Genomic DNA, 67,477 nt, shown 5'->3' with positions numbered 1-67,477 from the left:
CGTTTTATGTTTAAACAGAACGACTTCATACAGAACACTAAACACCATTGTTTATCATTGCAAAGATGCATAGAGGAAGACACTAACAGAACATTGTTCTACATGGAAAATGTTGTGTAGACAAACAATTTATCCCATTTGTGAAACATGTAGTGGTTCTATCAAACAACAAAAAATGTGAGTCCAGTAAAATGCTGTGGGTTATTTAAAAAAATATTCGTGATATGGTGCTAAAATGCATCCAACCAGTGAAAGGTTACTGGTTCACACCAGTCACTGAACATTCTCAAGGAAGGTTGAGGTCCCAAAATAGTTTTGGATGGACGGTGGTGGTTTAGTTTACTTTAATGCTGCATACGTGCTGCTCTCTCTGCTTGTCATTGGGTGATGATGTGTGTATATTATGATCAGTCTCTAGCTGTGATCACTGAGAACACAAAAAACAGATATGTCCTTCTAAGCAGGTTTCAGTTCAAGTGTTTTTTTTTTCAGCTGGTGCAGATGATTTAAAAACCCTGATCTCTGGTTTTCCTCAAAAATGATGACATCTCGGCTTCAAAAATGACATTAACATAGCTTCTCTAAACATAGTGCAGGAAGGTGCTAATAGAAGATCACAACTATATCTGAATATGAAAATCACAGCAGCTGTGTTGCCATAGCTCCCAGCTCTCGATAATATCATATCATGACGACTCATAGAAGCAGGTCAGTGGTAACAGGCACAGAGCATGGAAGGCCACTACTTTATCATGAAGCAGCCACAAGCTGTCAGTCAATGATGAAGGACCAAGCTGCCGCTCTTCATTCAATAAAACCCCCATTTTTTAATCTAAAACAAACAGCTGGCCTGTCACAGCCTTGCTGCATGCGCCAACATACCACAGCTGTGGTCACTAAAACGTGTAATCGCTTGTTCGCACTGTATGTAAAAGATGACTGATCTCTATCACTGATACTCCATTACTTCTGTTCTATTGCATAAAACACACACAAAATGATTAAACAGCGATAAAAAGTCCTTTTAGTGATTACGGACATTTCTTTGCGTTTCTATTCCTACAGTATCTTCTGTCCAACAACTGGCTACAAAATCCATATTGATGAATGTGTTGATTGTTGCCCTTAAAGTCAGCAGCCTAAGGTCAATACCAGCGTGAGGATAGATGGAGCGTTAACAGGGGTGGTGCGCATTCAACACTCAGTCTGTAATAGAAAGTATCGATCATATGGTAAATAGAGTTAACACAAATAAACCTATATTGACTTGTCATGACCTCGGTTTAGCAACAATGGAGGAAGCGAGAGGCTTTTACAGCTTGTTAAAGGCTCCTTTAGCGTAGAATTGTTTCCTGTTGAAGGCAGCACCTTGCGTTGACCTCGTTACACCCTGTCTGAACAGATCCTGTTTAAACAGATCCTGTTTGATGTCCACCTTCATCTGAACTGTGCATCCTCATAAGGATGTCAAGAAGAACTAATGTTGCACATTACATGTTGGAAACATCATGTTTGTAGTGTAAGAACCACTGATACTTCATGGGGGCATCAGAGAAATAGCATCAAACTATCAGTTAACACTTTCATATAGCAACATTGCAGCAAAGCACAGCAGTGTTGTAACTCACCTCTCTTCATATCCTGTGTGCTTCTCTCCTACTGCTCTCTCAGCTGAAGACAGACTTTTGAAGACAGGTTTTCCAACAGTGAAAGTGACAGCGATGTCCAATGCCAAAGGTTGTAAAGAGCACTGGTATTGAGCTTCTTCTGACGACAATGAGATGCTCAGCACTGACCCTCGTCTCTCAAATATCAGCAAACACACATTTATTATCATTTGCGTCATGATATTGATAGCATTATAAAATAGAAAACACTTACATGTATACAGGACCTACTATATATAGAAATGTATTAGACCACAGACGGACAGTTGTCTAACCTCTGAAGCCTAATTGAGCTGCTGAAGTTGGACAATGGCCAAAAGTAATGATTACAGTATGGTGCTGTGCCTACGCTTCACTATGGTCAACTTAACAGCTTTGTGTCCTGAGGAACAGCATTTAAAATGTGAGTCTTTAAGTAATAATAAGTAATAATAATAATAATAAAAATAAGTATGCATACCCTCCTACCTCACATGAACTACAATACAAATAGGAAGAAGAAGACTGAGATACAGTAAATCTATTGCTAGGTATTCATTTGACAACAACTGTCTTGTAAAAAAAAAAGTTCAGCAAAATGTTTGCTGTTATGAAACCCTATACAACTCTTCATCAGCTTTAAATCTGCCAACACAGTATAAATTCCAACCATAAAAAGATCTAAAGATTTAAAATAGCAAGAACGGGTACAGAATTAACGCCTTGGGTTTTCACCTCCTCATCCGTCCTTCAACTTGTAAAAGTTTAATTAAAAGATACGATCTTTATTCTGGGCCCATTTCTGCTGCTAAGTCCGGAGGTTATCTCCTGTGAATGCAACTCTGGGATCACAGCAATACTGTACGTCTACAGAACCACTAGTGACACAACCCAGAGCAAACTATTCTTCACTAAGGACTCTAAATGTATCAGGCCAGAGGTGCGTAATGTTACATAAGGACTGGACAACCAATGGGGTCAGTTGCATAGGGAGGTACTGGAGAAGCAGGGCATGGGTCAATTTTATCAAGGAAGCACTGGGAGGTTGTTCTATGATTATTTTAAATTATAAAGTTACTTCTCTCATGATATGATGATATGATATGAGTTCCATATCAACATATACTGACATATATTAAAGTTGGTGTAGTGGAAAGTCAGACATATCAAGCACATATGTTTGTCGTAGGACGTATTGTGTAGTGTAGTTTTTGTTAAAAGCAAATTTGTGAGCAATGTCCACTGTGCAGGAGCCTCCAGGAATATTTGGTGTAGACTTCTGGCTCCACTGAGAACAAAACAAGTGATGAGGATAGTTGATATCAGGCTCTCCTGTGCCTGATTCAAGGTTAGAGAAAGAAACACAGTATGGCTGTCAAGGGATGGAGGGTTAAAACCCTCTCCCAAGCCTTACACTGGGGTAAATTCCTGGTGGTGAGTCCTAGTCAAGTCCTTGGTCCCAGGTACAGATGACACGTATCCTGACTGATCTGATCATTTCAGCTAAATATTACACTGAATGGGGCCTAAACTCGTTACAAATGTTCAAACTAGCTCCATCATTTCTAAACTAGCTCTGGTCACTCAAAAGGCAGCTTGATACACAAACAGGTCAGAATCCAAATGCTTGGTCTCAGGAAGGACAAACCAAATTAATGTCATTTGACAATAACTTACAAATCAAGAAAATTAACAGAACGATAAACACATGACCACTGGCAACGCAGGAATCCAACCAAGACGCAAACACAGAGTAAATAGGAGAAAAGTCAAATATTCGCTAAAACAGCAAGAATACTTACTTGTTGGTGTCACTTGGTAGTGCTTTACCGCCACCTTCTGTATTGGAGTGTACATTGTTCATAACCTTACAAAAAGAAAAAGAAAATAACAGTTTTTATGTTACATAACCCCCTCTCCACTACAATCACCACACCGCTCTGCTACCTACCAACTACCAAATACCTTCCCACACTTTACTGCAATAGTAGTACTCCTAATAATGCCCTGGAGTACTTCCTGACTCGCCTGCTCTTTTAGCTCACCCCTCACTTCCTCCCATTTCAACCCGGCCATGCCCAGATGGTGAACTGCAGCCTTTACCATTATTTGAATCCTTTCCATCTTTGATTTGATATCGGACGTAGCGTTGATAACTCCTGCTCCTCTTGTCAGTCTCCCAGCACCAATTACATTCTTCTGCTTAAATTGTAAATGACCTACCAGAACGTCCATACTGACACCTACTGGAAACCCATTTATCTCCTCACTTGCCCCTCGTCCTTGCACCCAATCAACAAATTACCATCACTCAATATCCTTGCATACTTTATCTCTCCAAGCTTGTCTTTCAAAAATGTAGTTAGTTTTACTGGGTCCAGCTTCTTTATCCTTCCCTCTTTTCAAACTGCATTACAACATTAATTGCTCCCTCGCTTTTTCGTCTCCTTTCTTCTACTTCCGCAGACTCCTCTCCTCCTGGTGAACCCCTTGCCTTTTTCTTTTTCTTCCCCTTTGCACTCTCCCCACTTTCCTCTCTTCACCTTTCCCCATCTCTGTTCCCCCATACTGTCCCCATGACTACTATACTGCCCTACACTACCCTCCATTATCCCTCGAGATTGCTCAATTTGCTGCGGATCCACCAGTCCGGACCCATACAGGCCATCACTTGGCACATCCACCACAAACCTTACAATTTACAAAAGACTTCTTACCCCACTTTCTCATCAATTTTTAAACTTCGCACCAGCTTCTTCCTCCTCTATCCTTTACACCTGTGTCTCTGCTTAGTAATTAGGTCTCTGCTCTCATTATTCCCTTTTCTGTTCTTTACTAATGTTCCCTGGCATTTGCTTTGTGCTTGTGCTGTGTCTCTCTGTCCTTGTCTCAAAGGGTTGTTTGTCATTTTGCTTTCTTAGTTTGAACGCACCTACCTACAGGACTGTAACTGCTTTGTGTCTCCTGCATTTGCTTTTGTTCGTAGTCTTTTTTGATGCAGTGACTTCTTAAATAGTTTTGTCCTCCATGTAAGGTCTTGTTTATTCATATAGGTTTCTACTGTACGTTTACCTGCTCAGTAGTGTTCTTGAGTTAGTCATTATTTGCTGGATTGTCTTTGTTCCCCTCCTTGTTCATATTAAATCATTTAAATACATCAGTTAATCTTATGAGAGATCCAGAGTGGATCGTGTGTGGTTCACAATTTTCATTTTGTGGTCTGTTGGTGAGAAAGTCGCTTATCCATGAGCACACTTTGAGCTGACAAACAGCATCCTTACATAAGTGTTTGAATGCTCCAGGTGAGAAAGGGCTGTGTGGTGCTATGGAGACTGCATCCTCTTCTGATTGGTTCCCTCCGTAGGTGAACTGCCTGTCCAGACCAGCAGGGATGACGTCCTTGATGTCCTGCAGAACGATTCTCTCAAAGCGCTTCGTGATTAATGGTGTCAGAGCAACAGGATGGTAATCATTTAGCCAGATGATGCTAGATTCTTCTGCACAGGTACTATACTGTAGTTGAGGATTTGAGGCAGACAGGTACTGTAGCAAGCTGCAGGGAGATGTCAAAAATATCCAGCCAGCTGGTGAGCACACACTTACAGGTCCTGTAGCTTTATGGATGGTGATCCTCCTCAGGGTAGAGCTCACTTGGTGAAGCTGCAGGACCAGAGGCTGATGTTGCTCCTCCAGCTTTGTGAGGCATTCATTGTCTGTGCTGCCAGTTGAGTCAAAGCATGCAAAGAAGCTATTTAAAGTGCCAGGACGGGTGGAGCCATGACCTGTCCCTGTGCTTGTAGTCTGTTATCCTTTTGATGCCTCTCCACATATCTTGTGGGTTGTTGTTATTGAAATGCTCCTCAATGCGCTGTTTATAACTGTATTTTGCCTCCTGGATGCCTCTTTTCAGCTGCCTCCAGGCAGTTGTGCATTTGGGTCCCCGACACAGGTAGCTTTTTGTACAATCTAACATATATTATTAACTTCTGCATGGCACTGACTGACAGCTGCTTTCAGTGAGCTACAATCAGGCTACAAAGCTCTAATAAACACAGTACAGACACGCTGCTTCTGTCTCTGCAATGGTTCCTGTTCCTGCTTCCAGTGCTGCTGCTCAGCTCAACTGAGTTCACCGATCACTTTAGAACTCTCCTCATTCGTCCCTGTTTCTAGTGATCCCGAGGTGACCATTCGCCCCATTTCCTGACTCCAGTGGTTGTGTGGTGACACGACCAGTTTGTCTGGACATTGTCACTTATTACATTGTTAATAATCAAGTTAGTTAATCTTGAGCTGCTTCCTCTTTTTCCCTTGTTTCATGGTGTTTGTATCATCGATCTGTATTACTGTGTTTTAAATGTAATAATATGGTTGAATTTACTTTTTTAGAGGTGGGTGGTGCTTGAGGGTCAGTCTCTATGCAGAGCATGTACAGTGAAGTTACAGTGAAGTTTTTGGTAGGGATTCTTGTGAATCTGTCAGCCATTAGCAACCTCTCAGTTATTGTGTATAGTGTGTGTCATTTTTTGTATCATCATAACAATCATTGCCTGATTTTGGCAGGTCAGGTCCTGTTTGTCCCATCTGTCTGAAGCTGTGAATGGAGAACGCTTGGCATCATGAAGGCCCTTAGAAACTTACAGTAGATCTCATCATCATCATGAATGGTGGCTTTGTGCCTTACTTTTTAAATAAAATCATAATAAATCAATCAATCAAGATATTGTAAAAACTATGTGTATGTCAGGCTACCAGGGCTTGCTCTGCCAGCCGTTCTGTCTGTTGCACCCTCACCATGCCCAGCTGTGAACCATGCCCACCCCCTCCTGGTTACTGTTCTCTGTGGTTCCCCTCAGACTCGGTCCAATGCACCTTCATAGGAGTCGGCGCCTTTTTTATTTTTCAGACAATAGTGACACCAAGTGTCCGCTTGGAACATGAGCTGTCCTGCCTCAGAGCTGATCGATGGCTGACATCATCATCATGTCAGTGACAGGCTGCAGGCAGTTAAAGCTGCCAGAGAACTAGAGGTAACACGTACAACTAGTTTTGCCTTCCTTCATACCTCACATACCTTAAAGCTTGGTAACAACAAAGCACATCCCCTGCGAGGATAGAATGTTTCAGTTAATATGCATACGTTATTCAAAAGAACAAACAGCAATGTAGATATGACTGCAATGGCAAAACAAACACATTTGTCAACTCAAGACTAGCTGTAACAAGTTAAGCAAGGTTGTGACATCTGTTGTCTTCAGTATCTTCATGGAACCTTTCAGCGCTTTAACATAGAAAAGAATCAAAACAAAACATGTTTGTGCTCACACCTTTGTATAGTCATATTATGCTTAGTGCTGTACACTATGTGTAGTATGCAGACTAGAGGTCACACATACAGTACTATACTGTATGTGTGCTTTTTCAGTACTTCTTATCACAGAGACTACACCAGTGAACTGTCCTCCTCCTGGATGCACACACCTAAGTACTTTTCTTCATTACCGCTACTGGCACTGCTTCTTCTTCACACACTGCCACAGACTAACCTGAGGAGCCAGAAGTTGAACCACTACTGCCTCAGGTGCCCCGACTCAGCCAGGAGTCGAACCAGTGACTAATTAGAGATCAGCCTTATATACTGTAGCAGCAGCAACCCTCAGTCAGATGTATGCTTAGGTGCGAGGTACAGGAGGTCTGCCAGTGTCCTGCTAACACAGGGAGTGGCTGGGTGAATCACATTCCTCAGCACATGTTACCTGCTCCACCTGCCAAAAAGTCTACTTGCGTGTGTGCTGGGCTCACGACGAATCAAAAGACCCAAGCGATTTGAGTAACTTTGCATTCAATGCATTTTTCATCATTTAAAACACAAAATCATGTTATTTGGAATCAATGTGTTTTAGTTTCGAAGTGTTGTGTGCAGTTTTGTGTTTGTTTGTGTAAATACCTGTAGGTAAATTCCGCATTATTCTATTGACAACAGTAGAATAACCAGTCTACCAGGGAGAGAGGCGAGGGAGGAAGAGGGTGGGACAAGGAGTGAGTGATGCACACTGATAGCAAAGGTTAAGTAGTTTCAGGAAGAAAAGATCAAGACGAGCTGGGAACTGTTAGGGGTCCGTAGAATTTGAGCTTTTCAACATGAGCAAAGCAGAAAATCAAGGTAAGACTTAATCATTCATTATTAATGCTGTATGTTAAAGAATCATTCTGCACAGTTTACTTTATTAAAACAACCTCTTTGGAATCGTTTTTGGAAACACAAATCTGTATAAATTTGAACTAAATTGCTTTAAATTATTTTACTGAATTTAATTTTTAATTATCTTGTTTATATTTATGTATTATATTTAAGTGTTAGATTTCAGCTAATTTGTTTGTGCTGTTTGTCACCTCGATTACATCAAAACTTCTATTTATAATATGCATTACTATGAAATCCAAATAGAAACAGCCATCCTCCATGTGAATATATTGTGTATATTGTGAGAATATTGTGATATTAGTTAGGCACATTTGGAGTGAAATGGACAATATGCCAAAGAAACAAATAATGAACCCTTACCCAGTGTCGGTACTGTCTGAGGTACAATATCACACAATACAAGCTGCAAGTGTTGATCTGTCGTCCAGGTTCACAGTCTCCTGCTCTGTGAGTAAGGATCGAGAAGAGCAGCGTAGAACAGGCCAATATGCTTTTATTGGCAAAGACATTGGCAAACCAAATCAGAATCATAAAGTCTGAAAGTGAAAGCTGCAAATCACAGCTTAGTGGTAGAACCTAAAACAGCCTCCACCGCTGTAGCTCTAGCCGCCATAACTACTGTCTCCTGAGGTGCAAGGTGTTTGATTCATTGTGACTCAGCAACTTGGATGGACGTTCCTGGATGATGTTGTCTTGCTTGTCTGTGGTGTTACCCTGCACTGGAACCCATTTCAGCCGCCATTGGTCGAGTTCAACCTGGAAAGGTCCATACATAGACAGAACTCAGGTCATTCTAACCACTACACCACCGTGTCCCAGCTATGTGCATGATAAGGTCACGGCCATAGATAACACCAACTGAAAACAATATGATTTACTGGTTAAAAATATACTCATTAATAACTAAGGAAGTAGTGGCTGTAAATCAGGAACAGATTGCTTTAGCTGATAAGAGTCACAGCTATGTGTGGGGGTTGTGACAAAAAGCTAAGAAACTGCACATACAGTATGGTCCAACACTGGTCCTGTGAGATTCACAATTCAGCTCAGACACAGAAACGAGCCACAATCAGATACGATCGGATCCCACAATGGGGGAATTCTTGAAATTGTTTAATTGTATGTATTCTTAGAAGTAAAACACAGACAATACTAAGTTGCTCTTATAGTTAGTCAGGTAGCTTGGTGGCGTAATAAACAAAAAAAAATAAAAATGGTAGCTCTGATCCCAAATCCACAAACACAGAACGGACACAGTGGAAGCTGAGCATCACCCGCAGGGCTTTGTAACATGACGAACATGACGATCACATGTGGCACAAGTAGAGACTGTTTGAACTGTTGGACAGCATCAGAACTTTGACACCATCAAGGCAAGTACGTGATCTGCAGCATTACTGGGATGGGTTGGGATGTGATGTGATGGAATGGGATGTAGTCCTAGGGAGGGTCATATTTTTTCATTTGGAGAGAGCTCCAACATGCTCTGACAAAGCACTGTATGACTTCTGTTCTTGATCGCGTCACTCTCTATATAATTGTATATATTTTATATTTTCATAATTTTATGTCTGTAAGGCGTTAAACCTTATTTGTCTCGATGTGATTATTGATAAGAATTGATGCTGTACAAATAATCTAAAAGGAACTGAACGGTCTATTTCTGTCCAACAGGGTACAGCGGTGCCACAGGTTCTTATGAAAGGAGGATTGTTCTGGTCGGGAAAACTGGTGTGGGAAAGAGTGCAGCAGGAAACACCATCCTGGGGAGAGAAGCGTTTGAGTCTGAAATGTCTCCCGTTTCTATGACAGCCGAATGCCAAAAGGCCAGGGGCGAAGTTGGAGGTCGCCAGGTTGCTGTCATTGACACTCCGGGACTGTTTGACACCAACTACACTCAAGAGGAAGTGCTAAAGAAGATCAAGCTTTGCATCTCGCTGTCGGCTCCAGGTCCTCATGTCTTTCTGGTGGTTCTTCAGCTGGGCAGGTTCACCAAGGAGGAGAAGGAGACCGTCCAGATGATTCAGACCACTTTTGGCGAGGATGCAGATAAATACACCATGGTGTTGTTCACTCATGGAGACCAGCTGATGAAGCAAACCATCGAGGGCTATATTTCAGAGAGTAGCGACCTGAAAGCAATCATTCAAAAGTGCAATGGGCGATACCATGTGTTTAACAATGAAATCAAAGACCATGAACAAACGTGGCAGCTGATGGATAAAATTGACATGATAACTAGAGCTAATGGTGGAAGCTGCTACACCAATGAAATGTTCACGAAAGCAGAGGAGGCCATAGAGAAGGAGAAGCAGCGACTGCTGAAGGAGATGGAAATGCAGAAGCAGAAAGAGCTGGATCAGCTAAGAGCCAAATATTCAGACGAGGTCTTCCACAGGGAGGCGCGACGTGTGGACATGAGGTACCAGCATGAGGCCAGGGCTCGAGCTGAAAGATCCAACGACTTTGTCGCTGCCCAGGTAGTGGCGGTAGCAACGGCCTGCGGAGCTGCTGTTGGATGTCTGCTGGGAGTGATAGGAGGCCCCATCGGCGTGGTAGTTGGAGCAGCAGCCGGAGCAGCCGTCGGGGCTGGGATTGGTGTTATATCAATCAAAGTGTCGCAGCAATGTCACGTACAGTGAGGACAATACAACCAAATGATTTCTGCGAGACTTTTTTATAATCTGTGCAAAGTGAGTGTGTACCTGATGGAGGTGGAGCTTGGATGAATCTTGTTTATCAGTGTCTGGGATGTACAGTATAATCCAGTTAAAAGCACCAATGTTAAGTAATAAATTCTTCAGCACCAATAATTGTATGTTGTTGCATTTAAAAATATATAATAAAGTATATACTGTATAGACTGGTCTGCACATTTTTTCATAATTTGTCATGGCTCGGTATAATAGGGACATGGTCCAACCTTTGTAGGAAACCTGGCAGAGAAAATAATTCAGAGTAAAATCTCTCTCCAAAGTTAGTATTAGTTTAGTACTATATACTACTACTCTAGAACTTCAACACAGACAAAATGAATTGTGTGTGAAATGAAAAGTGATGAGTTATGACCACAAAGAAACCAACGACCTCAAATGCCAACTGTGCAGCCTTCTGGGGGCCACGTTTGTCTGTTGTTCTCATTTTAATTTTTGGTGTTGCATCACTTCCTGTGTGTTTCGTGTTTGCAATAATCACGCTAATCTATTTTTTGTGATTTTTAATTCCTACTTTGTCTAACCAGTTTCCATCCATGGAAGTATTAACCAATTTTTGTTTCTGGTTCCACTATATCGCTATAGGATCTCAGAAGCAAAGTTATGAACTTCGGATGATTCTGCTGGGGAAGACGGGGGCTGGGAAAAGTGCAGCAGGAAACACCATCTTAGGAAGAGAAGCGTTCCAGTCTCACCTGTGTCCTTCTTCCTGGACGTATCACTGCAAGAGGGCTGAGGGAGAGGTGGCAGGTCAAAGGGTTGCAGTCATTGACACTCCAGGGCTTTTTGACACAAATTTCACTGAGGAGGAACTTGTGAAGAAGATCAAGTCATGCATGTCTCTGTCGGCTCCTGGTCCTCATGTCTTCCTGCTGGTTGTGAGGCTGGGCAGGTTCACCCAGGAGGAGAAGGATACTGTCAAAATGATTCAAAGCACTTTTGGTAAAGAAGCAGCCAAGTTCTCTCTGGTGTTGTTTACGCACGGTGACAAACTGAAGAAGCAAACGATTGAAACATTTATTTCAAAAAGTGAAGAACTCAAAGAACTTATTGAGGCTTGCTATGGACAATATCATGTCTTCAACAACCAGTCGAAAGACCAGAAACAAATTATTGACCTTATGGAGAAGATGGTCACAATGTGTATAAACAATGGTGGAGGCTACTACACCTCCAAGATGTTAAGAAAAGCAACAAAGGCCTCAAAGAAGGAGAAAAAACAACTTTTGAAGCAGCAGGATGTCACAGAGCCTCACAGGAGGAAGACCATGAAACCAGTGAAACACAATAAATGTCTTCTACAGTAGGTTTTCCAATTATGCAAAGGTTTGTTTGCTTGTTTGTTTTATAGTTTAGTTTCAATAGTTTGCAATAGTAAAAATTGTAAATTAGAGAATTTGAAGAAGAAACTACTTGTTTATTTCATGAGAACTTCTTAACTTATTTGTAAGTTACTGTTAAAGTTAGCTGGCTTTGGGTCTTTCCCACCTCCATACAGTAAAGTGCAGAAATTCGGTGGTTCTATCTACAGTATATGTATGTACGTCTGAACAGATCAAAGATTTTTAATTGGTCAATGAAGTGATGATGTTTGACTATACTGAATGCCACTAAAGATATCATCTCAGCTTCCTTGTGATTTTCTCGACCTATTCAAAAATAGGTACTTACAATGGAATATTTCTTTATGTATTATGAGTCTTCTTCCACTACTACTACTACTACTACTACTACTACTACTACTACTACACTCCACATACATATTAAACATGTAACTACAGCTTTTTACAACATTTAAGGTGATTGCCAATTAATAACTGCAATGCTGTGTAATCCTTTGTAATATTTAAAGTCAATCAAATATCACACATAGGTATTTATTTTATGAGTTTTTGCACTGTGGCATTGTGAAGCAGGTTATTTAAAATCGAAATCAATGAGGTGGTATATGTACAGAAATCTTATACTTTCGCATTCAAACACACAGTAGTGCAGGTCACATGAGACATATATGTTTAAGGCAAATTTTAATGTTAACAAACTGTTTGTCCTGAGTTACCAGCAGTGTTGTCATATGACAGTACGTACGTCAGTAGCACGTGTCTGTGGCTACAGTTTGAAAATGCCAGCTATGATGAACCTAGTGAGGAAGAAGCCTATGATTCTGCTGAGAGAGGAGAAACAATTGTGAAAGTTAAGAAAGTAAAATATACAAAAAAACAGAAGCAAGAGAAAGAAGCAGGAAGTAGCAGGGTTGGGTAGAACTGAGAGTGAGGGGAGCTAGTGATGGCGATGTTGAAGCTCTGTGGGCATTCAGCAACTTTGACACAGTTGAGCTGAAATAGACACATTACGCAAAATATTTTACACGGAACACTGACATCTGCTGGTTGTCTGCGAGAACTGCATCAACACGTTAATCAAATGTGTGTAACTGTGTTTCCCTGTGGAAATAAATATATATGAGAAGCCTGGATAATATATTCGATAATCAGATGTGATTAGCACTGTGTTTGTTGCTTCTGCAACTTTTTACTACAGTATATACAGTGATGAGTCATGTTTGTCATTTTGTTAAATCAAAGATTTTCAAATCGTTTTCACAAAACATGTCTTTCTCCAAAGACGGAGATGTAGCGATTCAGAGAAGCTTATTAAAGCCACTCGCTCAAACTGCACTGACAAATCTTTAACAGAAAATAGATGACTAGTCAAAATGTAGTTGCGGATATCTACAATTACAGTTTTGACTAGTCCGAAATACATTACAGGTATCTGTAATGTGAAACCTTCTGCCCTATAGATGTTAAATTCGCTTGCAACGTTTATAAATCTTTGACATTTTAAGGGACCAGCCCGTTCAAACAGCAGCAAAGCAGCTCGACAGTCACCTGACCTGCGGCCGCGTTCACGTTGGTCACGTGATTCGGCACGCGCTCCAGACCCAACACTGTGATAGTCCTGCTTCAGGAGAGCGATGCCGTGTGTACAGCTGTAGGTGCAGCAGGATGGAGCAGACCCGGTTGGTCCCGTGGGTTCTGTGTCTCTGTTTGTCTTTACGGGTTTGCTGCTTACAGACATACGATCTGAACGATAAAGGCGGACTGGGGAGAGTTTTTGACGGAATTGGCGGTTTGAGCGGCGGAGGGGTGAGTGTTATATCCGCACTTCCGGGTCTGTGCTGTCCAGTGAAAACAGGTGTTCTTTATAAGTTCGACCTGTGTTCTGCTCCTCAGGCCACGTCTCGCCTGCTAGTCAATTACGCAGAGCCGTATCGGAACCAGATATTGGACTTCCTCTTTAAGGTTTGTTGTGACAGCACCGGTCTCGCGATTCCGTTCGAGGAAGCTGGAGGCTCAGCGCTGTGTCTGTTTTCCCCGCAGCCGAACTTCGGAGCCTCTCTGCACATACTGAAGGTGGAGATCGGAGGAGACGCTCAGACCACTGGTGAGTGAAGTTAAGGAACACTGCGACCGTTGCTGAACTCCTAGTTCTACCAGTCATCTACCAAAACAGAAGGCACGCGACAGCAATAATAAGTAACACCAGAGGTTCACATTTAGGTTATTAAATGATAAATATTAGTATGTAAAAAGCAGATAAAATCAGCTGCATCGTTAACAGCTACTGCTCTTTTTCATAGTGACTCATAGTCAGCTGAGTTATGGTAGGACACACAAATCAGGACCAACTTGATTTTCATGTCAGGCTCACACCATAACATGAATAGGAACTGTTGGGGATCGCACGGATGCAGATGCTGGTTCTCTACCACCATAGTCACAGCTACCAGTTGCTCTCTCCATGTCTGAATGCCTCTGGTTTATAATCATGATATCCTTTTACCTGTCCCTGGCATTAATGGTCCTAGGCCAAACAAAATCAACTCGTCTGCTGATTTAATACTGGAGTAGATAATGGTTCATACTGTAACATAACCTTGCTTTCACAGATGATTCACTAAAACAAGTTCCTTGTTCATTCAGTTTCTATATGAATGTTGTCATTTTCAGATGGAACAGAACCCTCCCACATGCACTATGAGAATGATGAAAACTACTTTAGAGGGTATGAGTGGTGGCTGATGAAAGAAGCCAAAAGGAGAAACCCAAACATCACACTCATAGGTAGGAATCCATTCTGTTGATCAGTGCCGGGCTCCTTACTCTGAGAATGGCTGACAAAGCACTTATACAAAAGGAAATACATACACCTAGTATACATTTCTTACATACTGTTGGAAACCTCAGGGCGTGGTGCATTTGAGTTTTACAATCTTGCACTGCTTGCTGTCAACAGGACTGATGGGGAAAATCTTAACTTACTGGAAACTCAGAGTGTCAGTGTGTATGGGGTTGGTATGCTACACTAAACATCTTCCTACTTCCTCCAGGTTTACCCTGGGCGTTTCCTGCTTGGGTGGGCCATGGTAAGAACTGGCCCTATGACTTCCCAGACATCACTGCAACATACGTGGTGAACTGGATCCTGGGTGCCAAGCAGTATCATGACCTGGATATTAATTATATTGGGGTTTGTACTTAAAGTGAACTATGTTTTTACTCTTTTTACTCTTGTAAAGATCATAAAATAGTAATAATTAACACATCAGTCAACAAATTTGTTCTATTTTGTGACACTGTTGATAAGGAGTACTGCCACTACCTGAAGAAGTAATGTACATTTTGTCTGGTAAAACAACTTTGGACATGGGCATAGCCACTATCTTACCTGTAAGCATAAACATTTCAGGTTTAGTCAGTAAAAACGGCATGTGACCAATACTTTTATAGATGTCACCAGGCTTCATAAGCAGTCAGTATTGCATGTTGGTGCTGTTACACAATGTATCTGTAAGTTCAGCTGCATGTACAAATGAACTGGAACACAGTGTATAACTAAAATGTACTTCATCTATTTAGATTTGGAATGAGAGAAACTATGACATCAACTACATCAAGGTAATTCAAAACTCTCTAATATGTGGTAAACTTAGCTTCTGCTGTGCACCAAGCAGAAAAACAGCCACCAACATTGATCTCGTCCAAAATTCCTATCAGAGAATGTCTTTGTTGCTAAGGTACTTCGAAACACACTGGATAAAGTTGGTCTAACTGGTGTTGGCATCATCGCAGCAGATGGAGATTGGAGCATCGCTAATTCTATGATCTCAGACAGTTCCCTTAATGATTCGATTGAGGTGATTGGGTAAGTCAAGCCAACTTGAAGTTTTCATTATTTAGCACTTACTGTAACAACACTTGAACACTCTGGGACAAGACATCCAACACCTGATGGACTAAACACAGACAGTGATCTGTCCACTGTCCTTCTCCCCAACACCCACTTCGGATGTTATCACCCATAACGAATGGGCTGATCAGAACTTATCAGCCCATTCGTACAGGCCAGTAGGTGACTGCTCTACGTACTGTACTCGCTAACAGCTAGCATCTAGCTAAGTTGCTACGTTCAGTGGCTTTATTGTGGTTAGGGTTAGGGCTGGATAACGGATGGGGGGGTGATCTGCCTTACGGATCGATGACAGCGACCTACTGCACCTATTCAGCGCTGCCAGCAGGTAGATGGGCACCTACCGGCCCATACGTATGGGCTGATAACCACTAATAATGACCATTGAATGGCGTGATAACGTCCGAAGCGGCTGTCTTCCCAATCATTTGGTATGTACTTGTGTGGCCTACCTGGTCATCTCGTACTTTTCCTTCAGTTATTACTACGAGCTGAATGTTTGTGGCTGTTAGTCTGCTGGCATAGTTGACAGGCTCTTTCCTTTAACTCTAACCACGGTTATTCATTTGTCACTGTGTAAACCCAAACAAAGCTTAGCTGTGAATCCATTTCTCTTCTCTCCATGTGGGACTGGTTGTTTCAGCTGTTGCGGTTCACTCTAGATAAGAGTGGTTTGGATGGGGTCAGGATCATTGCCAGTGACAACTTGTGGGAGCCCATCGCCTCTTCTTTGCTGCTAGACCCTGAGCTCAGCAGCATGGTAGACGTGATAGGGTAGGATTCTCTTGTGGGCGAGATCGCTGTTTATGCATGATAGATGTCTTTGACAATCTCTGAAGGCTTTATCTGCATAGTAATATGATGTATGCAATACTAACAGGATAGTTGACATACCTTCATCAACAGCATTTCCGTGTTTGACTGTCTTTTGTGAGTTGATGAATCTTTCTGCTACAGTAGATCTTCTGGTGTACCCAGTGTGCTTCAATATAAATAATTTGAAATGTCAGATTGTATTCACTGCTTTTTAAATGTCTGCCCTGCAAATCATCAGTCCTGTGTTTTACCTCAGGGAAGCTATTGTCAGTTAGACATTTACTGCTTGCTATAGTGTGTCTTCTTCTGCTACACATTAAACTGCGTATAAACGGTGAGGGTGACTTGATATGACTACAGAGCTCGATTTGGTCTGTTTGGCTAATCTGTTTGTGTCTATGACTATTGATGTTACATTTCATGACTTTGACTTTGCATGTAATATACTGTATGTAACCTCCAGAGCCCACTACCCAGGCACCACCACCGTGGCTAATGCCCTGAAGACGCACAAGAAGCTTTGGTCTTCAGAGGATTACAGCACCTTCAACGACGAGGTGGGTGGAGGCTGCTGGGCTCGTATCCTCAACCGGAACTATGTCAATGGAAACATGACTGCGTGAGTAAATTATACAAAAGTATTACACAGAATAATCAGTAGATCAACACATTAACCATAACAAGGAGAGTAGTGGCTGATGTTACAGGCAAATGGTGTGCAGCTGTCTGCTCACTATTAGTCGACTATTTTCTCAGGACTATCTCCTGGAACCTGGTGGCCAGCTACTACGAGGAGCTGCCCTTTGGCAGAGAAGGGCTAATGACAGCAAAGGAGCCCTGGAGTGGCAACTATGTTGTGGCATCTCCAATCTGGATCACAGGTGTAGATGCAGCGCTTTACCACACAGCTTATGTTGTCGAGCTTACAACCAGAAAACAGTTTCTTTTATTGCAAGTCAGTAGAGGTTCTTCTTGAAGAGGTATGGTAACATTGGTGGTGTTGCGGGTTTGTAGCCTATCAGATCTAATGCTGCAACACTATCACACTAAAAAAGATCAGTTTAGAATAGAGACTTGCTGTTGTTCATAGAATTGACTAACGCAGTAAGCATGATGTATCGTTTTCCTCTATAGCCCACACCACCCAGTTCACCCAGCCAGGATGGTCCTACCTGCAGACTGTGGGACATCTGGAAGGAGGTGGAAGCTATGTCGCTTTAACTGACGGGAAAGGGAATCTCACTGTTATCATAGAAACCATGGCAAGTTAGGCTTTCAATTTTATTAATAGAAAATGATCAGTAAAAAAGTTTTTACTCATCACCTTTCTTGATGAAAAAATCCATGACAAAAAAGCTACATACAGTATTGGGGTTTTACTGTTCAAACTGTGACACACTTTTTTCTGTGTGTCTTTTACAGACTCATGATCATTCCATCTGCATTAGACCTCCACTCCCTCCGTTCAATGTGACATCCCAGAATGCTACTTTCCAGCTGAACGGATCCTTTGTAGGTGCATTCACGGTCATAAGTAAACTGTTTAAATTTCTTGTTTTATTGAAACGTATTTGTGCCTAGGCCTCTATTACAAAGCTCCAAGTGTGGCGGTCACAGTTTAACTTCAAGACAAAGAAGCCTTCATTCTTTGTGGACCTGGGGCCACTAAAGGTGAAAAAACCTCTTCCACCAAGTCAAAAGTGACAGTATTTCTAATGTAATTGACATTTACCTGTTTATGTCAATTTTAGCTAGTGGATGGCGCCTTCACCCTATCTTTGGGGGTAGATGAGGTTTACACATTAAGCACTATTACAACGGCAAAGAAAGGTGTTTACCCAGACCCACCTCCGTCAGCTGGCTTCCCTAAAGCCTACAAGGACAACTTCAATATTCGTAAGTAGCACACATAGGACCCCAAATCATGTTCCTGTGTATGAGAAGGTTTACTATGATTTACTGGTCGTGTATGAATGAGTCGATCCCTGTAGAGCTACTGCTGTGTTCTGGGCCGAAAGCCTTCGGTACCTGTGTTGATCTGGTCCATTCATTGGAGTTAACCTTCCATAGGAAACCCTCCCTTCTCTGAAGCTCCCCACTTTGCTGATCAAACTGGGGTGTTCGAGTACTACATAAATCTGACCGACCCAGGACCTCACACCTTTACCTTACGACAAGTTGTAACCTCGAGACCAGTCACATGGGCAGCAGATGCTGACCAGACCATCAGTGTCATAGGGGACTATAAATGGTGAGCTAACGGTTAACGTTTTAATGACACATCTTCAGCTTTAGTTTTAAGAAGTGTTTTGTTGATATGTTTCAGGCGGAACCTGACAGTTATGTGCGACGTCTTCATGGAGAGTGTTGATACCGGAGGGGTTTTTATAGCTGCAAGGGTGAACAAAGGTGGCGAATCAGTGCGCAGCGCTAATGGAGTGTTCTTCTGGGTGTTTGCAGATGGCACATACAAAGTTACCAATGATCTTGGTCAGTAGGATAACTCTGAAGAGCAGAGTCAAGACATTTAGGCTGAGTGTATGATGCTATGTTTGTTTTGCCTTGATTAACAGCTGGTCAGACTGTACTTGCAGAGGGCCTGTCTGGTACTCGAGCATATGGTTGGAACACGTTAACGCTCACTGTGAATGTAAGTAAACTTTTTAATATCATGGATTTGAAAGCGGTTTGAATCACAACTTTTTTTTTTAGTGCCATGCTTTGCTGAGCAGGTTTAATTCCGTGCTTAATTCCTAAAGCATTACAACTCAAATACCTTGAGTTACAGTTCATCTAATAAAAGCAGAGACTCTGTCCTCATCCTGGATCCCTCTCTCCTGCAGGGTCAGCTGGCGTCAGGGCAGCTGAATGGGTTCCCGCTGTGGAAAAACGCGGTGGTGCTGAACCCGCAGAGCGGCTGGGCTGCCATAGGAACAAAATCATTTGAACTGGCTCAGTTTGATAACTTTGCTGTAGTAGTGGACTAATGACTGAACTGTGATGTGGTAATTTGCCTTCTCTGCTTGAACTAAAATGAACTTTTAGTTAATTTAATATTTTATTGCCAAATGTGATATTGCTGTACATTTAACTGAGGTATAGCAAATGAAGTGATTTTGCACTGGTACTTTTACTAAATAAAAGGACTTTATAATTTTAAACAGCTTTTTAATCTTTTAAACCTGTACATAGTAAAAGACTAAATATACCTACCTCACTGAAATAAAAAATGTACCACTATTTTAGAGTACATGGGACTCTTTGAAAAATAAATATTTAAAATGAATCAAAAGCATTTATTCACATATTACTGTTAATAAAATAAGGGATAGATTTCTACTACTGATTACAATGACCAGTGTATTTCTTTTTCTAATCAGAGGCAACGTGATAGTTTCATTGGGGTTTGAACTTTTTAGGTAGGAGAAGACTTGCCAATGAGAATAAATGAGGTGATTGAGAGAATATTTCAATCAATACATGAATATCATGAAGAGGATGAAGTATTTATAATATCTACTAAAATGACAATATGTCAAATGAAAAGCATTCTTTTATTAACATTTTAGAGTCTCCTTGTTAAACACAAGCTGGTTTGAAGAGGACATTCATTCTAGTTATGGTCTCTGACTTTGAAGGGCAGTGTACCAAAGTGGAATGACAATATCCAGGGTATGTACTGTAAAACATCCTGGTTTGACCCCTTCTACTAAACAAATCCTGGTGGTTCCATTGCATTTTACAAAGTTAAGCTAAATCAAGTCTAGTGTAGATAACTAACACATTCAAGAGGTTGGATGACAATGATCTTAAAGTAATAAGCTGTGCATTGTCATAACTGCTGATTAGTTGTAATTATAAAAGCTTTAGATTTATCCATCAACTGTAAATATGATGATTTGATCATTATGCATTAGTTGATCATTTTATTATATGTCCTTCTTTAAGACTAATATTTCTGTCCAAACAGAAGCTAAATGTCCCTTTACATTAGGCTGTAGATACTGGACTGCGCAGATCATTGATTTTTGCAAGTTCAACAATTGAAATAATGCACATATTTATCAAACTACAATATGTGAAATAGAATCTATCATTAAATGAGCGCTATAAAACTAAGCCTGATGTAACTCATTGCCCCAAAAATATGAAACATGTTAACATGTGTGGCAAACATTAATATACTAAATGAGGAAAAATTTAAATATGACATTTCCTTTCATAGTCCAAAGCATCAGGTAGATTGTGGAGTCGTTCGTTAAACTAATTCTCCTAATCTCACTTTAGCATATGTTAAAGGTGTCTCTAGTAGAATAGAGGAGGATTGAATAGAGTTTAATTTCAAGTCTTATGATACATAAGGATTAAAATCCTTATGTATCATCACAGACTACTGTTTCAGATACACTATGCACGCAGGGCAAATATGTCTGAAGATCCATGTGGCGCTTCCGCACTGCGTCTCGCGACCAGGGACCCATCTCCATGGCAACGGAATAGCAACGGAGAGGTTTACCTAGTTTGCTAATACGACTAAGGCAACGATGGAGGCAGGCGGTGAGACGCAGCCCAGGAGAGTTTTTATTAACAACGTAAACAGCTACGCATCAAAGCACATTGCCAAGGTAAATGCGTTTAACGCTAAATGTCCATTAGCCCTTGTTAGCACCAGCCTACTTGACCTGTCTGTACAGTAGTACCAGCAGGAAGTTTAGCTAGCAAGTGTGTTGGCTCCGTGGTAACGGTCGTTAGCTTATTTACTATTTTATTAGCCAGAAGCACGAAATGTAATGCCATGTGCAATTTACTGTAACTTTTTCATGTCACTAGATGGAAAGTTGGAGAAAGGATCCTTAGTTTTACTACAGACAAAAGCCCAATCGTTTTTATATTTTCGTTTTTACAATAAGTTGAATACCTTCTTTTCAAAATAAAACAATATTAATATTAATAGATAATATTAGGTACATATTATTATGCTACAAATGAAATTAATAAATATTTAAAATGATTTAAATTTTTTTCAGTAACGTAACTTCGCTACTCTACATGTGTCAGTAACATATCACTAGTATTACTATTAGTACGTTTTTGAAAGTATGCTTTTATTCAGAACTTGCTTGGAAGTAACTAGCAGAAACTGTCAGTGCTGTTTAAACTTTCTCTGATGTTACTGCGTTGTTAAATCAACCACGTCCTCCACACTAAGATTGATCATCCAACTTTTGTTACTTTGTTAAGTATGTCAGGCTTCCTCATCCATTAATAAAATGGTTTTTAGGTCTTTGTGACCCACTGGGTCTTTCTTTTGCCATCATACCTATCATTTAAAAGGTGAAACTAATCTTTAAAGAATTTAACATTAAATAAGTTTTTTGTCATAATAATAATAATAATAATAATGTCATAATTAGAACAAAACAAGCATCTTATTAAAAAAAACAGAAATTAGGGACCATCACATTTTGTGCCCTGATGTAAACTGTAAAATACTGATACAGTACTGTTTTTTTTAGCACAGCTTAACAATGGATGAGTGAATGACAGCTGCTTCACCACTGGTTGGGGGCTGATGTGCTGCTATCGTTTTCAGACAACTTTGTTTGCGTCAAACCTAATCGTTATATGACACTTTTTATCATTTAAAGATTTAGACCTGTATTATCATGGATGATGTGATATGGTACATCACCGCTACACTGCTACTTCATACAGTACATCTTAGTCAATCTATCCATGTTTGCAGTTTTTGTCTGGATGTTTTCTTGGAGCATTTCCTAATACTGGAGAGAGTGAAGAGGAGGGGAGGATATCATCAGTCAATGGAACCAGAGCTTTTCAAATTGTTGGAACAATTTCTGAAGAATCTGATGAAGAGAGACCATATGTGCTGGAGGAGTATTTTGTAAGTATTTCATGGCCACCGAAACATGTTCAGTGAAACAGTTTTGCTGGAAAAAACATTTAAAATTTGTTTTAATTTGAGACTGCGTTCTTTTGTGTGCATGTGTGTTTGTATGAAAGCAATTGGGCAGGGATGAGCTTCTTCCTAAACTGATGGACTGTGATGTTGTTGTCTACAACATTACTCAACACACCAATCAGATAGAAGAAGCCTTGTGGGCTGTTACTGGTAAGTAGATCTCAGTCTCTATTGAGAGGTTGAGGGATCTACTGATCTACTGACAGTTTTTTATGCATTTTTATAAACTGATCACGCTTCTTTTAATTAGTTCAGTCAACTTTTAATGTTGCTCTGCCTCCTTTATACATCCTGTCTAATGTCCAAATAGTCTTTGTAAGTGTACTGTAGTAAGGATTTGACATTAGGTTCGCTTATTTTAGATGGATTTATGAACTCTTTTGTTACCTATGCAATATTATACAGAAATGTGCCTTGTAATAGTCATATGACAGGGTGCTATAGCTCAGTTAGGCATAAGTCAGAATGCGGTTTAAAGCTACAGTATCATGTACATTTATACACTGCTCAAAAAAGTAAAGGAACACTAAAATGTGTGAATTTGCTGATAGAAAAATCACACAAAAATTATCAATGGAAATTAAATTTATTAACACATGAAGGTCTGAATTTGGAGTCACACTGAAAACTGAAGTGAGAAAACACACTACAGGCTGATCCAACTTTGATGTAATGTTTTTAAAACAAGCCAAAAAGAGGCTCAGTAGTGTGTGTGGCCTCCATGTGCCTGTATGACCTTTCTACAACACCTAAGCATGCTCCTGATGAGGTGGTGGATGGTCCCCTGAGGGATCTCCTCCCAGACCTGGAATAAAGCATCAACCAACTCCTGGACAGTCTGTGGTGCAACGTGGCAGCAGAACATTCTCCACTGCGTCTTCAGACTCTGTCACGTCTGCCACATATGCTCAGTGTGAACCTGCTTTCATCTGTAAAGAACACAGGATGCCAGTGGCAAATTGGCCAATCTTGGCATTCTCTGTGGACCACAGGCCCTCATGCACAAAGGCAGATGTAGCGGCCCTGAGTTGTTGCCCTCCATGGCCTCCTCCACGTCTCTTAATGTACTGGCCTGTCTCCTGGTAGCGCCAACATACTCTGGACACAACTGTACGCTGACAGACACAGCAAACCTTCTTGCCACAGGTCGCATTTATGTGCCATCCTAGATGAGCTGCACTACCTGAGCCACTTGTGTGGGTTCTAGACTCCGTCTCATGCTACCACTAGAGTAAAAGCACCACCAGCATTCAAAAGAACCCCTACAGAACCACTCTTTTATTGGGGTATCTTGTTAATTTCCAATCATTTCCATCTTTTGTGTATTCCATTTGTTCAACAGCATGTGAAACTGATTGTAAATCAATATTGCTTCCTAAGTGGGGATTTGATTTCACAGAAATGCAATTGATTGATTTGGAGTTAGATTGTGTTGTTTAGGTGTTTCCTTTATGTTTTGAGCAGTGTATTTGTAATTGTTTTTAAAATGATGGCATCTGATTCAGAATCAGAAAAAGAACAAGCTAGATGAATACTTGCTAGAAGTAAGTGCACTGTGGATACTGTAACACTGAAGGTATTCCTGAAGAAATACTAAAACATGTATCTGAGAGCAGGCCTGGCTCTAGGCATAGGCAAACAAGGGGGTCACGTAGGGCAGCACCTGCCAAGGGGGCCCACTCAAAAGCCTTCAGAAATAATAATAATAATAATAATAATAACAATAATAATAATAATAATAATAATAATAATAATAATAATAATAATAATAATAATAATAATAATAATAATAATAATGTTTTTTTATGTTTAAACCTATGGACCCCCATTAATATAATAATATTATAATATAAGTTATCATAAACCAAAAATGTATCTGCATGTCTGCATGTATCTCTAAATACCCATTGTACAGTAGTACAGTAAAAGTGATATAAATACATTTAAACCAGGCTACTGTCAACACCATGAAAAAGGAAGACCACCAAAACCCCTCTCAAGGAATGACAAGCTTCACATTGATATACTTGCCACTGAAATGTGGGGATGTCAAACACTAATTTAGCAGATGATAAAAATACTTAATTTAGTTGTGTAGAAATCTTGTGTGTAGAAGGAGTAATATTGCATGCGGCTATAAAAGAACTTGTCATGTGTGTAATGTAACGCCTCCTGTTTTGCACTTGCAGCTCTTCACAACAACATGAAAAACTTTTCCAGAGGAAAGATGTTTATCCTCATCTCCACTGTGATGACATGGGCAGGCAGCAAGCCGGTCAAACCTGTAGGTGGACAGACTGAGACTACTCATCATTTTGACTACAAAGTATTTTGTTTGTTAAGCTAATGTTTATTATTTTTATGCTAAATGAGGGCCATAAGATTTATCAGTATAAATACATTTGCAGGCTGAAACTGAAAGGTGAAATACTTATGTTAAAAAAATAATTATAAACTATGAAATAGTAAATACAATTCAAATTAATCAAATATAAATAAATATTTAATCATTTAATCAGCTATGTTGCTGTTGCCTGTGTTGTGTAACAGGATGATCAGGAGATTCCTTTTACTGATGAGATTTTCTGGAGACGACGCGCACATCCCAACTTTACCCAGCACATTGACCTGGAGAAGAGAGTTGTCAAAATGGGCAAAACCGTAAGTTCTAATTTCCAAAATTAGGATTAGGATAGGAGATACCCAAATAAATTAACCTGTTACGTTGTTGTTGCTTACAGGACAGAAGGTTGTTTTCAACATATGTGGTAGCATCTGGTCTTCAGTATGGAATGGGAGAGCAGATATTCCACTACTTTTACAAGGTAAAATTTGAAGACAAAGTACATTTCACTTTTCTGCCACCTGGTGGGTGGTCCGAGTTCTGTAGATCACTTTGCTGAACAGAACCTCTGCTGAGAGTACAAGTGACCCATCTGTCACGCAGTCCACCTATCTCATTAAAAACCCTGATAAATAATACATTAATATTTTGTATACCACTTATTCAAATTAAATGCATCTTACACAATACAGTTGTTTTTGGTTACTTAGCCCTACTGTAATATTTTCTTAAGTTCAAACTGTGTATAGTTATCCATGCTAAAATAATAAAAAAAAAAAATCATTCTCGTCATATGTAAGAACTAACCCTTCTGCAGAATTATTTAATCAAAACTGAAACCTAATATATGTCAAAAAAATGTGAATTTGTATATTTAACTAATCAAAATAATGTGTGTTATCAGACATCATGGCTTGGAGAAGAACAAGAAATACCTGTTTTTGGAGATGGCAACAATATTCTTCCGACTATTCATATTAATGACCTGGCAAGGTTGGACACACGCACACACGCACTGTGAAGAGCAGATTTTTGTTAGTAACAGTTAAACTGTACCTTTATTAGTCAATAAGAATATAAGCATATCACTTTTTCTCAGTAACCATGGCAAATTGTTCAGACTTAACATTTTCCAAACTGTAAAAGACAAAGGTGAGTTTGGTCGTACAACGATTGAGGCACATTTAATTTATATTTTAAGACACACTTCTCATGTCAGATATTTGGCCGGGACCAGCAAGATAGAGAGTCGCTACTCATATTTTGGAATTTTAATTTAATTTGAATAGCAACAGTTGGGGAATGAATGAGAAATTAATGGGGAAATAAATCCCTATAACAAAAGAAACCTACAGTTGAACCACACTTAATCACGGGGAAAGAAAGGTAAGAAAAAAAGCATGAGACATGCAATGTAAAATTAACAACAGTAGGGGAGCAACAGAAAAGGAATGGTGATGCAGCACCTCAACACTGGAGGCACACTGCTCTGAGTCTGGTGATACTTGTACTTGTAGATAAAAATAGAGCGCGAGAAGCACAATCACTGTAGAAAAGAGAGGAAAAGTTAATCACATGCAGCACAACAGTGGCATGTAAGTAGACAGAAGGAGCAAATGTGGGGAAAATAGAGTCTAAATATGTACAGTAGCAGCTTAACTAAGATTTTCTTTAAAGTGATGTAAGCCATCTCTAAATAGCTTTGATAAAAAAGGAAGGTTCTAAGCCCGGTCTAGAACCTGAACCAAAGCTGGTCCAGCAGAGGGGTTTGGTTTGTTAAAGACTCTGGCTCTGTGACACATGACAGTAAAGACTAATTCTACGTATCGGGTTCATTAAGACCTGCTACTGTAAGTTAATCAGTTATTTTTTAACAGAAATAGACTATGAAAGGAATGACAAACAGCTAATGGTTTTGGTCCCACAGACACGTTGCTCTATTTCATTTTTGGTGTTTTTCCTCTTGTGTCTGTCATTAACACATCACTTCATAGACTAACTGAATATTTCTATGCGTAAATTCAGTGTGCTTCAGAATGTGATTCAACAGTGCCCCGAGCTGTATTACTTCCTAGCTGTGGACAACTCCAACAACACCATGAAGGACATTGTGAAGGTGTGTGTAGCTACTGATTAACAAGTCATTTGTGACAAAATAGACTTCTTTACCTGTAAATGGGCTAAAGGTATAGTTAATGTAAGTTTTCTCTTTCTCTCGCTCCAGGCAATCGCTTCAGCACTTGGACCAGGGAAAATCCAGACGAAACCACACGAAGAAGCCTTCCTTATAAAAGAATTAAGCGTATGGTACATTATATGCAGACTTGGGTTTGTGTCCCACTAATGCTTGGGAGAGTGTATTACTTTGGCGATTCATAATCCATGTATATTGTGTTGGTTGGACGTGTATAAGAGGGTTAACTTATGTTCAGTAGCCCATCATCAGAGATTTTTATATTTTATAGAGCAGCTTATTTATATTTATACAGACAAAGTTTTGAGATGTTTATTTGTAAAGTTAGAATAATGTCATCACTGATTTCTTGTGTTCTATATACCACTGCACAAGTGCACTAAATAGTGTGGCCAGTGAAAACCAACACTAGTCCAAATTAATGATCACATCGTTCTGTAACTGCTGAATGTAGAAATAGGCAGCTCTTTAACTTCACCACATGCTGCAACTTGATTTGACCACATTTGCCAAAGCTCCTGCAGCTCTACAGTGAAACTTAGTTAGGAATGTTGTTTGTTTTCTGATTGGAGGGTAAACATAAAGGTGGGTTAAAACAGAATATGAAAATTGAAAAATGTGTTTCTGTGATTGGAATGTTCAACAGGTAATGGAAATCGATACCTTACTGGTCAACCTTTGCATGAAGGGTGTCCTCATCAAGGACCTTTTCTCTGTCAGCTGGTTGTGTGAGTCTGGCTTGGTGGATAACATAGGGATGGTGGTGGAGGAGTACCGCCGGGCCAGAGGACTGCTGGTAAGTGCCAGGAATAAGACGAAGCACAAATACTCTTAGGAATATCATCAGCTACCTTTGCTGGCTTGTCATTGCTAAGTTAAACCTTTTTTTGTCTCTTAGTGGGGGAGTATAGGAAGAATAAAAAGAAGAATATAGAAGAAAATAAGAATTTTAGGTTAGATATGTATTACATATGTACACAGTGATACAGGTGCATACGTATGCATATGCAGATACTGTATGTGCGATATTGTTATTAAAAAACAAAAAAGGCACAAGCGGAGTCCAGGGGCATCTCAGAGACACTAGTCCACAAAACCTTGGATCAGTTCACTGTAACAGAGACTAAATACAAATACTTATTGCAGTAAATGAGGCACACCTGTGCATACCTGTGCCCTGCAGAGCAGCTTAGTCACCTGGGGTGGGAAACATAGTTTAATACTGCCTCAGGTGGTTGGAGGACAAAACTCTCAGGAAGGTAGGTTTATTATTCTATGAAAAGTTGGCTGGAAACCACCTGGATAGGTAGCGAAATGTTTCAATCTAGATGAAAAATGTCCGGTTCCCATGACTCAATTTCCAGACAGTTTTCTACTGGTGTACTGCATGTGCTGTGTTCTGTTCAGCCCGTTCGTCTGTGTGTACTGGGCCCGCCTGCAGTGGGGAAAAGCACGGTGTCCAAAGAGATCTGTAAACACTACAAGTTGCAACACATTACGCTGAAAGAGACCATCTCTGAAACCATTGCACTACTGGTGAGGTCTAAAATGGGTTGCATTCACATGATTAATGTATAAGATAGAAAGTATGTCTACAAATTTCCATATTTGTAAGTCTTATTGTTCATGTTTTAATTTGCTTTTTTATTTAGAACAATGCTGTAAATGCCTCTCGTCCAAATGCAGAGAATGACTCTGCAGAGTCTCAGGAGCTACTTAACCGCATGCAGGACAGTATGAAAGAGAATGGAGGTATAAGTGGCCAAGTAATCGTTAGTTCAATTCAATTCAATTTTATTTATATATTTATATTTCATGGCTCTACATCAACTTTCATGTCCCTACATTAACTAAACAATTAAAAGTGTGTTGTTATTTGAAACGGAAACAGGGTGTCATTATAATTACAAAGGGACTGATTATACTCTGTGTTAAATATATGGTGTTTGACCAAGCTTAACGCATATTTACACATTACACTGGAAGTGCATGGTTGGTGCAGGGCTTATTTTACGTATTCCTGTCTTAATTCCACCTGCTGTTATTTCTCACTGTAATTATGTAATTTTTTTGCATTATTGTTAACAAATCACATAAAAAGACTAAACACACATAGTTTTATAGAGGTTCAATGCTTGTAGCTTAATACAGTATGACGCTGAGTAACATGATAAATAACAGGTCAATGAGCACCATTAGATTTTTTTTTTTTATTTGTCAGTTTTTACTCTAATTATGTCGTAGCATTATTTCATCAATGTTGAATGATGTTGGGTATGTTGAAAACTAATTTTCCATTAAGACAAGAGTGTGACCCGCACTAAGGCCTAAAGGTCACTTTATCTTACAGTCTTGATGTCCTCTGACAGTGAGGGTAAAATACACAGTACACAGTACAGTATTTAGCGTCTCTAAATTCAGGTCTGAATCTGAATTTCAGGTCTTTTGGAAGACCAGCTACTTCTGAAGGTGGTGAGAGATAAACTGATGTCCAACCCATGCAGCAACCAGGGCTTTGTTCTAGATGGCTTTCCCAAGACATACAAACAAGCTAAGGAGCTCTTCTCTGGTGACACACTAACACAGGGAGACTTGCTATTTGTACTCCTAAACTTGAAAAATAAAATAAAGAATGTGTATATTTTTTATAGCTGATGAATATGAATCAGAAGATGGAACTGCCTCCTACAAGAAGATTATGCCAGGTCTGTTATTATTGATCTCTCTTATTGATACAAGCATTCCTACAGTCTGTGTGTCAAAAGTCATAGCCTTAGTAATAATCTAATAATAATCTATGTGATACAGAGTTTGTGTTGGTCCTGGATGCTTCAGATGCCTTTCTGAAAGACCGGGTCATAAACCTTCCTGAGAGGTTGGTGCAGGAGCACAAATACGACTACTTTCACTTTGTGCAACGGCTGGCAAGATACCGGAAGAAACACACAGAAGATGAAACTGTCGTCAACTACTTTGACGAGCTGGACATCAACCCTCTGTACTTGGGTAATTCACAATTTAAGGGGCATCATTAGTGTTGTTTCTTTTTCTTTTATCTAAGATACAAGTTTCTTCAGAACCTTTACTTTTAGAACCCTGAAAGATGACTAGACATAAACTGTTGTTTATGGGGGTCAGTTGCTGTCTGTACCTGAGCTATCGTGGAGGCAGTTGATAAGGAGGTCCTCCTCTAACCACAAGGTTGTAGGTTTGAGCCCCAACCATAGTCGATGTGTTGTTGTGTCCTTGAGCAAGACACTGAACCCCTAGCTGCTGGTGGTTCAAATGAGCTGCCTTGCATGGCAGCTGCTGGCATCAGTGTGTGAATGTCAGCGTGCATAGGTGAATGATAATGTAGTGTAAAGTGCTTTGGATCCTGGAAACAGTATATAAGTGTGCATTATGGAAGTTAAATAAAACACCACAAAACATTTCTAAGCATTTACAAAACATTTTAGGGTCATTGTATTTTGTGAATTTAGCTATTTTCATTATTACCATTACCATTATTACACACTATTATTTGTCATCTTCAGAAGTCACAAGCAATGATGAATCCGACTGCCTGATACTGATGCAGAAGGTTTTCGACATGGTGGGCAAACCCAGGAACTATGGTCCAAGCACCCAGGAGGTAGAGGAGGGTGATAGAAGAAAAGCTGAGGAGGAGATGAGGAGAGAGGCCCAGATGAGGGCGGAAGAGGAGAAGAAGGCGTTGGAGGAGGCACAGCAAAGACATGCACGCTGGGAGAAATGGGTAGGTGCTGAGAGGAGAGGTTGGAATTGCCCTTAATTTGTTTTACAAATTAAATAGTAAACCCCAAAAAATACTTAACTGCTATGAATTTGTACATTTGTTTGACGGTGATTGACAAATACGTTGCAGTACATTTTTATAAACTCTCAAACACTCCGCATCCTACTCTAACCCTATGACCAGCTGTAAGATGACAGCAGCAAAACAAATAGGGCGTGAAAGTAAAGTTTCTAATATTCACTTATGCAAGGTAAACGATTATGGTTTATTCTTTACTGGAAGGATCCAGTAAAGAATTGATACAATCGTTTCAAATCTCTTGCCTCCGACTACGTGCAGGACGCGTGGGATTCCTGGTGTATTATTGGCTGTGTATTATTCTGTCCCTTCTCCCTTTCACCCTCCCTTCCCGGGTCCAATCTAGCTCACCAGCTGTGCCTCTATCTTCTTTCTCTTATTGTGTCTTCCTTCAAGGACAACTGTTGGACTGGCTTGTAAACATCTTCTGCCTCGGTCATACTTCTATAAACAACAATTCACTACACTGATGCATATACACCCCCCACACACCTTACAGTCTCACCGTCTGCTCCCCGACCTTATCTATCCGTCCTGATGTAGCCAAGAAAAAATTCCAGCGAGGTTTCCACTTGTGGTGATACTGTGTGTGTGTTTGTTTTTGTATTGTTTTGTACTGCAACCTGCTTTCACTGTCATCCCCCTAGTGTTCCTAGTTCTGTAAAGTGCATTCTACAGGACCTGGCAATAAAGCTCTTTCTGATTCTGATTCTAAAATAACTGAAACGGGAACACACTAAGTATTACAATGGATGAACAATGCAATCACAATGTTAAAAGAGAAAATACTAGGAGCAAGGTAACATAAAAACAAACCAACATAAGAGTGGTCCAGGTTGGTGCAAAGAGGAGCTGACAAAGGCTGGTGTTCTATGCTTTATTTGTTTGGCAGACTAAAGATTTAGAGAAGCAGAGGCAGCAGGAGGAGGAGCTGCTGGAGGCCCAGACAGTCCACATGAGGAGCTACCTAATGGAACATGTCATGCCCACTTTAACTCAGGGGTTGACAGAATGCTGCACATTCCATCCAGAGGACCCAGTGGATTTTCTGGTATTACAATCACCACCTTTTATTACCTCAGTTTAAAATTTATACTTGATGCTAATCTGTTCTCCTTGGTTTGTCTTATTGCAGGCGGAGTATTTGTTTAAGAACAGTCCTGCTAATTACTGAAGCAAACGGGGTCATTTTGGTGATTGCATCCACCTATTACGCAACAATTTTAAAGAAATAACAAATAAATGAAGGGTACCTATAAAACATGTGTGTGTTTCTATGAGAACAAAGTGTGCCTGTGACCTTCTCCTTCATGCGCTGGTTTCACTCCATTCGTCTCCAAAATCCTTACCTGTGAATCTGAGTCAAGCGTTGCTCCAGAAGCACTGGACCAGCAGTCAGAGCCTTTGCCCTCGAGGTCTCCACTCAAAGCCACGCATGGATGCTCTCCGTTCACCCCAACCACCATCAAGACTCAACTACCGGCCTTTCATGACCATCATCCATGGGTGTCAACTGTTATGTTCTTTACAGTGGTAGCAATTGAAAGTGTTAGCCTCTACTATGATTTGCTTCCAGTCTCACCGGGTTATCGCCTGGTTTGCACTGCGCAAGAGTCTTACATCCTTTTAGCCTGTAGATGGCGATTAACTTCCACTTTTGGTCCTAAAACGATGTAGTTGACTGTGGTATATAGGCTCTTGTAGAAAAGCTGTAGATCAAGTCTTAGGTGGTGTCGTGGTTAATATGCATGGCTACAAAATATTTTGTCAAGCCTCAGTGAGAGCAGTCTTTCAATTTTAATTATTGGAAAAACAGCGCCTCATTGTTATCATTTGACCTACGAGGAAACATCACCATATTATTTAGTGCACGGGTCGCCAAGACTACGAACTGCTGGTCGTCTGTGGCAGATGATTGTAGTAATCAATATAGTAGTATTTACAAGTTATGGCAGTTTGAAACAACAGGAGCAGGACAGGAAAGATACAGAGATACATCTTCGCCCATTCGCTACGGGGGAACTCCAAGAGAAGCTGCTAGGTGCCAACCTGCCAAAGGCCGACATCCTCAGCTATGTAAGTGATTTTCATGCTGGATTATATTGGGCCAACCAGGTGGTGACAGAGGACGTTAGGGTCCTAGGGTCCTCCTCTCTCTTTCTGTTTCTCTCTCCTCATTCTCCCTGGATGTTTCACTCTGCTTCCCAGAGGTGGAGCTATGCAGATTCTCGGGTGCCAGACCTTGTCCAGGATTGGAGGATCCAACTGAGCCTTCTTCGCCATAGCTGTGGCACGTCTTGGCTGGACCCGCCTCCACGGACTGAGCCTCCAATGAGACCTAACATGAGGCTACAAAACGAAGCCCAAGCGCCAACTCCTGGGCAGTCAGGAGAAGACCAGAATAGGGAAAATCAGGAGTTTTGGGTGGGTAATAGGAGAAATAGTGAAAATGAATGGTAGTAGGTAGGAAGTTGGTGTCAGAAACTGAGCAAGCCATAGTTAAGTCATAGATTTCACCTGTTTCCTTCGCGCAGAGACCAAAATGGTACATCTGTTTCTAGAGCATCCTGTAGATGAGGACGCTGTATTAATTCCCACGACACTTAATTTACGCCGTGAAAGGATTTTGAAGTTAATTTTTTGTCATATCCGCATGCATATTTATCTTGAGCGATACCGTTCTTCTTGTATTCTGCATTCCTTAAACATCACCCATCATGGCCGTGGTCTTACATCTGAGCAGATTCGGTGGTTTTCTTTATAACATCGGGGATGCTGAGCGCATTAATTAGTTAGCCACTGTATGCAGAGTAGTTAGAAAAGTGTTCCTTGCCCTCAAGCGCTTTCTGCAGATATATTTCCTGGCCACAAACCCCCATTAGAGAAGAGTTTGACAGGATTGCAGGTATGTGCAGGTATTTAATTTGTTTCAGTAAGACTAATCTGGAATCTGGAAATGATCAGTTAATAACATCTTGCTGGGACCTCTGGGAAATAAACTATAAGAATCCCCTTCAGGATTTCCAAATGTGGTTGGATGCATTAATGGCACAAATATTCTACACTTCTATGCATCACTGAATGTGAACTTTCTTCTAGGAGAGAAGACTACTACACTACTGACCCCTCACCCAGAACCTGAAGCAGGCCCCCAGCAGCGCTTTAATGTGGCCCTGCAGAACAAGAGCCCGGGTGGAAATGACCATAGGCCTGTTGAAAGCACGTCTTCAGTGTCTACGTCACCTCAGGGAAACACCTGAGAGGCCTGTGACATTATTGTGGCCTGTGTGTTCTCCACAATATTGCAGTTATTAGAGGGAAGCAACACCCTGCTTTACAAATACAAGACCCGGAGGGAGACTCCCTCCACCCTGCAGATTACTGGGATGGAAGGACAGTCAGATGTGATATGCCGTAATGTCTTCTCAGATTAATCAACCACCACCACAAATAAAAGGAACTGAATCAATGCGAATCATTTATTTAGTTTTCTTACTCCAGCTTGTGTTTGAGAATTTCAATTTCAAGATCAGTCTTCTCAATCTGGCAGTCCAAGTTTACATTTCCTTGTTATCTTTTATTCTTTTTTTAAGATTAAGTTTAAACAACCCCTTAAGCGGTAACTGGACATACAGAAGATTTAGTTATGTGACATACTTCCTCATTACTTCTACAGAATTACACTCTGGCATTTACTGAACTTCACTGAACTGTGTGCATCTGTGCAGCAGAATGTGATGGACCCTCCTCCTGCTGTTCTTCCACACTCTGGGGCAGAGGGGAAATAATAAAGTCAGTATACTTAGAGATCAAGTTATATCATTTAGGCTACGCAACACAAACATTAGAAATCATGTGATGTGTGTAAACTGTATTAATATTACCTCTGTAGACCTCTCTGGCAGACATGGTCATCCTATGAAGACGAGCATTTGGTTATAGTACACATTATACTACTTATGCTCTAAGCTTTATTTAGTATGATACTTCCTGGGCCTCTGTTGTGACAGGAGGATTCATATATTACCATCGGTATCTGTTAAGGCCAACAAAGAACCCAACCCAGACTCTAAGAAATAGAGTAGCCTACGTTTAAAAGGACAATATCTAGGTAGGCCTCTTACATTTTACAAATGCACACATGTATCCTGGGGAGTGACTGGTTCTGATGATCTCCCTCCAGGAATTCCTTCAGCCACTGGCCTTCCAGTATTCAGGCTGAGGGCCATCCCCTCTGAATGCGTCAGTGGTGGAGGTGCAGGTCATCCACCAGTTGCTCTGGCCTCTCTGCCTTTTTTCTGTTGGCTGAGTGGAAGTCTAGCTGTCTGAAATCATTACATGTTGAAAACTGCTGCACTGTAATACTTTGCATGCTACTTTAATTATTTATGTGAAATGTCAGCAAAAACGCTGCCCTTTCCGGCGCTGATCACACATTCATGAGCCGACTGTCAGCAGCCCCCCTCCTTGGGCTGTTTGTGGAAGGTGTTAAAAATGTTAATGAGGCCACCCGCATTTTAGCACCAAAGATGCAATTCCAGGGTAAAACCAAAAGGTGGAGCTTTAGTATCTGACCTGTAGAGTTAGGGTCAAACACCAAGTATAGGCACAGTTCTAAGAACAGGACATAGATCTGATAATGTCAGTTCTACACTGTTTGCTAGGGCAGACACACGAACAGATAGACAATAGTCTCTCTAAACAGTCAACTAAAAAGTTGAGAAAACTTGAAAGATTGACTTCATGTCAGAGTTGAACGTTGTACTTTATTTTTTTTAATCATAGATGAGCATCGGCAGCTCACGCTGCCACAGCTGCCAGAGGTTTATCAGTTACTGGGTGCATTAGGTTGAATTGGACTTTACTAATGTACCTAATGAAATCCTTAAAGTCTCATTCTATATATTCGTCCATATTGACTTGGATGTAGTGCATGTCAGTCTGCCTGCTTCAGGAGAATTAAAATAGGAGCATTTGAATCTTCTAATCAAGCTTACATGAACATAACAATAGAGTGCCTCTTTTCAGACAGAACGACCATCCACAGCACTAGTTAGACTGGTTTCACACCACCCCCTTCTCCCCAAAGCACCAGAGTCCTGCAGTGCTGTTACCTGATGTGATGTAACCAGATACGTTTGTGATCTACTTAAACAGAAGATTCTTCAGAGATCCATCACTTCAAAGAGCCTAGTGGTTAAAACACACAACTTCCCACCCAGTTTTTTAAACAAACCGTTTTTGTTAGTTGGTGGTTTAATATAAGAAACTTTTAAATTCTTAAGCCATGAACTTAACGCTTTCTTTTAAACAAGTTGTATTTACAGATTTTATAAACATCCAGTTTTTGACCATTTTCTAAACCAGGTTGTCTTAAAGTTGGGTCATTGCACCTTGTAAATGGAGGATAATGCCTAACTTTAATTAGACTGAAGGTTCCTGCACTTTTGGTAATGTTTCTACATTAAGAAAAGTCTGTGAGTTAACTTGAAAATTATTGAGCCGTCACAATCAGCCGATTGTGGTGACATTTGGCAGTAAAAAGTGACTGACACAGAACTTGATGATGATGCTGATTTCCAGCTGTACAACCAGGCCCAATGTCTCTCTATTCTTGAGGAACTGATGTGCTTTGCCTTGTCTGATTCTTCTGACCTCGTCAACAGAAAATGGGATGCACAGATCTCTGAATTCTGGGTCACTTGAATTTGTGTGGTAAACAAAAGACAAGGCACCAAAATTACCACACAAATTACACCAGGAGTCTCTAGCTGGGAGCTTCTGTGTCTTAACCACTAGGCTGTTGGTTGGCTGTGGACAGACACTAAATTCCTTCATACAGCTTAATCTTAACAAAGCCTTGATTTGAGCGGAACCTTTAACGTTATGGATCCATGAAGAATTTTCTGAAGTTGAGTCATGTCAACTTCTTCAGTCTGGTGTCCTTCTTGGGGGAGGGTTCGTCACACCTCCTCACTTTTGTGTCTTTTGTTCACGTAATGAGTCAGTTCTTCGCAAGTGTGAAGTGAAGCCAAACTGGAGGATAATATGGAACTTCCCTCAGACTGAGGAAGCTTTTGGTCTTTGTCAGTTGTCATTTATTCCTGGCTGGTTGAAAAAAATTGCCAGTAAATTTAGAATTTAGTATTTCAATACAATACAGTAATACATAGTATAATTAGAACAAATAAAATATCCATGTGGATCTCGACTGAATGTTTGACGTGTCGGCCTCGTCACAATGTCTTGGCAGTCTGGTTCAGTGGTCTGAGTTTGTTCTTTGCTTCTTCCAGTGATAGTGAATCATCTGTGCTTTCACTCTGCTTTCACACAATCAGAAAACGCGTGAAAGCGTTTCCGTTTTATATTCCATTTATTTTGTTATTACTGCTTTCACCTGTACCACATAAAGTCATTGCAGAGCTACAACCATGTTCCTACAAAGTTAACCAGCTGTTTATTTCGTTATTCCTTCTTTCATGTGCGTCTGGTGAATGAAAGTGGGCGTGGTCATCCACGCGCCTTATAGTGTACATCTTCACGGTGTGATTTCGAAATCTTGGTCATTTTCTTTATCTTTCACACTGAACAAAAACAGAACAGGCCAGAAGTAAAGACTATTAAAAACTGTTGTGTGGTTTGTACAGGGGAGGAAGTAGCGGCGTGGGGGCGTGGTTAGATCAGCTGATCACCTGGCCAAGGTGAGCGATGCCACGCACGCCCTCACACAAGAGATATAAAAAGCTCATTCTCCTCTGCAATTCATTCTTGGACCTCGACGCGTCTACAGATCCTTAAAATGCCTGGACAGATGGATTCACGAACCTTCCATGGCAAAACCACCGGACCAAAAAGAAAGGTACATTTCAGCCAAACTTTCTTACTGAGTGTGTGTTTTGACAGTGTTACTTACGGAGTGTGTGTAATGTAATTTAATTACACTACACAGTCATTATTCCGTTATTTAATATTATCTCGTCTTTCTGCACTCCCAGCGGGTTGTATCAGCAGCAAAGGCCGTCTCGAAAGTCGCGTTCGTGAAAAACAAATCTGTAAGTTTGATACATTGTTTCCGTTTCACTTGTTTCACTTAAAGTTATTAATCTAGCGTGACGTTCCACGCTTATGTGCTAATATGTGCTCTTCTAATCGATAGGGCGCCAGATGTGATAAAGAGACGGATACAGTGGAAGGGCTGCTGAGGCGGAGCATGGAAGCACATCGACAAGCTACGAAGCAGATGATGGAAGAGATGCTGATTCGGACCTTGGAAGAACATCGAGAAGCTACGAAGCAGATGATGGAAGAGATGCTGATTCGGACCTTGGAAGAACATCGAGAAGCTACGAAGCAGATGATGGAAGAGATGCTGATTCGGACCTTGGAAGAACATCGAGAAGCTACGAAGCAGATTATACAGGAGCAGTTTTCAAGGTTTAGAGAGTGCACCTGTGACCAGCGCCAGAGCAGGAGGCAACCATCCTCAGGATGACTTTTGTTTTGTTTTCTTTGTGCAGCAGCACTGTTTAGTTTGGCTGTAGTTTGCTAAATTGTTGTTAAAAATGTAAATAAAAATTCACTGATGAAGTTCTTGTTTTAATTACTTTAATTATTTGTATGAAAATGTCTACGTATAAGACGAGGGTCGTGTGGTGGAAATTTTCCATAAAGATGAGACAGTTGTCCTTTTGTGCGATTTATTGAAATTATAAAGAAAAAATAAAGAAAATAAAAATAATGGGGAAAGCAAATAAAAAGCATGGATGTTGCTCGTGCACATCAACAAACCAAAAACCAGCTGGGGAGATCAGTGCACACACCACGAAGGTGTGATGCAAAGAGCCCACGATCCTCAAGTTGCTTCTGCCTTTAACCCCTTTCTCTGGCTCTGGTGGAATGTCTCTCTGCAGCAATGGAATTGTTTGCGCCACCTTATCTCGCTTTGAGTGAGAATGTTTGCTTTCTCACTTCTGCATCATCATGTCTTGTTATCCAAAGGAAGGAATGTCAGACTCGAAGCAGGCGGCGGACCCACATGCACAGCACAGAGGCGCGATGATAGTAGAACACGGGTTTATTTGATAAGGCAGAGTCAGGCGGTCCAGGTCATACACAAAAGGGCTCGGCAAAAGTACAGGCAGGGATAAGGCAAACTCACGGTCAGATAGTTAGTCCAGGTCCTTTTACAGGCGGCGGTACAAACGAGGATCAGGCAGGATACACGGTCAAGACAATACAGGAACAAAACATGAGGATCACGGAACACGGAACACGAAAAACGGGAATTCGGGAACTCGGGAAACTCGGAGACACAAGAAACTCGAAACTCATGAAACTTGACAATCTGGCAAGGGACTATGGGAACAGGAGCTGACTAAATACACAGGTGAGTGATTAACTGATTACAGACAGGTGTGGGTAATGAGCTAGGGAGAACAACAGAACTGATAACAGGAAGTCAACAAAATAAAACAGGACATGGCGTGACGACAGGAAACAACTAGAAACAAAACCCAAATCATGACAAGGAACACCGAGCTTCCAAGACAAGATCCATTCGCCTATGAATAAGCGGCTCCTCAGCACCAAATCGTTGATGTAAACTATAGGCCATTAAGTCATCCCGGCCCATTCAGTTGCAATGACGCGCACAGTTAAATGAATTGGAAACACACTGTGCGTCTCCTCTCTTATTGTGTGCAATCAACAAAGACGGGGCAGCAGGGCGACACAGTACTTAAGCACAAGGACCTACTGTATAAAGGCAGCAGCAACTTTAGCATTTGACCACAAACACTAGCGTGCATTGACAACTTGATCCAAGTCATCTGCCTATGAATAAGTGGCTCCTCAGCACCAAATCGTTGGAACGTCACATCACTGTCTGCTTCAGACGGTGACGCCACTTCTCCGATTCTTTCGTTGCCTGCATTAGCACGTGCATACATTTCTGGTTAAGCTTTGTCTGGACACATCATCTGTCATTCGGGCTCTTACGTTTCAGAGTCAGAGCAAACTATAGGTCTTTGCGGACTGTGTAAATTTTAAGAGTTTGGTTTTTCCACCAACTTAAAAGCTGCCATAACGAGAGAACGACTTATTTTTTCGTTCTCTGCTTTTTTCTCAAAACGAAAAAACAACTTTAAATCCAACTCCGTGGCTTCTGTCAAAAAAAAAAACACTTGAATTTCGTTTGTCGCTCATATCAAGAGAAATGAAAATCCAATTTGTTTTGTATTTTTTCTTCATGACCAACAAACCAACCATTCCTACAGAGATACACATAAAATACATTGATGAATAAATATAGATTCCTATTTTATGTTATTTAACTTATATTATCGTATTGGATTAGTTGGAGGAGGGACTGTGTCTCTGGGCTGGCCTGGGAACTGTGTAATCATCAGCAACTTCGGCAATTCAATTGACTTGCAAAAAACTTGTAACGTAAATATAGGTGTTTCGCAGGACAGCTGGGTGAAACAGCGGTCACACACTTGACTCAACAAGACAGAAGCAGGCAAGAGTTCAAAGTTTGGTCTGAATAATGGAAAAATGTAGGGAGAGAGTTTGTTCTCTAGGGAGAGAACAAACAGTAGCGCGCAAAAATAAATAAATAAATAAATAAATAAATAAATAAATAAATAAATAAATAAATAAATAAATAAATACATACATACATACATACATACATACATACATACATACATACATACATACATACATACATACTTTACTTTTTTACCATGTGGGGAGGCTTTGCGTTTCTATAAAGGGAAATGGGATCACATTAGAACGTTGAGTTTGTATGCTTAGGATTAGGATGCTTACAGTATGTTTAGTATGTCAAAGAGGCATGTTTGCTTACCTTTGCCGGGATGCGTTTCTGTGGACAGAATAGTAAATTTGATTGGTTAGACCATGCCACAAGATACCTGACCAATCACACCTGTGTGCGAAAACACGCCCCTTTTTGCTCATGAAGTCCATACTGTGAGCGGATCCGTCAAGTCATACTGAAGGAGCACAATAGAGCAAGCATGACGCGCATCAGTAAAGCCAACTCCCGACAGATTCGCTGGATGCGTGCAAACGGGAAAACAGCACCACAGATCAGACAACATTTTGAAAACATTGGTATCACCGTTTCAGAGAGCACTGTGAGATATTATTTTATGGAGAAACAACCACGTCACATCCTCCCAAGAAAACTGGACAAGTAAGTAGTTAGAAAATATTGTGTGCGTGCATGTGTAAAAAACGGCATACCTAACCTTGTCTTTCCTGTTTTCTCAGTAATGTCCTGGCAGTCATAGACACCATGACGAAGGCCAATGATGAGATGAGCGCTCAAGCTGTGCAGCGAAAAATTGAAGAACAGATTGGTGTCAGGCTGGGTTTGTCCACCATTCGTTCTGCGCGGAGGAAACTTGGATGGAAATTTGAAAAACCACGCTTTAGCCCAATGATAAGGGATTGCAACAAGACTGCCAGACTAATGCAAGCTCTCCAGTGGATGGAGTCTGGGGAGACATGGCATGATGTTCTCTTTACAGATGAAACAACCGTTGCATTGGAACACTTTCCCCAGCAAAGTTTTTACAGGAAAAAACACTTTGTTGTTGCTAAACCAAAGCCCAGACACCCCATAAAGCTCCATGTCTGGGGAATGATTTCACGTTGGGGAGCCGGTTCCTTGGTAATCTTTGAGGGAACTATGGACAAACAATATTTTGAGAAGTCCATCATCAAAGATGCTGCAGCGCCCTACATCAGGGCCAATTTTGCATCAGGTCACCGTTTTTTCCAGGACAATGATCCAAAGCACACTGCTGCAGCATCTGCCATTGCATCAGAGGGTATCAATTGGGTGAAGACCCCTCCAGAGTCACCAGATTTGAACCCCATTGAGCTCGTTTGGCACTCATTGAAGGACTTCATCCGGAAAGAGGCAAAGCCACACACTAAAGAAGAACTTGTTCATGCCATAGAGCTTTTCTGGGAGACAAAAGTGACCCAAGTGCTTTGCAATAAACTTATCACAGGATTAAATGATGTGGTGAGACTGATTGTGGCAAACAACGGGGGGCATAGTGGAAAATGAACAGTGCATATTCAGTAGATGCTGCAGTTACTATTTTTCTGCTGTACTCCTGTACTGCTGCTGTAGCAAGGACTATTACAGGTTTATCTTATCTTAAATGATTATTTTACTCATCTTAATGTGAAGTACTTGATGTTACAGTATGTAAAAACCTCTGAAGTTAAATTCAAATTCAAAAATTTTCTTTTGCTTCCTCCAAATGGTACTCCTGTACTGCTGGTAGCAATTCGAATTAAATGTCCTGTTGGTTCCTCCAAATAAATTGTTGTTTTTTATTCAATCCATGGTATCTGTCTTGTTTTTAGGTAGTGGGGAAGTTATTTTATTAAAATAACTATAACAGAAAGTATAAGATGCTGCCTAAACCTAAAAACAGCCTCTTGTTTCAGTGGTGCTAATATCACAGATATAGGTTGGTATGTTGTGAAATTTCCAATTGTATTGAAACAAACTGCTATGCAAATAAGGTTAACCCAAGTGATTGAGAGCCATTCACTGCATAGCCTGAACAAGATGCGCCCAAAATCAGCCCTTTGTTTCACCTAAAGTGGCGCAAATACCACAGCTATAGGTTGGTATGTTGTGAAGTTTCCAATTGCATTGAGACAAACTGCATTTACATTACTATGTAAGTAAGATTAACCCAGGTGATCGGGAGCCATTCACTGCATAGCCTAAACAAGATGCGCCCAAAAATTGCCCTTTGTTTAACCTAAAGTGGCGCAAATAGCACACCTATAGGTTAGTATGTTGTGAAATTTCCAGTGGTATTGAGACAAACTTCATTTACATTGCTATGAAAGAAAGGATAACCCTAGTGATTGCAAGCCATTCACTGCCCAGTCTCAACGAGACGCATCTAGAAGACTCAAACCCAAATCTCTGGAGACAAACACTGTTCGTCTGTTAACAAAGCCAGGTCCTCAATGCGTTTAGCATTTATTTTGCTTCACATACACCTTGAAATAAGGCTGTTTCAATGACAAAATAGAACAACAACTCACTTCAAATCAATGCTGGTTAAACTGTTAATCATTGATTTTGTATTGAAGAGACAACTAAATTTGCTTTGCAAGGACTAAGACGATGTGAAGTTGACTTAACAAATCCCCCATGAAGGACACTGACTGTAGAATCTCCCTGATCAATGTTTCTGCTCTAGAAAGGATGTAGTTGTAATGGCTCAACATTCAACGTGGTTGAATAAACGATAAAGTTTTAGTGTGAATTTGCCAGGGACATGAACAATGTGGGGCTTAACTGTAAGTGTCGTAATAATGTAAAACAAAATATTATTATTGGTTTGTCACATTACAGCTTATTCTTAAAAAATGCCAAGTTTTGACAGGCGTGATCACCATTGATTTTTATCATTGTATTTGAATGCAATTGCTCCAAGCACCACGTGGCTGCAGACACTCATTTGCCTCGTAATACTCAACATCCACTATTTTCCTCTCCCAGGAGGAAGGTCCAACAGAGGGTTGGGTGTGTGGAGCATTTGCTACCTGCGGTGTATTATCAGTCTATTATCGATTGTCAAATTTCTTTAAAGTGAAGATGTATGTGTATGTATGAAATGGCTGCACAGTTAAAGTTGGCCATATTCTGTATAAACCTCATTGTTTGCTTTATAACTAATAATGTACATGGATCACTCATAACTGCTTCACCCGATGGAGCAATGCGCCATTGATACACATTTCTCAGGAGAGGCTTAGGGTGCGTTACCAAGGCAGCCACTCATTGAATATGTCACAGTGGGGGATCAGGGGCCTTGAATGGGGATTAGTGAGACCACACTAAAGCCCTGCTGAAATCAGTCACTACTACGCACTTAACTCTTATAAGAATTTATTTTAAAGTACAGAGTACAGTCTTTGCACTAATATACATCGAAAAACAAGCAAAATCTACCAATGGAGGACTGTCACACAATAGAACTGCAACAATGTCAAGCTCCTCAGTGTCAGACTCATCAATGATGAACTCACTTTCCTACCAAAAAGAAAAACATATTTCGTTGATATTTATATTGTAATATTATTGAAATTGTTGTAAAAGAGTAGTAGATCAACAAATCTGTGTGAATCCAGTTTGTAAACTTGAAATACCCATTTAGTGGTTCCTTACGCATCCTTCTATAAAAGACCTTGAGAATGAATTGAGTACATATGTTAGTGTTTAAAAAGTCATAATTTAAAAAAATATACTAAAGCTAAATCTTTTTTTTTTTAATGTTTAAAAATACTTCTGGTCCAACATCTACCCATTCTACAGGATCTAAATTTGTCTCCCGTTTTTTTTTTTGTTTTTTTTAAGAATAATAATTTATTTTAATTAGGGTTATTTCTTCAAACTGGAAATTTATCACAAAACACTACATAGTTTGTATTTTAAAGACAGACAGATGACAAAAACACTGACAAAATACAATAGACTCAATAACAGACATCAAAGTATAACTAATTTACAAACTAACATGACACAGACCAAAACTCTAGACAACAGTGAGTGACAACAATCACAAACTAACATGTGGTGTGAGGCAGGAGTGCTTATAAGAGGCAATAGACACAGGAAAAGATGAGGAACAGACAGGAAGTGATGTCACAACACATACAGACAAGACAGAAACAAAACCACAGCACCTCCAAAGGCTGGAGAGCTGGGTTGTCACAAAGTTAAGTCAGATTATTATGACTTAGGTTCACTCAGCATTAACAAAAGTGTATATATCATTCTTTTAGAGTAACTTACAAGTGACTGGTTCAACTGTCCCCACCAGTTTCTATCATTGAGGACAGAGAGGCATCAATAGAGGAAGAAGAGTGATGGGAACTTGAAAGTGAGAAACTATTCCGTACGATCTGTCGCATGTTTATTATAGAAGGAGGGATTGTGACCTGAGGTACAGAGCCTGACTGTACTTCCGGTACAATAGTTGAATTTGAGGAAGCAGTGGGTGACACTGCAGGTCTTACAGGTGCATCCATCAGTAATGGTGTGGAAGGTGCAGACTGACACTCTCCCAGCATTGGTTTGGCTTCTTTGTGAGCCTCAGATATTTAAGGACAAAACTAATAGAATCATTATTTACTTTTTCAATGCTTGTATTCCCCAAAGGAGAACAAAACCATGCAAACAGTTAAAGCTCACCTCTGAAGGGAGTGTAATATTCGTCTGTGGGGTAATATAAACCCTGCTTCTGCCAAATGCTGTCTTCACCTCGTTTACTGTATTTGCTTGAATTCTAGTCAGAACCCTGGACCTATCAGCTCTTGCAAGAAGGAATCCAATTACATTTAGGCAAACATTTAGAAAGCTTTGGTAGATGTAGTTATGAAACTCTGAGTGTCCAGTCCAATGTAAACCTTTTAAAAGGCAATTTACTGACTTATTTATTCTTTCTTATAGATTTAGTCCAGAATCAAATCTTATTGAATTAAAAATGGTTGGTTTACATATTAAGAACCAAATTATGAAAGACTTCACTTCGAACGAGCAGGGTTTCATTCAATTGTTTTACACCCTACACTCTGTCAATATAAATAACCAATATATCCTTTGGATAAAAGTGAAGAGTAATGTTGATAGGTGTACAGTAAACTGCCGGTACAGCAGTAAAACCTGAATATATGCTTGGACTTACAGTAGAATGAATGCAGTGTACTGTACAATACCTAAGCCCAGTCTGGAAAGTCAGCATCCTACTGTTAAGAAGTAGAACCAAACATGGCTTTGGATAGGTAACTAGTGATAGTTTTAGCCATCACTAGTTAACTAGTGCATATTTTGTGCTTTTGTACTAGTTAACTGGTCAAGAGACATAATTTAAAATTGCTAACCAGTGACATGTTTCACTCTTACTATTTTGATTGGTCAGGGTTTAGAATGTGTTGGTAACCTTAAAGGGACAGGTTCTGCATATTATATTGGGATCCAGCAGATAATTTTTCCTGGACTTTGTGTACATTTGTAATGTTTAATTACATTATGGATTGCAGGACAGTACTTTATAGTAACTTTATAGCAACTAAGTCTGGCAACACAATATTATATGTTATTATAATACGATACAATCTCAGCAAACCAAAGAAATGACATGTAGAGACTGTAAAAGTTTAATATTACATCTATAGCTGAAAACATTCAAATCTTTTCACAAAATTTGTATTCATAGACAACATTTAGGGCCAATTTGATAAGTTACAATCAAAGTAATCTTCTAACGACACTGACAGCACATTTGTATGACATATGTAAAGTGTACATTATGCTTTAATACAGGTTCCACCTCAAACAGACTAGAGATGGGAATTTTGGTTCTTTTAACTGACTTGGATCTTTAACTCTCAATCAGTAAAGTGAGCGAATCATTTCGAGTCATTCATTTAAAGCAGGTGGTGCTGTGGGCGTTGTAATAATGGTTGCGGTTCTTAAACACTATATAATGAAGACAACATGGTTCACTTCAGCGAACAAATTATAAACACAAAATGTCACAAGCAATTCAAACCATGTGAAAACCTAGCAAATACACATCACATTAACATGACTTATGTCCTGCATCTTTCCTGCCATTGTTGTTTAACAGTGCGACAGTCGCTTGGTAGCGGTCACATGGTAAAAATGCGTAAAGATGCGTATGAACAAATTAAGAACGAACTGGAGCTCTTGCTGCTCGCTACAGAGTCGTTTACTGAGAGGACTCATTCGTTCCTCCCGAGTCATATAAAAGATTAGTTCATATTGAATTACTCGTTCAGTTCAATGCAGTACCTTATCTCGCCACATGGCAGCAGCTGCTTAAGCTCAGTCAGGAGGACAGGAAACAGAATTGATTCGTTAACGTCTCACTCAACTGAGCGTCCGTCTTCAGGGATTCTTCTTTTGTCACATGACTGCTATATCAGCTACGGGGCTGTGTGGACTGATAAACAAGGAAATGAACAATGTCTGATTTCTGACATTTATTTATTTGTCACCTGACAGCCGACATACATTATTTATTCATGGAATTATAATTTATTTGTGGTCGTTGATTCTTGTACAGTAGATGTGTGTAGTTTTATTATGTATATGTTGTTATATATAAAGTGTTTGTAAATTGTCAGAAATGCTCGGGTGTTGGACCCACATGCACAGCGCAGTCGCGGTGATCAATTAACAAACAGTTTTTATTGTGCAAACGTAGTCAGGGCAATCCAGGTCATACACAGTTGATCTCAGGATAAGGCACAAAAGGAGCAGGTAAAACTCGGTTCCGTGGGCGGGCAAGGTTTCAGCACCTAGTGAGCTCAGCAGAGGTACAGACTAGGAGTAGGCTATATCGTGGTCAGACAGTCAGGAACGTTACCAAGATCTCCAGGCGTAGGTACAGACAAGGTGTAGGCAAGAATCGGCTGTCAGGTACAGACAGGATCATGCAACAAGGTAAGCTATACTGGAACGCTGGAAAGTGGTATCGTAACTCAACAATCTGGCGTCTGACTGCTGGCCGAGGTGGTGCTGTGGTGGAAATTTTCCATAAAGAAGCAGATGAGAGTTGTCCTTTTGTGCGATTTATTGAAATAATAAAGAAAATAAAAATAATGGGGAAAACAAATAAAAAGCATGGATGTTGATCGTGCACATCAACAAACCAAAAACCAGCTGGGGAGATCAGTGCACACACCACGAAGGTGTGATGCAAAGAGCCCACGATCCTAAAGTTGCTTCTGCCTTTTAGCTTCTCTGTCCGACTAGGGTGGAATGTCTTTCTAACCCAATCAAATTACATGCACCATCTCCTCCCTGTCGCAGTGTGTGTGAAGATTTTTACTTTCTCACACCTGCATTGCTGACGTCCAACTATCTGTGAGAAAGGAGCACCAAGTCTCAACAGACAGAGACACAACTCCCCGACCTTGGGTTTGGGAGCTAGAGTTGAGAGTCTTTCTGGCAGAGACAACCATTGAACAATGTAGGTCAAATGTCAAATGCATACAGTAAGACAAAACATAAGATATTAATTGCAGAACATAAGTCATAAATCATATAATAACTGCATAGAAGTAAGGAAGACACATAGAAATAAGGAAGAGACAATTTTTCCCATAACACTCCCCCCTTTTGATTACACATTAATCAACCACTAAGAAGAAAAATTGTCAACATCACATTCTGTAATAATAAAAGACCCTGGCAAATGAAACAATAAGGGTATTAATTCATCAAGATTCAAAATAAACCTTCACATAAAATGCAAGTAACTTAGGAACAAAAGGTTGGGAGCTGTTTTTGGTGGGTAGTTATACAAGAATAACCTCTGTATGAGCATGTGAAGAAAATAAGATTGAAGTGATCAGATAGCCTAAGACCATTGTCAAAGTCATTAAGTGAATTAGAGTTGGGGTTTTTGAACATAGTGCATTGTGTCATTTGATACGAGAGTGTTGCTGAGGTCGCACGCATGATGAGACCTTTAACCAGCGGGATAACGCAACAACCAAACAAGAGAATCACAGCCATCTCAATGATAAAGGAAACAGCTGCGGACATGAGAACAGATTTCCATTTTCCAGACATTTCGTCTAGCCAATTTCAAGGGAAAGAACCTATACCAGAGTTAGCTGAGATTCTGAAGGCTGTGGAGCGCCTTCGCCACAATACCATTAGAATCAGTGTTATTCAGGATGTAAGTACAACATGCCTCTCCAAACATAACACAAACGTCTCTTTTCTCTGCTAACAATGTGTCTACGGCCATTCAATTGTAATGTAATAAAGACAATTAATGTATGATAGCCATAGTTTCCGGTGGAGTTCTGTATCATATAATCTTAAGATAGATTTCATGCTTTCGGATCTTTAATTGTACATTTGCGTCTAGAGCGAATAGGAGATTCAGGGATTTAACCAGAATGATGATGCGTTTTGTCTCATAACCTCTGTCATTTGTAAATGAAGGATAAAAACTAATTGTAGAGGTGAATAAAGTGATTGTGAGCAAATTAAACACCAAGTCAACTTCAGGATATTTAAACTCAGTGTTGTTGTGAATTTTCTCATTCAAAAATAGTGTGTAAAGTTACATGGAAACATCATATGATAAAGGCAACAATCCAAGTAACATAAAATGTCTAACACAACAAGGTCACAATTGATGTCTCATAACAATCTGCTTCGTCCTGTTGAACAGTAGCGTTAGATTGTTTCCAACCTGTGTGTTGAAGTATTGACTGTCCGTTGGGGTTCTTCAGGTTGTGATCAGCTGATCACAGAGACACTTGGGATTTGTTATCACCGCCAGGTTTCCTCCCAATGTCGTCTGAGTCACTGTCATTCCCCGTGATGTGAAGAGTCTACACGTCGTCCAGAGTCGACAACTCAAGGCTGCTCGTGTGTGTGTTTTCTCAGGAGCGTGTGTGTAGATGTATGGTCTGATAGTGTGATTCACCGGCGCAGCTTCAGGCGGCGCTTGGCTCACACCTTTAGCTGAACGGTCAACGCAGCCTCGCCTCAGTGCGTGTGTGTGTGAGCACAGCGAGGGTCGTCCTTCTCAGTTCTTTTCGTTAGTGGTGAATTCTCTGTCGTTCGTCTGTCGGATCCGGGACCTTCCTGGATGGAGTGGATCCAAGTCACTCTTTCTGTGATCTGCTCAGCTGTTTGGGTCGTCAGAAGCACCTGGAAGGGGCCTCGCCACCGTTTGGAGTCCCAATGCTTCCTCCTGAACTTCTTAACGATCGCTCAGTGCCCTGGTTGGATGGTGTAATGGTCCTCTCACCTGTTGGGAAATCTGAATTGTGGGGAAAAAAAGTGTTTGGGCGGCACGGCTGCCATCAGGCCCAAACCAGACTCCAAGGCTACAGGTGGAACCATGCGTCAGCCAGAGTCTGCGTTCCTGTGAGGTACAAAATGTTTAAAGCACAGGGAGAGAGGAAGGAAAGGATAGAGAGAGTTGGAGAGGGAACAAGGATCAGGAGAGGAAACAAGGATCAGGAGAGGGAGGGGTTGTCGGGCAGCGACCTTCGCAGCAGCGTCTGCAGCTGCATGTCGGCAGAAACAAAGTTGTCACTGATGGTGTGAGTCGGACAGTTACAAACAGCATTAGCTGTAGGTACTGTAGCAGGACAGCGTCCAGCAAAGCAGAACCTAATCATGATGTAAGATAGGTTTTCAATCAGACTTCAAAAGCTTCCTATGCTTCCACAGAGCATCTGTGGAGTCTGTGTAGATGGTAACAGACTCTTCTTCTGCTAGTTTACCAGCCTTAGTCAATACGATCAACTCTGCAGCCTGAGCAGAGTGGTGTCTCAGCAAAGAGCCAGACTTCAAGACGGCCTCTTGATAGTAATGTTCAGCATGTTGAGCAAGGTGGTGTTGCATCTAAGCCACCAGGCTGTAGAAAGATGTGATCTATTCCAAAAGAATCAAAGTATGAGGACAAAAGAACAGAAGTCGTACAACCTGATTTCTCATTCACTGTTTGAGTGAAAGGTCGCGTAGGGTCAGATCAGGAAGACCCAAAGTAGGAGCCGACTGAAGAGCAAGCATGAGGTCAGTGAACGTTGTTCAGCCTCAGACGTCCACGTGAGACAAGAAGTGGACGATGAAGATGTCTGCATCAGAACCCTGAGTGGGGCCTCAAAGACAGTAAAGTTAGGAACGAAAGTCCTACAATAAGAACAAAAACCTAGAAAAGACATCAGCTGTTTATACGTGCACGGTTTAGGCAGGTCTCAAATTGCTTTAACTCTGTTGGGTGAGATGGATTTGCCATCAGCTGTAATTACAATGACCCAGAAAATAACCTTTGTCTGAACAAACTGTAATTTAGACAGGCTCTCTTTGTGGCCTGTAGCATCCAATGTTTCAGTAGCTTAGTGGTGTCTGCAGTAACACCATCTATGGCTTCCTTTAAGAGGGTGTTGTTGTTTACATGGTCTGTGGTCAGATTTAGGTGTGATGACCACTGGTTCACATCCTCTGATCAAACCTACATCATGTCTGTGTGTGAGCCACAGGGAAGCAGGGCTTCCTGTAAGGCTGAGTGTTGGGTCAGAGCATCCTCTGAAATGAAAATAAAAACAAAAGCGTGTAATGTGTGTCATTAGAATGCAGAGGTACCAAGTTCACTGTTTGCTGCACATGACGGGCAGAATAAAAAAAGTTTTCTAAAAGTATGCAAAGTAGATAAATACGTCACATGGGGTCAGAAGTCGTTCACCAGTCTCCACCCCGTTGACATCTGTTCACAAAAGGACCCACGTCCTGCATCTGTCTCCATCATGTTTTCACAGAGGGACATGTGGAACTGTAGAATAAAAATCAAAAATCTTTTTGTTCGTTAGTAAAAGAAATCGCAAGCGCAGACCTGTGTTCATCCCAAAAGAAGGAAGTTGAGGTCAGTTTGAGTGTGTGTGTGAAATCATAACTCTTCAAACCTTTCATCAGGACCAGAAGACACATGTGCTGTACAGGACAGGTCAGATGCGTCTCTGGAGGTCGTATCACATGGAAACAAGCTGTGACGCAGCCTGTGTGAGGGCCTCAGTTACAGCCCCCCCTCAGCAGCTAATGATAAGAGCACAGCTGAGCTGAAGTTAACAGCAACAAAAGAGGGATTATTTAGAATGTCTGTAGACGTAACCTGCTGGAAATCAATCAAATACCTAAACTACACATGAGATCTCTTCCTAAGAATTTAACTGGGCATAAGTTTGAAAGCAAAAATAAATCTCAAGGTGTCTTGCTGTCAGATGTTGCACAAGACAGTGAAAGAATAAGTTTTTCTTTAATAGTCTGGTACGTACAGTAATTATTATTACTTCTCTCTAATAGTCGTCTTCCCTTTAATAGTCATTAATAGTCTGTTTCAGTTGGTTTCAGGCTTCCTATAGTCTGTTTTGTTTTTCTACAGTCTGTTTTGTTTTTCTACAGTCTGGCCAGACAAACCTATATTGTGCACAAATCTTTTTAGAAACATGGAGGATTTTATTACTGAATTTGTTGCAAGTTAAAACAGATTAAACCCATCAGACTGTAAAGTCATGCAGCAGTTGTCATTTAGCTGTTTGTCATCATTTTAAAATCACTTTGTGGGATTTTTTTTAAGCAAAAAGCGATTCTTCATTGCGAGCAGATAAGCATGAACATGAATTTGAGCGCGTATCAGCTGTAAGCGTGTTTCTTAATTGCGTGTATGAATGTGTGTGTGTGTTTGCGGTACCGTCTTGTACGTCACGTGAAAAGGAACCGTCACCTTCCTCCTTCCCCAACCATCAGTCTGATGTGAGCGCCAGCGGGTGAAGCCTTTCAATGGGACAGTTGTTCCTCGATGACAGACCTTTCCTGGATCCTCAGATGCAGCTCTATTGGGCCGATCACGTCTGAAGCCTCTCCTGTTGTTTCAACCAGTGTCTGTGTCAGAGCACGTCTTCTCTGCTGTTGCTCTGTCCTTGTTTTCCTTTGCTGATTGTATAGTATATACACTATACACTGTACTATAGTGTATAGTAGCTGGTTCATCTGATGAGCCCAGAACGTGATGGCTGCAGACGTTGTGGAGTCGCTGAGGCCTCCATGCTGTGGTCTGTGTCCTCCAGCTGCTGTGGTGTCAGAGCTTCAACCCTGTTCTGGTTGTTGGTTGGTGCTTCTTCTCCTTCGGTTCTTCTGCTGATGGTGGGAAAGGAGTCCAGATCCGGATTTACCCTCATCGCGCTCGGTTCTGCATTAGAATAGAGAGCAGAAACAATGGGAGCATTTGCTCTTGACATGATATGTGTGTGTGTGTGTGTGTGTGTGTGTGTGTGTGTGTGTGTGTGTGTGTGTGTGTGTGTGTGTGTGTGTGTGTGTGTGTGTGTGTGGTGTATGTGTGTGTGTGTGGCAGAGTTCAAACAATTCTTCCCCAGAGTTGTTATCTCCTTTTTTTCTGTTACTCTCATCTCTCTTTTGTTTCTTTTAGGGGTTTAGTTTCAAAAGTCTTTAGTACTTTGTTTCAATAGTGCTTTTTCAAATCTTTTCTTTTGTCTCCAATTTTTTTTTTAAGGTGCGTATGTCCTTTTACACAATGCGATTTTCCTTTTGAACCCATAACCAGTTTCCCACTCATGAAAACATGAAACGCACTACTAACCATATTTACTTTAATTATGTTTAGTTTTGTACGGTTTCTGTCTGGTGGTGAAGACTCAGATTGCCCCGAACCCGTCTTTCAGAGTCCAGCGGTTTCCTGCCTTAGATTTTTTGTGTGTTCCGGCCGGAACCTTCCCAAAATGCCTTTTTATCGGACGTCTCCGTAAATAGGGAACCAACCTGATCTGGCGACAGAGCCTTTCCCGAAGTATTTCCTCAACGTTAGGCCCCTCTAGGCCCGGGTCCCTCGTATCTTGAAAATACTTCACTCTGCAAACGTACTCCATCCTTCAGAAGCCGTCTTTTATACTCAGTCCCCCACGTGTGGACCACGCACAGATCAAAAATCATGTCTGTATCCTCAGACGGAAGCTCGGTTCCACGAACCAACCCTTAGCAACCGACGTCTCCACTACCAAGCAACTGTCGCGCTGTTAAACAACAGTGGCAGTGAAGATGCAGGACATAAGTCACGTTAATGTGGTTTGTATTTGCTAGGTTTTCACATGGCTTGAATTGCTTCTGGCATTTTGTAATTATAATTTGTTTGCTGAAGCAAACCATGTTATCTTCAGTATATAGGGTTTGATAACTGCGACCATTGTTACAACACCCACAGCATCACCTGCTGTAAATGAACGAAATAAACAAATAACTCAAAATGAAACATTCGTTCACTTTACTGTACGAGACTTAAAGATCCGAGTCAGTTGAAAGAACCGAACTTCCCATCTCTATTACACCCCCAGTGCAGGATGAGCGCTGCCACAGGTCATTAGACTGTACAACACAGCAGTACAGTGACACACAATATTTACCCACATTTGCGCGTCACAGATTACTTGTACATTAATGGAATGATAATGTTTTCGATTTACATATGTATCTTTATCTTGTGACTGCACTTTTATAGCAACTTGTGTGCAGTCGATAGCTCTGATTACATTAGGAACACCGGCTCTTGCTTAAAATTGCACTTTAATGTAGACCTGATCAACCGCATTATATGGAAATTTAATATATCGGGATGACGTACAAGTCCCACACAGCTGGCACGGCTTGGCTTAGGGTCGACTGGCATATACCCGACCTGTCTGCCAGCTCCTGTGGCTGTGCACCTGTGGCTAGGAACCCTAGTGTGGTCAGCAACTGATGCGCACTGGAACAGCGCGGCTTCTTGCTGTCTCCCGCTTGAAGAACGCTCTCTTCGCACTCTGCAAGTCCTCACAGAGCTCAAAAACGATCACTGGCATAAATCTGAAACGGCTAACGAGCCACTCGTCATTATTCGCCAGAAGATCCTGCCCATCTCTGAATACTCTGCAAAATCCTCTAGAGCCATTATTGTAAGATAGTAAGATAAAATAGTCCTTTATACGTCCCACAATGTGGAAATTTCCATTATAGATGACATTTAGCACCATTTTGCGCACATTTTTCTATCCTCTCATACAATTGCTGACACGTGGCTTTATTGTTTATTGTCTTTCTCCGGTGTGACTAACGATGGCTTTCACATGATAAACAGATTCCCTGTTTCAACTCTTGGTGTCGCTAATGGACCAATAGCTGTAGAAAAGGATTTACGTCTACCAGCGAGCTTATGTAAATTTGTGCATGTTTCTACGTTTAGTTCTGACCTTAGAGGCAAATTCGTGCTTACGCCAGGATTTCGTGCGTAAGTACCACTCGTACATGAGGCCCCAGGTGTGTCTGTTGGTTGACACACCTGATCCAAGTAATTAGCATTGAGAATTGGAGGCGTCAATATTTCATAAAAAAAAATGTAAATACAAAAAAATGTATACTAATATATTACCATGTCCCCAAGTGAACTAAAATATTAATGTTAGCCCTATATGTACGTCATGTAAGCCCATGAATGTATGAGCCCAGATGCTAATAATCGCACAAGTGCAACCCAAGGCCATTCAATTACATTTTCTTGGGCTCAGCACTACAGTATAAAACCAGAACTTCAAATCACAGACAACCTGTTGGCTCTAAGAATAAATAGTTATCTCCTATGCCATTTATAACCAAACATTGTAATTGGAGAACACATTGATTACATATACAGAAATAAAGGCATTAGCCACAGATAAAATATGAATTCCATGTAACATGCATGCATTACTATTATATCCTATTCTTAACAATGTTTATTTTGTCATTTTAAAATGGATTTACATAGTTTTATCTGGACTAAACCACAATCGCTATATTTTAAGACACCACATTTGAAAATGTATGTAGTGGCTACAGTGGACAAACCAAAAGTCATGGGAGTTTGATGAAAATATGGCCACTAAGCAAAAATACCAAAATAGCTGCGATTTCCAAAGGCAAAACAATGCAAAAAAATAGCTCTTCATTTGGAGTTTTCACATAAAATATATATATTATAAAGGAGTGTGCCCTGCGGGGGCAGGCACCCCCTTACATTCTCCACATAACCAGGGAAACACAATTTTCTCAAAGTGCTCCAATCAGCATGGCTGGTGCTCTGATCGAGCAGGATAAGAGGCCTCCTTCGGCCCCTTTCACCACCTAGACCAGTGTGCGGAAAACCAAGGGCTCATGACAGTGAAAGGGCAAGTCGTTGAAGAAAGTCAATGTGTAATATGAATCAACATACCAACAATTAGTCAACATAATACCAAAAAATACAGCATATTAATACTGATGTTGTCTAATCTGCATGTGAAATCTATGTTTGAGTGTCATACCTGTAGTTCACTGTGACATTGAGGACATACAGTATCCACCGTAATGAGTTCTGCTGTAAGCGGATGTATGTAGAAAAAATACCATGTAGGCCTGTATTCGGATAATTTAGAAAAGATGGGTCAAAGTGAGGTAGATTCAGATTGTAGGAACAAGGTTTCAACTCCTGGGACAAAATCTTATCCTGGGACAACAGAAAAAGAAACAGAAGACATAGTAATGATTTAGTTTTCACGTTCTGAAAGCCACATCCTGTTTTATTGCATAGCAGTTCCGGTTTCCTGTCACATCTCATTAGCTCCAGCCTTACTTCCAGTTCTCATTAGTCACACCTGCTCAGAATCAGTAATCACTCACCTGCATACTTAAGCACCACCAGTTCCAGAACCCGTTGCCAGATCGTTGTATGCTAGTCATCACCTTCCAGCGCTTAGTTATCCTACCTGCATGTTTCTTGATCCTGTTTTGTTTCCTGACTCTCGCCTGCTCCTGAACTGTACTGTCGCCTGGAAAGCTCTAGTAATACCGAACCTGACCGCCCGACTCTGAGATAGCCTGCTCCTAAACGGTACTGTAACCTTGTCTTCCTGTTACCGAGACTCTTCCTGCCCTTGGACCTGAACCAGCCTGCTCCACCTGTACCGAAAATCTGTGATCTCTTGTGTATGACCCGGACCGTCTGTTATATCGAGAACTGAATTAAACCTTTAAACACTACTATCTGTCTGAGGTCGCTGTGCAGTGCATGTGGGTCCGAGCTCTGCCAAAACCTGACATTAGTAACCTTTACAAAAATGCATGAAGAGGAGCAGGGATCCCAGAATGCCATAATTCATGATATTGTTTAGCTGGGTGCCACTGGGAGCATTATTCAGACAACAAAAAGGGTCATAGTGCACCATTCTGTGTATGAGCTGGTGGCGTGACATCCTTCAAAGAGATCATCCCCTGTGCCTGTAGCAATATATGTCACCAATGACCACACAACTAGGTCTGTGTCGTTTTTCGTGGCCTCATCTGTGACAGGCCTCACAAGACAATATGGGCTGAAAATTAATACAAGGCCAAATATGTTTATTTGTGATGGCTCAATCGTTTTGTTGCAATTGCTGTCATACAATTTCTGTGGAGACACTCTTCAGGAGTTGTTGAACACATACTACAGTATCGTTACAGGCTAGGGCCAGAAGGATTTACTTTGACTCCCAATACCGCATCGCTGTTTGGGCCACTGAGTAGAATGACCTGGGAACAAAACCCTTTCAACATCACTTACAACAAGAGGGCCTGATATCTATCTGTAGTAAGTAACATTCATCCCCACATTGACCAAGTACTTTCTACCTCAGGCTGCCTTGTGAACTGGTCTATTTCCCCTGTTTATTTAGGTAAATGAGTAATGCGACAATGAGTAATAATGACAAAGGAGCAATGTATAAACAGGTGATCTTGGACATCATGAAACTGGGCCTGTTGATGCCCGGTGTTATGGATTCAGCATTTTGGTCGTGTGTGTGCTTAGTTTCCAGTCTTATTTTGGTCTTTCCTGTATTGTTTCCTGTCTGCCTTGGTTTTTGTTTACTTACCTAGTCATGTGTCTCCACTTCCGGTTTTATTTTGGTATCACTTCCAGTTTAGTTCTGTTCTCCTCAATCAGTCAGATTTCATCACCTGCATCCCATTAATCATTAGTTGGCTATTTGTACCCCTGCACTTACACCTTTGCTTTGCCAGATTGTTTGTTCATTCTCCCATTCAGCCTTCCAGCCTTTCGTAAGTCCTGTTGTGTACCAGACCCTTGCCTGTCATTGTTGTTTTCACCGTGTCTCCGTCTAATCCTTACCTGTACCTTCGTTGGAGTGTTTTTGCCCACTTGAGTACCAACCTCTGCCTGTTCGACCAAGAGCTACAATAAACCCCTCTGAAACCTCATGCCGTGTCGGCGCTGTGTGTTTGGGTCCTCCACCGTGTGTTCCTGACACCCGGAAGACAACAAAAGATAAGCTATTTCAAATGTATTACATGGAAGGGACAAGGACAGGAGAGAGGAGAGCGCAATGCTATGAGAGAACGCGAGACTCTGCGAGAGCAGCACGAGAAATTCAACAAGGCGGCGCGACACCGGTAGTAAACAACAGCGCGACCAACTATCTGCCAATTTAAATGTATAAATAGCTACTTCATTCTATTGAGAACAATCAACCATCTTACCATTCTGGATAACACCGAAGAAAGTTCGAGTACATCGACGAGTGCTTCGAGCGTCTAGTAATGGGGAAAAAGGACATGGCTCCAAACAAGAGATCCCGTCCGTCTGACTCACCTGAGTCACCTGGAGCTAGCTCGTCGGACAAAACATCACGGACATCATGGAGTCCATATAGAAAAAAAATAACAAGCTTCAACGCGCGTCTGGCGCTAGTGGAACTCCTCCACAAAGAGTTTATGGCCTCCGCGATTCCCTGGAATTCTGCCAGCAGCAGGTGGTTCCTCCAGCCACCGAGAACGATGCCCTGAAGGGAACGGTGCAGTCCCTGACAGAGGACTGGCTCAGCTAGCGGCCGAAAATAAAAAAATAAAAGAAGGCATCATTGATCTGCAGGCCCGCAGCATGAGGGACAACCTGGTGTTCTCAGGGACCAGAACAGGCTTAGGAAAACGCGGAAACCACCATTAAAAACTTCCTTAAACAACAGATGAAGATTCCAGTGGAAGTTGTCGACAAGATGGCGTTCCACCGTTCGCACAGACTCTGAGAAAGACGACCGGATGGCCAGCGTCCTCGACCCATCGTTGCCAGGTTTCATGACTTTAAGCAGAAGGAACTGGTTAAGAGCCGGGGCAGACAGCTGAAGGGAACCGACTACAGCGTCAACGATCAGTTCCCCAAGGAGATCCTCGACCGCCGCCGCCGACTGTTCCCCATCCGTAAGAGGTTCATGGCAGAAGGCTGCAGGGCCGTCATCAGCGTCGACAAACTGTACGTCAACGGAGAGCTCTACCGGGACCGGGAAGCAACTCCGTGGCTCTACTAGCAGGTGGTATGTAACAACAATGGTTTAATATAAAAGGTTTGTTAAAAAAATAATCGATGCAATGCAACTATGTGTTATAACTTTACATCCAGTATTCAAACTCATTCCCTCGCAGATGTTTCATGTAAATGTTTGTCATTCTAATGTCACTCACTCACTCACTTTGCAAAGCGCTCATCATGCTTAATCACTCACTTTCGTTTCACTTTAATTTTCCTTCACCTACTTTCACTCCACACTGTTTACATCCTTCTTTTCTCTATTCTTCTCCCACATAGTCAGCCAGCTATGTAGCCCTCCAGCAGCCACACACAAACATCTACTGCACAAGGGAAACGCATGCACATACATAGGTAACACACAACTCAGAATACACAGGTACTTAAGGTTAGCCACACACCTAAAGTCTGTCACACTACATACACACAAGACTAGTGATCCACAGCAGTCAGGTAAGATATGAGACCACTGAAGATTGTCACTTGGAATGTACGTGGAATCAATAAGGAGAAACAATTTAAAATATTTAATCATTTGAAAACCCTACAAACAGACATTTCTTTACTACAGGAAACTCATATTCCCCAAACTATAGATTACACTCTGGCATCTTCCCACGTGCTTACTTAGCCGGTTACAATTCTAAACAAAGAGGGGTCGCCATCCTGATAAATAAAAAGATTAACTTTACTCATAACGCTACCATTGTAGATCCAGAAGGGAGATATATAATCATTAATATCTTGATAGGAAACATTGAATATTGCATAGCTAATGTGTATGGTCCTAATGTTGACGACCCCTCTTTCTTTCACAGCTTCTTCACATCACTGTCTGCTCACTCTGGCTCCAAACCTATAGTAGGAGGGGACTTTAATTTAGTATTTAACCCAGCGTTGGACAGGCTAAGCAAAGCTGTGAGCAACAGGAACTGGCAATCAGTACAGACCTTAAAACAGTACATGGATGATTCGGTCTCTGTGACACATGGCGTTCTCCTTATCCTACATCCAGGGAATATACCTTCTTCTGGCCAGTTCACCACTTTCACTCCTGTATAGATTATATTTTAGTAAATAACTCAGTTTTACAAGATGTCTCTGACACCAATATTTATTCTATCACAATCAGTGATCATGCACCAATGTCCATTTCGTTGATTAAGACAGTCACACTTGGTGGTAGAATAATTTCATATATTAATTGCACAAGAAAAAAAGGACATGCTACTTGAATTAGAGCAAAAAATAAAATCTCTAGAGATTAAATATGCTGCCTCACGAACCGATGATAGAATCCTAGAAGACCTAAGGAATCTAAAGGTGAAATTAAATAATATAATTGATTGCAAAACTCAGTTTCAGATAGACCAATTACGCTGGGAGAACTTTGACCATGCTAACAAATGTGGTAAATTTTTAGCTAACCAATTAAAAAAATAGAGAAGCAAATCATCCATTCAATAACTAATAAGAAAGGGAATATTACTCTATACTATCTTTAAAAACTTTTACCAAGAGTTTTATACGTCCCAAATAGATCCATCCACCTCAGCCATAGAGTTTCTGAATAAACTAGAACTGCCAAAGCTAAAGGAAGAACAATCCACAACTCTAGGCTCATTGTTATCTTTGGCAGAACTACATGAACCTATGCAGGAGATGCCCAATAAAAAAGCTCTAGGACCAGATGGATTCCCAACTGAATTTTATAAGTTCTGGTACATGCTGGCACCCAGCTTTTACAAGATGGTAGTTGAAATTAAACAACAGCATTCATTACCCACAAATATGAATTCTGCCTTCATAAGCCTGCTCCAAAAACCAGGAAAAGACACTACACTCCCATCAAGTTATAGTCTAATTTTACTAATAAATCTGTGTGTAAAGCACTTGCTAGAATATTAGAAAAAAATCACTCCATATATAATTCACTCTGATCAAACAGGCTTATTGATTTAAACTACAACCCATTATTAAAACAAATAGAAGCCAACCTCAAAAGATGGCAGTCCTTACCCATTTCACGTATGGAAAGAATTGCCACCATAAAATGATAATCAATGATGATCAATCAAACATCATAGTTGTTACCAGAGCATTAGCATAAAAGCATCTCTGACAGCCTGGTGGGATTTTTTTAAAATTAATGGGTCTTCGCTTACTCTTTGCCAAAACACACCTCTCTGGAACAATCCAGACATCATACAAAACAAAAAGGCAATACACTTTCCAACTTGGCATATCGAAGGGAAAACACATCTGAAACATGTTTTCACAAGAGACAAGTTTACCTCTTTTGAAGAATTAGTGTCCCACTATGAAATCACTAGTGCCAATTTCTTAGAATACCAACAACTAAAGTCAATATTTAATGCAAAAAGTAAGAATACTCCCATCCACATGCAACCACCACCAGTAATAGAGCGATTTATTGATATATCAGGGAAAAGGACAGTATCCAAAATCTATTTCCAATGTAGATCAGACAGTGAGCCTTCCGATCTCTGAATGGGAAGCTGATCTCAATCACCACTAATTACACGTTCTGGAATAATGTGTTTTAATTTATTCAGAATGACAAAAAAAATACAAATTTACAACTAATACAATATAAAATTCTTCATAGAACTCACTATACAGGACAAACTCAAATATTTGCCCTCACTGTACAGATAACACAGCAGATAGATTTCTACATGCATTCTGGTCATGTTCACCTGTGCAGCAATTTTGGCAAAGAGTATGCAAACACCTGTCAACCCGGTTAAGCTGTCCAATCCCAGCAGCCCCTGCACTTTGTCTTCTAGGAGATCTAAATGGGCTTGACCTAGAGACAAACTCATCACACACACTTCTTTCTGCCCTCTGTGTCGCAAAGAAAATAATCCTTATGAACTGGAAAACTAAAAAAAAATTAAGCATTACTCAGTACCTGAACAGCTTGTTAGATTACACCACCTTAGACACATTGTCTACTTCATCAAATCAATGACCAAAACTATACTCTCATTGATTCTATTTCCAGGTAAGGATGCATGGAGCTCGGGTGCTGCGTCATGTCTGGCACAGTGGTGGGGGGGTGACTGGTGGTTGGGGGTGCCTGCCTACCTAAGGAACCGGGACAACGGGGCTGGTTGATTCAGGGCTGGCCGCATGGGTCCCCTGCGGCAGGGGTGTGGTGGCTGCTGAGACCGGCGGTCCTGTGCCGGAGTAGGGCCATTTTGAGGGTTGGCGTGTGCCTGTCTCCAGGGAGTGGAGGCGGGCCTCCCTGCCGGTGTGTGGGGGGGCGGACCTGGGGTTGGAGACCTGGGTGACCTGTGTCCGGGGGAATCCCTCCGGGGGTGCCTGCCTGTGCCCGGAGGGGTGTCTCTCCCCTGGGGCGCTGCCCTGCTCGGGTGGGGCGCTGCCTGCCCTAGCGGTCTGACGTCCTCTGGTGACTGCTTGGGCCTGTTGGGGGGGTTGGCGTACTACTCGGGCTATGTCCTTCATTGAGCCCTGGGCGGAAGTTGGCCCTCAATTAACAACCGCAGCGTATGTGTGTAGGTTTGAGTGTAGCACTACACGGGGCGAGCATGGGCATACTTGAGCGAGAGAATGGGTAAGTGTGAAAGAAGGGTGAGGATGGCTCTGGCTGTGCTGCGTGTGGTGCCTGGGCAGTAGTACTGCGGTCCCTGGGTCTCAGCTGTCTCTTCCTGGCTGGGGGTTGTGGGGGCGGTGGGATGGGTAGCAGAGCTAGTCGGGAACGTTACTCTGCGGACCCTGGTGCTTTGCTTCCCAACTACATTTCTCCACATTCATCCACTTAGGTCTGCAAGGGGCGTCCTGCTGATGGACGGACCGGGGCTACTGGGAAGTGGTTCCGTCCCTCCCAAGTGGGATGCTCTGCAGTTTTAATTGCATTAGTCATACACACTCTGCCAGGAATCTGGGGGCTCCCTCCGGGGGGGCCAGTTTACAGAGCCTTCACATTGATGGCTCTGTCTGCTGGACCCCTCGAAGAATTGGCGATCTCCCAAAGTTCCTCATACTTATCCACATACACATACATTTAGGGACGGGGGTGGGCTCTTTCACTGGGGCCTGGGGCTGAGGCCAGTTGTGGCCTCGCCCACTGGCCCTGGTGGAGAGATCACCACCCAGTTTTAACAGCAAAAAGACATTTGGGGGCACTATCCGGGGGACACACCGTGAGCCAGTGGCCGTGCTCCTGGAGGTGTCACCCACCTTCAGTGCACTCTAGTTCCACACCCCCTACGTCCAAGCTGGGTTGCAGGGTTCTGGGGTGCCTTTTCCGCTGCCCTCTGCTTCTCCCAGGTTGGGGGGAGTTGGGCGGAGACCTACCCTCCCCACGAATGAGATCAAGCGAATGGTGTGGGTGCGAGAATGTATCCGAGAGTGCATTGGTTCACGTATGATTGATTAGTTTGTTGTAAGAGAGTTTATGGTGTATGTGTGTTGATGTGATGATGTGTTGTACGTGTGGGTGGGTGTATGTGTCTGTGTGAGTTTGTATGCATGTGGTGCGGTTAGAGTGTGGGGGGTCCGGTTTTCCGCCCGGGGTACGTTGATCATCTGCCTGGGTGGTCTCTTTTCTGCTGACCCCCACCAATTGCTGTGCTTGTGTACTTTCCTTGTGCTGCAGGCCCGGTGTGATGCCAGGGGATGAGGTCGGGCCGATGGGGTAGGCCCCGCTCCGCTCGTGTAGGTGTGGTGGACTGGGGATGGGCCCCACTCAGGGCACGGGGCCATCTCCTGGCAGGCTCACTACGGACCGTGGCACCTCGGTCTTCACTCTTTCATGCCGACCCTCCCACCGGGGGGAGTGTTTGCCCCTGGTTCTCTGGGGCAGACAGCGTTGACCCCCGGTGGCCCAATCTGACCTTGGGTGCTGTCTCTGTGGCTGCTGCAGCTCTGCCTGATGGGCTCTGTGTGGGCGGCTTGGGTCGCAACACCTGCCCTCCTGGAACTGAAGGTGTGTGGGCTCCCTGGCTGCTAGGATTCTCTCCTCTGCTTATTGGATGGGCGTAGTGGCCGAGCCCCTCACATCACCCTGGCTTCCACAAGTGGCATTGTTCATGCACCAACGTCTGCCTCACCCTTTGGGTGAATAATGTTAAGTTACAGCTTTACTAACCTTGTAGTGGGACACTTTCCAAATCCAACTGTAAGTATTACTGATACTTATCACACATTGATACTGTCAATGTGTGAATATGGAAATTGTGGTGTTGTATGCCATGACTTCTATTAAGTAGTATGGGATATGTATAACAATGCATATGTGTATGTATATGATATGTATATGTTTGTATGAGTATGTGCACATACCTTAACACCATTATTGGTATTAGTATTAATCTCCAAGGTACACCACAGTACAACAGTTGTTTAGTTATGAATGTGTTAGCCTAAAGGTACATCACTGCTTATTTATTTTGCACCAATTGTTTACTTAACAGATTTGCTTGGTTTCAGCAGCTGGTTGCACCCCTACCCCCCACCCTCCCGCACACACCCCTTAAAGCAGAAACTTAACCTGTCAACCAACACAGCAACATCACACATATTTGGGATTAGCTAAATAAACCATAAATCAAGAAGAGCATATATATTTTATATATACCCCTCTTGTTAAAGCAAAGCTGTCCATCACAATAATTCAGCGCAAGATATGCTGCTTGTTTAACTGCTGGACAGAACAAAAACAATGTATTACATGTTATGTATTTATCAGTTTAAATGAGACCCATTTAATACCCATTTAAAACCATTTTAGAATTACTCTCAAGACAGTCACACACAGGGGATACATCAAACACAGCCAATATAATAAAAACAATAATGTAAGACAACAACCAACAGCATGAGGCCCAGCCAGGGTTAACCCACACAAAGCTTCTGTGGCACTACCACACTTTATCTAAACCTAATATTCTGCGGCTCAAATTAATGCTAAGAATCCAGACAATACAAACATATGCACCAGTAGTGAGCTAGCTATTACTGTTAGTGAGATATCACCACCAGACGATGAACGCTAACGTTAAATGCCTTTTGTGGACTTTGACTTCTGCTCAACATATTACAAGTAAAAGTTCAGATTGGTCCATTAGACAGCTCCAATTTTGGCACTCAATTTGCATTGCACAGTGTAAATCTATTAGTTAGAAAGTCATTATCAGATCCCCACACTTACATCGATTAGACACACAGCTAGGAACATTGTCACATATTTCAGATCAAGCACTACAGCCAAAAAGAAGCTTGCTCAAATGCAGCAACACATGGGACGACCAACCCGCAGTTGGTTCTGCAGTTCCTTAGTGCAATGCGCCAAACTGTGTTTATAAGAAAGCGCCTATGTCAACAGGATGCATTTACCAAAAACTATTTCTGATCTTTTGCCAGCAATTTACAAATTCCTCAGGAATTATGGAGCAGCCTCCAGCAAAGAAAGGTTTCCGCCGTGTGGGACCATTTTGACCTCATGTCGGAAAATAAGGTATTTGATTTAAATTCCTTGTTTCATCCTGTTCCTCTTAGGGTTTCCACTTGATCTTTCTGAATTTAAATTAATTTCAAAGTGACTCTTAGTGCACCAATAATTAATTTTAAAATAATATTTTCTGCAGGTTAAATGTCGCATTTGTTCGACAGAACTTTTATAAATAAATCCACCTCCTCAATGCAAGGCATGAAAATAGAGTCCCTGATACGCCCAGGACAAACTCAGGTATACAGCCATGCAACAACTTACTGACAGTTGCTTTATTAATAAACAATTATCAATTTATTCTTCACTTCATTTTTAAGAATCGAGCTTCCAGGAAGCAGATGCTGGATGAGGCTCTGCTCAATTTCATCCTGAAGGACTGCCAGCCCCTCAGCATTGTGGAGAGTAAAGGCTTCAAGGAACTTGTCCAGGTCTTTCAACCCTCATGTTTTGCCAACCAGAAAGGCTTGTGTGGAAATTAATATCCAATTTAGTAAATTCTTAATTTAAATACATTGCTCTGTTCTTGTTTTGACTTTGTGCAATTTTCAGATCATCCAACAAATTGTGGCCAAAAAGTACGAGAAGGAAAAGGAACGAGTGAAAATGGAAGTACAGCAAGCTGTGGCAGTGAGTATAACAGCTGACATGTAGACATGTGACCATTGAGGCTTTGCTAGCCCTTACCTGTCACTACATAAATGAGAATTCGCAGTTGTGTACATCTGTGTTGGGAGTGAAATACTTTCCAAAAAGTCACACTGCTGACAATTTCGCCCAAGTCTGGACTGGGCCATAACCAATAAAGTAAATTGTTCTGTGAGCGACGCAGCACCGAACATGATCGCATCCATCAGACAGCTCCAAATTTGGCACTCAAGGCAGCCAAGAAGAAGCTTGCTCAAATGCAGCAACAGATGGGATGACCATCCCTGAAACTCAATGGAGGTGCCAACACAATAGAGCAGCAGTTCCTCAAAGTGCAATTAGGCCGTCACTAGACTGCAGTCAGAATGTGCCTCTGTTACCTGATGCACAAATGAGCATGAGGGACTGTCTTCACAGCAGCTGTCTGCACCCACTTTAGGCATGTTATTCAGCATTATTTTTATGTTTTTTGGAAAATCCTGTACTAAAATGCCAATTTGTTTTTCAGATAACCTTTGGCAAGACTTTGACATTGAAGTGGGCAGGCAGACAACAAGTGCCACAGCTGATGTCATCCAGGAGGTTCAGCGGTACCTGGCAGAGGGCAATATTGCTAGGTCCCAGGATCCCTTAAAACACTGGGACAACCACAAGTCTTTATATCCAAACCTCTTTAGGCTTGCATTGCAGTTTCTCTACATTCCAGCCTCATCAGTGCCTTGTGAGTGGGTGTTTTCTGCAGCTGGAGAAATAGTCTCAAAAAAAAGTAACAGTTATTTCAAAACCTTGGAAAAACTTTTTTTTTTTTTGAATAAAAATCTGTAAAAAAACATCCCAGTTCACAAGCATGCTTATTGTCAGCATGCACAAAATGTTCACTTAGAAAATCAGCAGCTAGAAGATACACCTCTGCTTTTGATCCCTCGGCCCAACAGTTGCATCAGGGGTGTGTCCAGAAAGCAGGGTTGATTAACCTTCTGCTAAACCCTGAACTCTTGGTTGATTAACCCAGGACCTGCTTACCCCGAGTATGTCGGTTCCAAAACACCTGATAAGAGTTATGGTAATGTACCTCATGTCGATAACCCAGAGTTAACGCAAGTGCACGGCGTATATAAAAAGACATTGTCAATGGATCGCCCAATCCACAAGTCACCATGGAAAAAAGCAGCATATTTTACAGAGGCGGAGTTAAAGGTCTTAATGCTGGCGTACGAGGAATTCCGGCCGATAATTATCAGAAAAAGTAATACAGCTGCATCAGCGAAGGAACAGGATTTGGCTTGGCAAAAAGTAACTGACAGTAAATGTGTGAGTTCGTTTAGTAAAGTAAACATAACTTCATCGTTTGTACTATCAT

At 41.3% G+C, this 67,477-nt stretch overlaps 4 protein-coding genes and 1 long non-coding RNA gene across 7 annotated transcripts in view; 4 read left to right on the top strand and 1 right to left on the bottom strand.

The window, feature by feature from the left end:
* The first annotated feature begins 7,656 nt into the window (after positions 1 to 7,656).
* Positions 7,657 to 10,710, top strand: LOC114849041 (GTPase IMAP family member 9-like). The gene is made up of 2 exons (XM_029140051.3): positions 7,657 to 7,809; positions 9,526 to 10,710. The coding sequence occupies exons 1-2, from the start codon at positions 7,788 to 7,790 to the stop codon at positions 10,491 to 10,493; spliced, it is 990 nt and encodes a 329-aa protein (XP_028995884.1). The 5' UTR covers positions 7,657 to 7,787; the 3' UTR covers positions 10,494 to 10,710.
* Positions 10,711 to 11,179: 469 nt separating this feature from the next.
* On the top strand, positions 11,180 to 11,872 carry LOC114848785 (GTPase IMAP family member 9-like). The gene has a single exon (XM_029139532.1). It carries the CDS (start codon positions 11,180 to 11,182, stop codon positions 11,870 to 11,872), a length of 693 nt encoding a protein of 230 aa, XP_028995365.1.
* Positions 11,873 to 13,496: 1,624 nt separating this feature from the next.
* Positions 13,497 to 19,874, top strand: galcb (galactosylceramidase b). 2 transcript variants are annotated; one of them, XM_029140025.3, is made up of 17 exons: positions 13,497 to 13,714; positions 13,802 to 13,870; positions 13,949 to 14,012; positions 14,579 to 14,692; positions 14,959 to 15,098; positions 15,488 to 15,526; positions 16,462 to 16,592; positions 17,098 to 17,253; positions 17,391 to 17,515; positions 17,769 to 17,896; positions 18,057 to 18,146; positions 18,216 to 18,305; positions 18,386 to 18,530; positions 18,705 to 18,885; positions 18,961 to 19,124; positions 19,208 to 19,284; positions 19,478 to 19,874. In XM_029140025.3, the coding sequence occupies exons 1-17, from the start codon at positions 13,574 to 13,576 to the stop codon at positions 19,619 to 19,621; spliced, it is 1,998 nt and encodes a 665-aa protein (XP_028995858.1). In that variant the 5' UTR covers positions 13,497 to 13,573; the 3' UTR covers positions 19,622 to 19,874. The 2 variants fall into 2 exon arrangements, with proteins under 2 accessions (XP_028995858.1, XP_028995859.1); XM_029140026.3 differs by lacking the exon at positions 16,462 to 16,592 and adding an exon at positions 15,646 to 15,773 and having other exon boundaries at positions 13,498 to 13,714.
* A 1,215-nt stretch (positions 19,875 to 21,089) lies between these two features.
* Positions 21,090 to 32,251, top strand: ak7b (adenylate kinase 7b). Its single transcript, XM_029140046.3, has 18 exons — positions 21,090 to 21,259; positions 22,381 to 22,539; positions 22,659 to 22,767; positions 24,807 to 24,901; positions 25,168 to 25,278; positions 25,359 to 25,442; positions 25,866 to 25,954; positions 26,987 to 27,077; positions 27,186 to 27,263; positions 27,802 to 27,951; positions 28,563 to 28,691; positions 28,808 to 28,907; positions 29,596 to 29,724; positions 29,807 to 29,860; positions 29,964 to 30,161; positions 30,692 to 30,912; positions 31,883 to 32,041; positions 32,126 to 32,251. Exons 1-18 carry the CDS (start codon positions 21,179 to 21,181, stop codon positions 32,162 to 32,164), a joined length of 2,076 nt encoding a protein of 691 aa, XP_028995879.1. The 5' UTR covers positions 21,090 to 21,178; the 3' UTR covers positions 32,165 to 32,251.
* Positions 32,252 to 67,100: 34,849 nt separating this feature from the next.
* Positions 67,101 to 67,477, bottom strand: part of LOC129603628 (uncharacterized) — a 5,809-nt gene continuing 5,432 nt past the window's right edge. For both annotated transcript variants that reach the window (XR_008693707.1, XR_008693708.1), the window contains one exon: positions 67,101 to 67,477. This exon is cut by the window's right edge. This is a non-coding gene — a long non-coding RNA (uncharacterized LOC129603628).

Source organism: Betta splendens, chromosome 22 (genome assembly GCF_900634795.4).
Source record: "Betta splendens chromosome 22, fBetSpl5.4, whole genome shotgun sequence".
Lineage (NCBI taxonomy): Eukaryota > Metazoa > Chordata > Actinopteri > Anabantiformes > Osphronemidae > Betta > Betta splendens.
This window is presented reverse-complemented; position numbering and strand designations above follow the sequence as displayed.

Excerpts from the sequence above, each read along its gene's own strand:
- LOC114849041 (XM_029140051.3), top strand. The coding sequence starts at position 7,788 with ATGAGCAAAGCAGAAAATCAAG. Across the intron at positions 7,810-9,525 it reads GAGCAAAGCAGAAAATCAAG|GGTACAGCGGTGCCACAGGT; the intron begins GTAAGACTTAAT and ends TCTGTCCAACAG.
- LOC114848785 (XM_029139532.1), top strand. The coding sequence starts at position 11,180 with ATGATTCTGCTGGGGAAGACGGGGGCTGGGAAAAGTGCAGCAGGAAAC.
- galcb (XM_029140025.3), top strand. The coding sequence starts at position 13,574 with ATGGAGCAGACCCGGTTGGTCCCGTGGGTTCTGTGTCTCTGTTTGTCT. Across the intron at positions 17,254-17,390 it reads GTCAATGGAAACATGACTGC|GACTATCTCCTGGAACCTGG; the intron begins GTGAGTAAATTA and ends CTATTTTCTCAG. Across the intron at positions 19,285-19,477 it reads CGTTAACGCTCACTGTGAAT|GGTCAGCTGGCGTCAGGGCA; the intron begins GTAAGTAAACTT and ends TCTCTCCTGCAG.
- ak7b (XM_029140046.3), top strand. The coding sequence starts at position 21,179 with ATGGAGGCAGGCGGTGAGACGCAGCCCAGGAGAGTTTTTATTAACAAC. Across the intron at positions 22,768-24,806 it reads AGCCTTGTGGGCTGTTACTG|CTCTTCACAACAACATGAAA; the intron begins GTAAGTAGATCT and ends TTGCACTTGCAG. Across the intron at positions 25,279-25,358 it reads TTGTCAAAATGGGCAAAACC|GACAGAAGGTTGTTTTCAAC; the intron begins GTAAGTTCTAAT and ends TGTTGCTTACAG.